This window comes from Diceros bicornis, chromosome 6 (assembly GCF_020826845.1).
Source record: "Diceros bicornis minor isolate mBicDic1 chromosome 6, mDicBic1.mat.cur, whole genome shotgun sequence".
NCBI classification, from domain to species: Eukaryota; Metazoa; Chordata; class Mammalia; order Perissodactyla; family Rhinocerotidae; genus Diceros; species Diceros bicornis.
In genome coordinates, this window is record NC_080745.1 from 45656524 (window position 1) to 45728612 (window position 72089).

Below are 72089 nucleotides of genomic sequence, written 5' to 3' on the forward strand. Positions count from 1 at the left end.
CAGGGCTTTTTACTGCTACTTGTTAATAAATACACTATTCGAGGGGATATATTTTACTAAAACATTTTTCACTATATCACCAAACACACAAAAACTAAAACTTCTCAGGACCCTCTTTGATATGTGCAATCATATCCCTACTTAAGAAAATATATATGTGTAAAATTGCCTGTCTGACAGTTTCCACCCTCCTGGTAGTTCTGTCTGAGGAGTATTTTAATTGCTCAAGAGACTAAAATATTCATTCTTGTTGCATCTCTATAATTCACTTGCAGCATAGAGTTTGTCTAAGGTTGGTTGGGCACCTAACAGCCTTAACAGGGCGTCCCAACTCTATAAGCTCTGCCATGACCATTCTCCACTTGTGAGGGAGTCTTTTAGAATCACAGCTGTGCTCCACCTCTGATGTCCAGGGGTTTAGTAACCACCTAACACACCATGGAGTCCACAGGGGAAATATTAAACTCAGTAATTTCAGAGTAACCAGAGCTGATAGCAGTTGAATCAACATGCCCAGTTAAGTCATAAAACATACCTTCGGTGGTACCTTAGAGAAAAAGAAATGTGGCTTTCTCTGTCTTCAAATCCATAAGGGTAGAAATGAGAGGGGGCAGAAACAGAAGCCAACTTTATATTTTCAGTATTTGATTCATCTCTGACTCTAAGGCTTAAAGAGCAGGCAGCAGAGTTGGTAATTAAGCTGAGATGGAAATCAACAGTGCTGCCAAGTTGGCCCCATTGTCATTTGATACTCTATAATACTTGTCAAAAGGCCACTGTAAACTTCTGATGCCTCCTAGGTGAGGCAAATGTACTTTACATTAATCCCAGGAAGCCAAACAATATTGCCAGTAACTTGAAAGAAACTATGTTGGACAGACTCTACTACTAGAAGTACAATCAATAGCTACAATCTCAATGTCACTCATAGTCATTCTATTTGGAACTGCTTAAGATTATCAATAATAAAACTTACCAGACCCATTCATACAGTATATTTTTATCCAGGCTGTCAATATGGCAGCAGATTGCGTCTATTGAAGCCTACAAATTACAAATTTAATTAAGCCCTAGGTAAGAGATTAAATTCTGATTCACATACCCTGTAAACAAATTCTGTCTAATAAAAGTAGCTTCCATTTGTTGAGCACCTATTTGTCAGACAATAAAAAATGTATCATGTGTAGCTCATTATTCACAAGAACTCTGCAAGGTTGGTGTTATCAGTAGCATAAAGCTGAGGAAACTGAGGCTTGGGGGCTAAGTAAAATTGCGCACAATTACGAAGCTGTTAAGTAGTGGAGCAAGGATAGAACCCAAGTGTGGCAGTTCCCTAACCCTACCTTCTTTCAACCACTTGCAATAGCATTTGGGTATATGGTTCTATACCATTCACTCATCTCTCAAAGGCCACATGGCCCACCATTTCCATGGAGCCTTCTCTGAGTGTTCCTGTTACTGCACAAAATTGGGGTTCACTAGCCCAATGCACATAAATGGCCAATTAATTATGGCATCAGCCTTTGGGAAAAGAGATCAGCCTTCTTTAGCGAGATTGACCTGCAGGGAAACAGAGGGTGTGTGCCCTCAGATCTGTCTCTCAGATTCATGATTTGGGGCAAAATTTAAGAGGTTAGGGAGAACAGGCTGGCATGCAGAAACAGTGGTGGGACAGGTTTTGATTGGTGGGCTTCAAGCATTTATGGTAAGGTTTTAAACATTTATGACAGGGTTCTAAACATTTATGATGGGTTCTAAACTTTTATGATAGGGTTCTAAGCATTTTTGATGAGATGGGGAAGGAATTTTAACACTAGCTCTTCCTGAAGGAGGGACCCCTCGCTTCTGGTAAGAGTCCGACTTTCAAGTTTTGGTTGTGTTCTGGTCCTTGGGTTCCGTGGGAAGGAGGATCTTTGGTTCCAAGTTCATTTCAGGTCAAGATTTCTTCTTTGGGGCATGCTCTGACTTTGCAGATTTTTGAAAGGCAATTCTTAATCACTCTATTGATAAGAGAGAGGGTCAGTCGAACTGGTTCTGCAGGGCCCGCAGTCACATTCCCTGCTATTTCCTAGAAAAATCATGGGTCTTAGAGACAGATAGATCTGGTTTGAGTACCTCAGCTCTGCCATTTGTTGATCATTTGGCCTTGGTAATTCATTTAACCTCTCTAAACCTCACTTTCCTTATGGTAAAATGGGAATAATAATACTACATCATGGGACTTTTCAGAGGATAAAGGGAGATGCCTGAGAAGCATGTATATAGTGTCTGGTACATGCTAGTGGCTAATGCTTATTGAGGATTTCTCAATAATGTTATTGTTGCTGTCACTGTTGTTTTTAGTTTCACCTAGTCACATGTAGTTTGATAACTACTTATTGATCCATTCTAATATTCAGTGACAGTGACTTTAACTTACGCTATTTCATTAAGTTATTTATTCACTTATTTAACAGATATTTACTAGGTGCTTACTATGTTCCAGATGTTATACTAGGGACAGGGGATTCAAGGTGAACAAAAGACACAGCTCCTGCCCTCAAAGAGTTCACAACCCAGTGGGGAAACCAGATGTCAAATACACGATAACAATTAAAGCAGTAAGTTCTCCATCAGCATATGTTAGGGTTTCTGTAGTATATTATAACCTAGTGTGTAGGACAGAAGTAAATAGACTCCACAGTCAAATGTACAAAAAAAGATTTGAATTAGTTCAGGAGTAGAGTAGAAAGCTTCGTGGAGAAAAAATCATTTAAACTCTATAAAGACTTTAATCTCAGGCTTTTTTTTACTTCTATGCAAAGATCACTGAAGAACAATTATCTTATTTGATTATATATTAAGTAGCACAAGGAGACACATAAATCAAAGATAAGCCATGTCCAATCAAGCTAAAGAAGCCAGTTTAATCTTTATCAATGGGTTGCAATATTGCCATTCCCTTTTTTCCCTTATATACGAATCTCTCTACTTGCTTTTCTGTCTAGGATGTTGGAATGATGTATGATGAAGGTTTCTTAAGTACTAGTGAGACTGAAGTAATTTACTACATGGTGTACCACAAACAGATTTAGAAATGTCGGTTTTAGATGCTATGATGCAATTCAAATTTTCCATGCAATGGATTAGATAGTAGCATGACTAAGTTGAAGGGCCAGTAAGCTAAAATGCCTCCTGTATGTTTCATGAAATATTAATAAAGTAGAAAATCAAAATGAAAGAAATTTAGGGTTTCTCATGTCCGCTTATTATAGACTCATTTCTGTGCGTCCAATTTCAGACAAAGAAAAAAGTTATAATGAAAAAGAACACAGCGGGGGAAACAAGAATGAAAAAAAGAATAGAAAAAAGGAATAGCAACAAAATCAAAGGGTCAGCATCAAAATACCCCATCTCCATAAAACAGTGCTTTTTATAGTCTTCCCTCTTAGCAGAATCCCCAGCTGAGCTACTGGGTTGCTCTAGCAGAAATTGGCAATCTTTGTATACTGCAGTGCATCACTCACTCTTTATTGCCAGTAGGAAAGAAAGCTTCAGTTTGCAGTTTAGAACATTCTAGTTTGAGATGACTTTTCCATGCTATCTGAGAGTCAAGTTTCCTGGGAGAACTACAGGGTCTCTGCTTCTCACCACCTTTTTTTACACCTTCTCAGTATAGCTGAGAATGCCTTGTCCCTAGAAGTCAGCTGATGTGCTAGAGGAAAAGTCCTTCTGCTCCACACTGAGAGGGTCTATAATGGAGTAAGGCTGTAGCAGTCCTGACATGGCAGAGTGGAGCTTTCTTGGAGTTGGAATGTGAAAAGAAACAATGCAAAGAGGATGGTAAATTCCATCAGAAGCTGAGGGACAACCCTGCATTAATCAGGTTTCTCTATGGAGCCAATGACAATATTCTAAGTCAAACATATAAGCAACAAGGAAAACTTGATTGGCTCACATAACCCACAGGTCAAAATCAGGGATACCTGGATCAGGTGTTCAAATACCATGGTTTTTTTGTTTTTTGTTTTTTTTTGTGGACTCTTTCTCCATTTGCTGGCCAGCTTTCTCCTTTGTTTCTTTATTCTTAGGCAGGTTCTCCCCAGTGATGGCAAAACTGACCACAGCAGTACTAAACTGACTTCTAACCAGCTTCAAAACCTCATTCAGAGGAGTTCACTTTCTTCTCAGTAATTCCAGCAGCAGTTTTGAGAGCAGGTCTGCAGCAGTGGGCACGGACAATTCTCTAAAGGAAAACAGGGATTTTGTTACCATAAGCAGGAGAGACGAAATTGGGGCAAGTAAAAACCAACAAAACAGCTTAACCGCCCAGCCCTTTGGATGATCCTTTTGATCACCAACTAGAAGCAGAAATTTCACACTCAGAGATATCCCTTTATTCTCCCCTGTGCACATTGACTCATAATCTGATTTTTCCTCAGGAAAATATCAAAGACATGATATACTAGGGTTCCTGAGTGCTGTGCTGTTTTGAAGCTTAGACAGAATACCAGTAGAAATGACAAGTTCTTCCTGTGAGTTTGCTGACACGGGGTACTTGAACACCCACGCTAAATCAAGCAGCAGGCTTCCATAGCTCCAAGGTAAAGCAAGGGTGTGTCAGCCAATTTCCTGACAGGAATTGATGGCTTTGGGTAGGGACCTCCTGCTTTTTTATCTCGTGGAAGTGCCTTCATATTTTTGACCTCTTTCATGTTTCTTCCTATTTTGCTAACCACGTGGGAACCATTATTATTTAGATTCGTGATTCCCAACTGTTTTAAAAATGAGAACTCCTTTCGAACATAAGAGTTTATAAACGTCTCATGATAGTAGTTGCATCTCTTGCCCATATTGATATATTGACTAAACAAATACATAATATCAAATAAATTTAGTGAAATTAATATTATCAAAACAATTTATATCATATTGATTACAACAGCACTATTTACATGTGAAAAATGAATAGTGTATGTATAAGATGCATTGTTTATTCAATCTGCATAGGGATGTATAGATCTCTTGTAATAATTCCATAAACTCTTTTTGTAATAGGGTCAAGAAATTGGGAACAGATGACTTAGAATGATCCTTTTTGTAGCACTGGTGTTTGTTTTAACTCTAAAGGCCCAGGCCTCCAAATGTAAGGTCAGAGTCCTACATTCAGCTTCCCTTAACCCTCTGTTTCCATTTTCTTAATAACTAGCTTAAACTCCAATTTCGATTGGAAGAGAACTGACCAGCAGTCAAGGGAGTTGACACAAGACTCACTACCAAGATGATGAGTTAACACAGATTCCAAACACTGAAAATCAAAGTGACTGACTCAAGACATGTACTCCAGGTTGAAGGCATCTGCCAAAAGAGAAAAACAGAAAGTGTTGATTAAGACCTGTCTTCCAAAGAATAGTGATGAATCTCATCAGAGGCATAGCATTTCACTTTCAATCAGGATACAAAGCTAGCAAAGAAACATTTATACCAAAAGAGAAATTGGCTCAAAAATTAGAAATTTAATGCAAAGATAATTTTTAGGTTGCCTGTTTGATGGTGGAGCTAACAACTGCATTTGGAGTTCATTACACATGCTCTGTGTACCACTCATCACTCCCATGCTCTGATGAGCTCCTAATCTTCCTCCTAAATCCTCCCTCCAACCTCACAGATGAGGCACCGTGGAGATGAGTGAACTGCTCAGAGGGAATACACTCAAGATAATAACCCTGGGCCACAGAATTTCCCCTGATCTTTTGAGAAGAAAATAGTAAATAGTAAAAAAATAAATAAATAAATAACAGAAATTTAAAATTTTAATTGCCTCCCCAAATCACAAGCATTTATAGTTGGGAAGTTGCAGTATTAATCTGTAGACAAATGTTCAACATTTGGTAACCAGTATGTTAATGCAGATCTGGGTCCAAAATGGTACATTCAGCTAAAAAATTGTGTAAAAACGAAAAAAATTCTAAAAGATGGGGTTAAATTGTATTTCTTATATATAAAAAAGTGTCATTGTGTTTAAATGATTTCTTTATTCTCAGTATAACCTCAGCCATTGGGGGTTGCTAATCCCTAAAGTTGTGATGGTTAACAACAGGGGCTTTAGAAGGAGACAGACCAAGAGATCCTAGTTCTGCCGTTAACCAGCCATGTAACCTTGGCCAAGTCACTCAACCTCTCTCAACTACAGTTTTCTTGTTTGTACAGTGCTATTACAAATTTGTAAGATAATATAAGTTATTATGACACAATTAGTGTAAAAACACTTAGAAAAATGAGTGGAACATGTTAACTACTAATAAAGTGTGCTCTTATTGTGGATTGTGATAGGGACAGGGTATCATAACTATAATCTTAGCAATAATTTGAGACTCCCACTCCTACCTCATCTAATAAGAGAATTTGTCTCAGATTCTTCCCTTTCCCTTGCCTTGTTCTCACTCTAAGAGAATTTTGCCAAACTAGTTCCTAACCTTTTTGTAAGAATAAGCATAACCACATTAAACAAAACAAAAGACAGAAAAAACAAAAACAGAGAAGCTAAGCAGACACGCAAAATGAAGAGATGCAATAGTGCAATTGTGGACACTCAGTCATTACTGTCACTACCCCAATCCCAAAACTAGCCTTAGCCAGGTTGGGAAAAGGTGACTAGAGAAGGCAGAATAATACAGCCATTCCTTGGACATCAGATGCCTTCTATGAGAGTGAAGTGCACAAGTAATCACTGGCACCAGTGGCACCATCATTTTCAACAGATACAGTTGAGATTTTTCTTTGGAAACATGCATCAGGTCACATGCATCTTCTTTATGGATCTGTTCCAGGTAATTACACTGTTTTGCTCAGGACAAAACATCACCTGTTAGAGAGCTTTGGGTACTATTGAACACCTTAAATTCGCATAATGACCAATATGATAGCAGGGGTAAAAGGAAGAAGAGATCACTTTCATACATTTCAAATACACAACTGAACAATCAACACAATTTAAATGTTTCAAACATTTAAATCATTCCTGCCCTGATTTATCCTTCAAATAGCAGACTCAAAACCGGTGGTTATTACGTCAACCTCTAAATCACTCTTGTATAATCAATTAACCTCATCACATTAGATATTCAAACAGTTTCCACCAATGGACAATTTTAATATCACCAGTGCAATTTATTTGCAATTACCAGCCTCACTAATGGCCTCCTGAAACTAATGCTTAAGGAAGTATGGGAAAGTTTCCTGTGTTGTCTCAGAGCTATATACATTTTCTACACAGCAGCAAAATGATTTGATGTTATTACGTATTAAGTCTTGGAGATTTTGTCTTCCCATATAAACTGTGCAAGTCAAACAACCCAAACCACCCCATTCTACACAGGAAACTTCACGTACCCACTCTGTTTTCCAAGCAAATCAGAAGATCTATGCAGGCTCCTAACACCAAGGACTTTGTTGTGTTTGTTGCAAATAAGTCAGTGGGTAATCATAAAATATTTCTTGGCAGTAACTAAATCAAGAAAGATCAGTGATGGCTGGCCTAAGCCAGCTATAAATTTTATGGCAATTTTTTAATGAGTCAAAGAAAGGGATCTTATCAGATTTTGTCTTTCAGGGTCAAATGAAAGAAAGTAGGAGAGAGACAGAGAAAGAAATCTAGGGTACTTGGTATTTGGGAGAGAAAGAGGGAAAAGAGTGAGTAAAAGAAGAGAAAATAAAAGCCAAACAGAAGCCAAGTAGCTTGAGGCTTATACAGCTTTTAGCTTAAGGACAGAAAGTTTCAATTTGATTTTGTCCTCGAGGGAAGCCTGCAGAAAGATTTCTGTGCCAATGTGACCTTGGCAAAAATAAAAAAGGATCACAGCTTTGGCATTTGGGGTGAAATATAGGGGAGAAAAGTGGGAGAGAGGTGAGAAATAGATTGGCTAGGAACAGCAGATAGAAGAGAAACCAGACCCCAAAGATAATAACCAGAGCCAGGTCCTGATTATTGTGACACATAGTATTTTGACCAATCCTGAGCACTATGGGACCTCCTCTGGAAACTGGTTTGAAAATGTTTTTGGTAACAGAAGCCCGTTGACAATTTGATGGAGAAAGTTGGCATTTCCATTAGGGACTATGAAAATTTATTCTGATTCCATAAGAACCCAAACAAACCAAAGAAGAATTGAGGCTCAGTGTTCCAAATTAAATTAGACATTTCATTAATCCACTTAAAGGTCATTGGCCAACTGTAAGTCCAGAATGGTGATTTTTGAGGGAAAAGAAGTAGGATAGGGAGCAAATGCCCTGACAACCTGGCCTTCATTTCAGCTGTAAAGACAAAGCCAGGAGGATGGGAGCCTTGACAAAGGAATGATGCAGATACTAGGGCTGATATGTGTCTTTGGTGAGTCTACGTAGCAAGAACTCTGCCTGGCATCAAGCATTAGTGTTCAGTTAGCTTGGCCTTTGATGCTCTGTTCCTTATGACATCGCCACTAGCTTTTACCTGTGTTCTCACAGCTGTTTCTCATCTCTGGCTTTTGCCTTTAGTGATGCCTTTAACTTTGTGATCTAAGATCTTGCCTTGTCACTTTCATTGTCTTTAAAAAAGGAGGTCACAGAAACCTTGTCTTTTCTAAAAGAAATATTTTTTAATCCACAAATACATCTCTGTTACCTATGGGGCCCTTTCTGAGTTTCCCATGATAAGCCAAGGAGAAAAAAAGTCAGAAAACCTTAAGGAAGCCCAGAGTTCCATTTTCTTCTTAAATTAAGTATCCATAAAATAATGGAGACTGATTTCCTACAGAAACAAGGACTCCAATAATATTTAACTGCAGTGTCTTGAGTCAGTCAAAGAGAAGAGTGTTCAAAATAGTGACGAAGTTGGTTAAGGATGGGGTAATGCACATACTAAGCTATTATTTTTCCAGAGCTGTGAAGGCAAGAGAGGACTTCAGAGCTATTGTAAAATTGTTTATGTTATAAGTAAGGCAAAACTTAGGAGAAATTTTTTAAAAACGTAAATCCTTATTATTTAGCACCTGAGAATTTTCTGCTTAACAAAAAGAGAAAAAAAGAAAAAGAAGAAAGCAAAGACAAGAAATAGCTAAGAGACAGACAATTCAAGTAGTTTATTATAATGAACAGCAATCAACTTCCACAAAGAAAACATCATAAAGATATAATTGGACACAGCAAATACTTGATGTAAGAATTCTAATTTCAGAGTTTACTTGCTTGAATCCAAATTCCCACGATTCAAGTATCCTATGAAGAAATTCTTCCCTCTGAGTCAGACCCCAAGCCAGCCATATTGTTTCTGCTTCAGGTTTTCTTTCTATCCGTTTGTCAAACAATGAAAAAGAATCACTGGAGTAGGAGCTAGAGGCTTTAGGATCTTGCCCTACATCTTGAACTAGCTGTTAACAAATGTACTGAGTTACATTTTTTAGTAAAAGTTAACCAGATGGACTTCTGAAGGGACATCCTTAGACTAATTGCTTAACTCCAGGCCAGCTTCAGGGTGTGTAACCTACGCAGTTGCAAGAAGGGCCCCACATTTCGAAGGACCCTGCACTTGGTTTAATGCTTTGCTGTCATCGTCTTGAAATTCTTAAATTTTTAACAAGAGAGTCCGCCTTTTCATTTTGCACTGGGTCCTACAAATTATGTGGCTGATTCTGCCTTAACACTGCCCAGCCTCAGTTTCCTTATTTGTAAAGTCAGGATTGGAAAATTTCCAGCATTGTTTCAGCCCCAGAGTGTGATGACACAAATGCTTCAGGATCAGGATTGTCTGGCATTTAGGGAGCACAATGCAACAATGGCTATGAGGAGATTTTTCTGGGATTCCATTTCCACGACATATTCTCATCCTCTAAATTGGCCACTATTCCCAGATGATAGAAACCGCAGGATTTAAGACGTTAGGAAATTATCTTACTCCTTCTTTCTCCTCCCAATGACCAACCTCTCATTACAGTGCCACCAACCAGTTACGTATTGCCACGAGAATGCCACAAGCAAACCACCCCAAAACTGAGAGGCTTAGAACAATATCCATTATTATTGCTCTCAAATCACAGTTGGCTGGCTGCTTCTGCTGATCTTGGTCAGGACTGGCTGAATATTTCTCTGGTTACAGACGAGGACACAGAGAGGGAAAGAATTGGAACCACTTTTGCAATAAATCTGCCACACTCACATAAATCAGAAGTTCTACTTGCTGTAAATACTCCACCCCAACAACATATCATTGTGTGACTCTAAGCAAATCACTCGGGCTCTGCCTCCATTGCCTCATCTGTATAAATGAGGGCATCCAGCTGGATTACCTCTAAAGCCTCTTCTGCTCTGACATCCTCATAATCTACAGACCTCTTTATTTCCACTTCAATCATGGTTTCCAACCTCCCCTTCCTCCTCTGCACCAGAGACCCAGCTCTACATCCTATAGGGCGTATAGCCACAGATTGATCAAAGTGATTGGTTTAACTACTTTGATCACTACAGCTTTGTCAGGCCCTGAAAACATAACTCTAAATACAGGAGTTCAGAAAAGTTCTCAGCCATGCCAGAAATCTTCTTGCTATGTTGGAAAGGGCAGTTGGAAAGGTGAATCCTCCAGTTCCAATGTCTATGGTTCTGTGGCTCCTTTATCTCTATAAAGCAGAATCTTTTTTCATTAGAATGCTCTCTGCGCACACTACCCTCACCCTCCCACCAGACTGCATCAAGCTCTCATGGCGCAAGCCAAAATGCACTGGCACGGCTCACTGCAGACCTTTGAGCCGGGGCAGCGTTCTTGCAAATAAATGAGAGGGACAGTGTGTTCTCATTGCAAGCTTGCAAGGCCCTCTCAGCTTTATGCTTGCCGATTTTCATGGCTTTTGAAAGACATAACCATAAAATTTCACTCCAGAATTAATTCTGGCCAGTCAGATCTTTGCCCATGCTGGACAGTTTTAATTTATCAAAGTGACTACACAATAGTTTAATTTTTTTTCTTTGTTGGGATGCCCCTTTGCTCTTCATAACTCACAATACAGCTCCTTCTCTCAGTAAGCTCTCTGATAAGACTCCGTATGAATCTAGATCTTGTTTTATTTTTCTAAAAAAATCATTAAAGCACAGGAACTAGTCCTACAAAGATTTGTAATCCTAATGTACGGGGCCAGCAAATGCACCACAAAGATGGATCGGCGTGCTGCCTGCGGCTTGCCGGGCACGTGCAGTGGCTGCTTCTTCGGCTGGTTCAGAGAATGGGAGCTAAATTTGGTTCGCATTATTGTTTTTAAACTGCAAACTGCTTCTTATGCTGCCAGATATGGCTTCGTTTGTGCATTCATTGGTGTTTCACTGCCTCCAAAATAAACCTGTCTCTTCAAATCAGGAAATCTTTCACTAAGCCAAAAAAAAAAAAAAAAATGAAGGGTGATGATAGAAGTCCAGCTAGTCTGTCTTTCACATGATGACATGCCTATTTCCTCTTCAGTGGTTTTTGTCATCTTGCTGAATGTGTCCGTGTTGGCATTAGGTTGGAGCAATACAGGAGTTCTTTGGTCGACCTTCAAGGTGGCTTTTGAAGGTCACTGATGTTTGCTCGTTGGTCACCTTGCATACCCTTCAGTCAATGTGGTCTTTTTCTCTATGAGGTCTAGTATTTTGTTTCTCCAATAATTAAACAAGAAAATAGAATCTCTAAAGCTCCTAGATCAGGGCCTCTTAGGATGAATGGGTAGGGAAGGTAGGGGCTGGGGTGGCAGTTTGGCCTAGCGTCAAACCGACAACAGTCCTCATATTTCCACTTTTTGTCTATGAATTAGGCTATATATACAATCATTGAAATACAGAATTGGAAGCAAGCGTTAATCTTATTCCTGTTCTGCTTCTAATGTACATGAATGTTTATAAAACTAAAAATTATCTTTAAAATAGCGTACACTTATGGTGTATTTGTTATGGTAAAAGTTTTAATTTATTCAAGAGAATATTTGTAATATACTGTAAACTTTGTCACCTTAATTTGACTTGTGTTTACTTTTTAAATAAACCCGGAGACTCAAATATTAGAAGTTACTGAAGCTTCTCTTAACATCTGAGAGGCCCTGCTTTAAACAAATCACTTTTGTTTCTCTGTGCATTACTAACCTTTTCTAAAGAAAACCACTGGAGCAGCAGAGGTTCACATGTTTGCTGTGGGGGTTGGGATGGCCGCTAAATCAGGTAAAATATAATCAAGGGCTTAAGTCCTAGAGAGTAGTTGACATGGTCATCTACGAGTGAAAGAACAAGGCTGAGGACAAACCATCTAGAAATGGGAGCTTCTCAGCTGCCTCTGGATTCCCTTCCTCAGCTCACCTTTGCTTTCAGGATGTTGCACCAATGTCTTGGCTTGGCACATGAGGCACTCCACCACCTGGCCCCTGACTACCGTCCAGCTCTTTCTCCCTCTACTCTTCCACCCAGAGCCTTTGCTTTGGCCATATCACAAGACTTAAAACAATCTTAATGATGCTGTTGAACACCTCAGGCCTTCACACACGCCATTCCTCCTGCTTGAGCTACCTCATCCCCCTACTCCCCATAACCACTTATTTATTGTGGAAACTCTTATCTCCCTTTCACCAATCAGCCTGCATCTTATATCTCTGGGCTCAGAAAGAACCCCAGGAATATTTCTATCAATTATTAAATTATAATCTTTGCTTTACCTGCCCTCTTCTTGAGGGAGATGCTGTATTTTAGTCATTATTTTGTCCCATTTATAGCACAAGGCATTGTGCGTGACAGATTCAATAATGAATAAATGCATGAATAAACAAAGTGGACAAGAAGCATGTTAGAAATGCAGAATCTTGGGCCCCACCCCAGAGCTACCACATCAGAATCTGCATTCTATCAAGATCCCCAGAGGATTCCATTGCTCATTAAAGTTTGATAAACACTGATCCACTTTGCCATGATCTCTCACTTCTGTAACATCTGAAGCATTGATTGTCCAATGCTCTGGGTTTGGTAATTATTAATGTACCTGCCCTGCACTGTGCTTAGCTGATACATGTGAGTGTGTGATTGTGCATGTATGTGTTTGTGTATGCTCACACACTTCCATTCTGCTCACCCAGGAGACATACAGGGACTCTGTCACTATTCCTCTCAGCACTCAGCACTGGGCTGTCCCCAGAGTAGGTGCTAGGTACAAATTTATGCAAAATAGGTCTTGTAAAATTGTATCATGCATGTCTCTACAACAAAACAGCCAATGTCAAACTAAATCTGAGACTACTGGGAAGGAGATGAAGGTGAATTACCTTGCCTCTAGTAAGCATTAAGTGAAATATGAATTCTTAGTAAACGCTACTGATAGCTCTCTCCAACTTGGTCCTCAGCTTCACCCACTGTCCTTGAAGGGACATCAGGCAGTCCATTAGGATCAGATTTCCTCGTTCACATTCTATATTTAACTTTTCTCAGCCTTGGCATGCCTCGTGATTTAGTACTTTTGGTTACTGCTCAACAACTCATATTCTTCCTTGAGACACTCAGGAAATGCTTGTCTACCTCATTCCCTGAGTTGTTCATACTTTACAATTTAATCATTTCAGGCACTAATGCGAGTAAAGGTAACTGTTAGTTTATTGCTCACTGCACTGGGTAGACCACAACACCTGTGCACACTGTCTGACCAGTGAGGGGCAAAAGAAGCAAGCTAAATTAAGCGGGAAACATTTTTGACCTCCCTGGAAAAAGATTCCATAGGAAGATAAAATCTGCTACCAAAGCAATGGGCAAAAGAGGTGTTGGAGAGAGGGATAGACGTGGGAAAAGAACACTAGCTTTTATTGAGATTCTACTGGTGTGAAGTACTGTACTTGGCACTTTATGTACATTATCTCATTTAACCTCATCAACCTAACGAGGTAGGAATCATAACCCTGATTTTACCAACAAGAAAGACAAGGCTCCTAGGTATTCTCAGATTCACACCACTAGTCATGGGGCTTGGTTTTGAACCACTTTTTCTTCTTTTTAAAAAATGTTTAATTGTGGTAAAAAACACATAACATAAAATTTACCATCTTAGCCATTTTTAAGTGTACAATTCAGTAGTGTTAAGTATATTCACATTGTTGTACAACAGATCTCTAGAACTTTTTCATTGAACTCTAGAACTCTACACCCATTGAACACCATCTCCACCTCTCTCCTCCCCCCACCATTTCTTTTTATAAACTAGTCAAAGGTGATATTTTGCTCATTTTTTTCTCCTATTATATCCTGCTTCCATTTTCTCTCCCTTTTTGTGATACCATATACTTTAAGTTGCCCTGGTGTATCCCAAGGTCTCAGGATGTTACCTTTCCTATAGTCTATGAAGCAAGCAACAAGGAATGGATTGCCAATGGAAGAAAATAGGGAGATTATTTGGTTCTTGTAATGCTGGAAATGTACCTGTATACTTTGCCTGTGTTAAGGGAAGCTCTCAGCATAGGCCATTATTTCATTGAAAAATCAGTCATGCCTGTCCAAGATTCTCACTTTGCCATCCAGCTGCATTCCTGTGGCCAGGTTTCCAGCACTTCAGCCTCATGACAGCATCCTTCCAAAGCTCCAAACATACACATGCCCAATCCGGGAAACTGCCTGGTGGTCATGCCCACTAGTGATGTTTTCTGTCCCTGGTACCAGACACGGACTCCTGAAGATGAGACAGAATGAGAAGGTGCTGTGGCCCAGGGTGCAGGTTTGCACATCTTTGAATTTGGCACAGTGAATTGTCTTTGTCTTGTATGATTTTTGTATAATTCTATTTAAATGAGTTCTGTATTAGATATTCAAGGAAAGGAAAACATTTACACTGATATATTAGAAAGCAGTGAGGACCCAGAGAGAGCAGTTAGGAAATGCCAAGAGGAGCAGCAGACATCCCCCAGAGCCTACTGTCTCCAGAGTGTTGGGTCACCAGTGGATGCATCATGCAGTGGTGGGCTCATGCTGGGCAGATCACATCCCCAGGCTCCAGCCTGTGGGAACACACAGTGTCATTTCTCTCTGGATTTCATGTCACCAAAGATAATGGAGTCACTTCTTTCAGATCCCGCAGTGCCATTGTTTGATCTTGGTGAGAGCAGGAGCTTCTTTTCATAGTTCCAAAGCCTTGATGGGATGCTAAAGTAGGCAGACCTGGTTTAAATCCACCTCTACAACTAATAGCTCAATGACCTTGAGTGAGTGACATATTTTTTCTGTGTATAGGTTTATTAAATGAGATAAATTAGATGAAGCACATATATTTCCTGACTTGGTTAATAAATGTTAGCTGTTATTTTAATTGTCTTACTATTTCCATTTCTAATAAGATAGCCCAGGCTAGAACTTAGATCCTCTGATATTCTCTGAAAGTGGTCTGCAAATTACAGCCTGTGTGCCAAATCTGGCCCACCACCTGTTTTATAAATCAAGTTTTATTGGAACACATACATGCTCATATGTTGATACATATAGTCTGTGGCTGCTTTCGTGCTACAAAAATTCTACAAATCCTATAAAAATTCTGCTACAATGGCAGAATTGAGGAGCTGTGTGACAGAGGTTGTACAGCCCATAAAACCCTACATGTTTACTATCTGGCCCTTCACAGAAAAAGTTTGCCTACACTGAAAGGTTAAAGGATGTTCTAGAATAAGGTCAGCATAGCAGCAGAAGTAAATTCTAAGGACAGAGAGTTGACATTATGAGGATTTAGAAATGACCTAGACTTGGGAGTGAAAAGACAGGGATTCAAGTTTCATCTCTACCCTCCCTAGCTAAATAACATTGGGCAAATCATTGCAACCTGAGCTTAAATTTCCTTCTCTGAAAAATGAGATAAGAATACCCACATTGCATATTGGTAGTGAGGATTAAATTAAACAACTTACATTCAAGTCCTGTATAAACATTCAAGTGCTATAAAAATTCATTCATTCATTCATTCATTCACTCATGTGACAGACACCAGATGAGATGCAGAGGGTTCAGAGTGAAAAAACAGACACAGTTTTTGGCCTTATGGGGCTTATCTTCTGGCTAGGAAGGCAGGCTGCTTGATGTAAGGTGTGTTTCCTAATTAATCAATCTCTTTATAGTCATTTTTTAAGAGTCATTTTTCAATTGTGAAAGCGTACACTACAGGGAAATCACTATACTTTATACTTCTACCTTTGCTCAGCCTAGGTGAATGATATTAAGTTGTACATCTTTCACTATTTAGTTGGTTATTTGCTTTTATTCAAACAATGGATCAGCTGAGTCCTTCAAAAGAAACACATTCACAGAGTTAGACAAGTTGTCTGGTGAATGTGACACATGCAGAGATGCCCACAGGATGATTTAAGCCTTTGTGCATTTACAAAACAAAGTTCAACCAAGCAAAATGGTGCTCTGTAAGAAAAACCCACAAACCAAATACAAACAGACATCAATCCAGCACGGACTCGTAAAACCCAACTAAGAAAAGAAAATACATGCCATCAGATATTTTTCTGTTGTTTTTTGCGTTTTCATTTAGATAGCATTAGTTTTTTGGAAAATTACAAAGAATAAGTAGGCAAAAAATAAATTTGACTTAAAACATTCACCTCTAAATCACGTTTCAGCTGAATGACAAAGAACTGCTTATTTGTTATAATTCTAGGCCAATGTCCGATTATGCTTTTATATGTTAATTTGTCTAGAGCAAATACGCATTAAGGACACATTGCTCCTCACTCGTTTTATTGGTAAGTTTCTTTTCTTTTCCTTGAGTTTTCACTGCACTGTAGAAAGACTAATAATGTGTTAAAGATTTATAATCTACTGTGAGATCTACCAGTTTCTCTATTAAAGAGTATAACTCTCTTAAAGAAAAAAAAAAGCTCTCAGATGCTGGTCAGTCTCCAGGCGTGTCTCCCAAGTTAGTCATCTGACCATGGTTTTTATGCCCTGGGCACAAAAGGAACATTTAGTATGAAAGCAGTAAATGAAAACTAGGGGCTGTTGTCAAATTGTCAGCCGTTGTGCTCATATTAATAACTACTGCAGCTGTCTGGGGCTCAAATTAGCATCTTTGAAACAAGTTAAACACTTCCAGCACTGTGTAGAGCCATTTCAAAGAGAACAACAAAAATTTATGTTGAGATTTTTTGCTAGATGGCCTTTAAAATAAAAATCTCCTTAGAAACCAAATGATCCTTTCTTTTTGATGCCATTAGGGGATTATCTGATAAATCTTCATTTCTAATTAACTAAATATTCCAAAAGCTGGATTCATAGGCACATTAATTTATGCCCAGGTGCTCACATTAACTCATATAAATTCTTAATTTAAAGATAGAAGAGAACTTTCCCTGGAACAGGCACATTTCTCACTTATCAGATACACCAAGTAGAGCAGTACTATTCCCAGCTGCTCACGCTGGCATTTGAAGAGAATAACCATTTCCAGCAAAGAAACAATTCAGGTTGGAGCCAGGTGAGCGTACCTCTTTGAATCTCCTGTGTTGAGGAAGAGGACTAGCATCCCCCCAAAGGAACTATTCCAAATGCACATTAACTGCAAAAAAAAAAGAGTCCATCTTGGGATTTGAGAAAACCTGTGACCTGATACAGATGAGCTGGCAATGAGTAAGTCAGTCATTGTGTCAACTGCCCCAGGGGGCCCGACAGTGCTGACTTCAAGCTGTACCATTTAGATTCCTCGGATGGCCTCTTGGGACTTATATAGGGGAAACTTGCTGTGCTAAGTTCCTGAAATGAGCTTTCTGAATTGAATAGTGGTAAGACACAGCCCAATACCTGGGAGCAAATGAGTTTATTTAGCAAATAAGGAGAGACAGCTGAATATTTTATTCAAATGGCAAGTCTATTCACCCTCTGACTGTTTCAATCTAACTCTTTAAAGTCCTAAGTAGGGCCGGCCCCATGGCTTAGCAGTTAAGTGCGCGCGCTCCGCTACTGGCAGCCCGGGTTCGGATCTCGGGCACGCACTGACGCACCGCTTCTCCGGCCATGCGGAGGCCACGTCCCACATACAGCAACTAGAAGGATGTGCAGCTATGACATGCAACTATCTACTGGGGCTTTGGGAAAAAAAAAAAGGAGGAGGATTGGCAATAGATGTTAGCTCAGTGCTGGTTTGCCTCAGCAAAAAGAGGAGGATTAGCATGAATGTTAGCTCAGGGCTGATCTTCCTCACAAAAAAAGAAAAAAGTCCTAAGTAATTAAGTAGATGGATATGCTATTCAATTATTCCCTTTGGATTTACACTATTGGGTAACACCAGATTTACTCCTGGGAAGTCAGAAGTCCTGGGTTCTAATCTTGGTTCTGCCCTCATTACCTTGTCTACCTCACTGAGGCATTTGAAGAATAAGTGGATAATATATATAAAAGCATCTTGAAAAGTGTAAAGTAATGATCTATTTATTAGATAAACATTTATTAATTCTCTGCTATGTTCCAGGCATAGCTATGCATGAGTTATCCCATCCTTAGAACAACCCTATGGGATAAATATTGTTACTCTACTTTTACAAACGAAGAAAATGCGCCTCAAAAAAGTTATGTAACTTGACCTACGTCATTACAGTCATGACATGAAAAGCTGAGTTATAAATTCAGGCCTTTTCAATCCAAGTCTAGGTCCACTTGCTCCTATGTCAGTTCTAAATTTACACTAATATATTAAAGAATGCTAAGACTTTAATGTCTTACATAAAGTTAGCAGGTGACTTGAATGCTTTAACTCAAGGGGTCCTAATGTGGGAGATGCTTCTATTCATTTCCTTGAAACCTGGAGGATTGGTGCTCACAAGGAGCTGGTCAGTAGGAGAGGCGAGAGGGCAGTGCTGCTCCTGCATGACACTCTCTGGGATTTCCAACCAGGGGAGACAGAACAGCAGTGAAGAAGGTGGTAATGGCAACTGGGTTGGAGAGCTACCATGTAGGCTGGAAAGTTCATTGATAGCTTCACATCTCTTAATTGGGGAGCCCTGCCTTTCTGCAAGGAAGTACAGGCTGTGAGAATTTTATGGAGTCCTAGTGGAAAATTTTTAAAGGGGACCTTTTCTTGGGACCCCTTAAATCTCAATATATAGGAAACCTCCAATTCTTAATAAGGATTGCCAACATGGTTGCAACCTAAAACTTTTGAGTATATTCATCCTATACAAATCATACTTGGATGAAGTCATACTTTATCCCGTACAAGGCATAACTGAGAGTACTTAGTTATGTATTTTCCCCTGTTCCCTTACGGGTCAATAACCTTCCTTCTTATTTTCAACAGACAGTGATATTTTAGACTCATATGCACAACTCTAAGGCCATAGAGGAATATGAGTCAAATAATTCTGTCTAGTAGCATGAGTCAATCTCAGAAGCCAGCTTACTCTAAGCTGTCTATGTGCATCATCCCAGAGGCCCCAGTCCAGGTAAGCCTTGATGACTTCTTCTTAGCAGCTAGCATGGCCTGTTGTCAGGAGGAGGAAAGCTGCCTTGCAAAATGGCTCCTTTCCTTTATAACATTGACACTACAGCCAGAGTCAGAATCTATTTGGATTGCCTTCACTCTCCAGCCATTTAGTGAAATACTTTTCAGATTCTTCATTTTCAGGGAACTTCCTTTACAACATTTACTAATGAGAAAAAAAGATGACTGGACCATGCACCTGTAGGTTGGAGCTGGAAAGTGGAAAAATAATATCTGTTCATTCAGAAACAGAAGAATTTTACACATTGTATAGAATTAATGTATCTGGACTGCAAATAGCAAAGGAACTGAAGTCCTGAATCCTCTTTTCCCTCTTCTTTCCCCTACCTCATCTCCCTTAACTATAGGAACAAAATGTAATAGTGTGCATGTGAGGATTCCCTTAAAATGAACTGCTTTAGTAAAACTTCCATGATGCTGCAGGTGCCAGGGGGAAGGAGATATCCCCTACTCCAGCTAGGTGTGGGAGGCACTGAGAATTCCTCTCAGTGGGGACAATCAGCCTTGATCCAATTGAGAGCCTTCAGCTTCCCCCGCCCTTGGGCTCTTGATATCTGTTGCTCCTGACCTCACTTCCTCCTTATCTCTACTTCTCCTCTCCTCTGTGTGTCCTTATCTCTATGATACTGATCCTGGATCCTGGCACCTGAATCTAAAGACTGTCTTCATTGACAACTTGGAAATAGAGTTGTCCACTTAAAATACATCATGCCTACAATTCCCAGTGGAAATAAAATCTCAATGAGTAAGAACTCAGTCTATTCCTAGTCAATGACCAAATAGCAAAGGTGTTTCTTTGTTTCAAGTATTTACTTGAACTTAAAAGAAGTTGGGTTGGAACTGGATTTGAGGAGTTTTCTTACAAAAATTTCTTTTTTAACAGAAAAAAAAATCAGAATGTTCCCAAGGAATCCCAAGAGGCCACTTAGCCTGTCTCTCCGGAATTCTGTGCTTTCTCACAGACATTCAGGTACTGGGACGGAACAAAGCGGTTGCTATGTGAAGTCAAATAACTTCTTAGGGTCAAATAAGTATTCCAATGTGTGGGGAAGAAAAAGAGCTCTAAAATGAGCTGTCTTCACATATACTTTGATTGCTACTCCATTGTTTTTTCTCTACAAACTGGCCATTTGCTCCCAGGGCAGTGTAATTTAATGCTTATCAATCTGATGATGGAGAAAGTGATGAGGTGTCACCATCCCTTGCTTATTAGCTATACTTTTACCAAGTGCAAGTACAACTCTAGAAAGAATAATTTATAGGTCCATAAATTAAGAGGTGGGAAAAATGGATCTCAAAAGTGTGGCCACTGCTGGTCTCATGGGTAAAATAGCTTTAAGCAAAATGAAGACAGCTTTGCACAGGGTGTCTGTAGTGGGTTGAATTGTGTTCCCCAAAAAGATATACTGAAGTCCTAACTCCTGGTACCTGTGAATGTGACCTTATCTGAAAAGAGGGTCTTTGCAGATGTAATCAAATTAAGATGAAGTCATACTGGATTAGAATGGGCCCTAAATCCAATGACCGGTGTCACTGTCAAGCTTCATTCTGAGTGCCCAACTCAGCTAGGTTTCCTATTGCAAAGTGGATGCAGTCAGGTTTTGATTTTCATGAAAATCCCTCTAATTTCATGGGGTTGTTTATGCAAAAATCCAAGGAGCCTACACAAGTTCCTCTGCTTAGTCCACATATCCTTGATGATGGAACTCTGTCCCGTCACCCTTTACCACTCAGCACGTGATCCCTATCTGCTCCCTCATTGATTGTACTTTAAATGGATCTCCCAATAGATCAGAGCTTTCAAACTGAAAGTGTGCATAAAAATCAACTCAGAAGTTTATAAACTTCTGAAAATTTTTAGGTCATGTGCTCTAAGATTCTGGAGTGAGTTTGGAGTGAAGAACTCAAAATTTCCCTCTTTTTCTTTTACATTTCTCTGTCAGATTTTTCTTGTCAGTGATTCTCTCTCTCTCTGTTTGCCTCTTTTTCTTTCTCTCCATCTTAAGCCTGATGAAAGACCCAAATGAGTTTGGCGAATAACAGAAATGAAACTCACAAACACCAAACATTTCTATTCACAAGCATAACTGAGCACCAAAAAAAAAAAAAAAAAAAAAAAAGATATGAAAAGAGCACAGTCTCAAGATTCTCAGACCTAGTTGCAGAGTAGAATCACCTGGGGAACATTTAACAAATACCAATGCCTGGGCTCACCCCAGGCCACCTAGATCAGAACCACTGGTGGAGGAGCCTAGGCACAGGTAAATTTTATTAGCAACCTGAGTGATTCCCCAGGTAATGGGCAGGCAGGGTTGAGAACCCTTGGGGTAATCAAATGCAGACAGAACATGTCTGCATAAATGTGGGTCCACAGTATCCTCTTCTGTTCCTCACAGGGATGCTCCCAGGGTGGTGACAGTGGACAGCTGCTGAGGGGTAAGGAATCCACCAAGGATGAGAAGTTCTTCGCAAAGGGCTCCCAGACTTTTACGCCTCCCTTCTCCTCCCACCCCTCTCAGCACCTGGAAGCATCTTAGACTACCAAGAAGGCAAGCATTGTGCTTTCAGCAAGCCATGGCCCCCAGGCCCAGCTTCTGGGGTCCTGGTCCTAATATTTTACTACACCGTACTGAGGCCGTCTCTCCTGTTCTGTGTCTGTGTTGCAGATTATGCAACCTCTTGCACTACTGGACCTAGGGATTTTCCATTTATGTCTCCTTAGGGATCTAGGAACATTCCTGACTATGACATACAACTATCCTTTTCATCCTCTCCTTTTCACTCTCAGGGATGTAACTTAAAGGGCAGCCACAATCTATTTAGTCTGCCTGTCTAAAATTTAATGAATTATTCTTTATTGTAATGAATTTAACTGGAGAAAGAAGTCACCACGCATAGTCCCTCCCCTCTTCCTGACAACTTTTTGAGATTTTGCTGAAAAGAAAAGCGACCTTGAGCTGTGCAGTGGTCAAAACAGAGCTAATATTTAAAATTCATTACTTTTAATTTTTAATAGCTGCATAGTATTTCATTACATGCATCTACCTAGTTTAATTAACCAGCACCATACTGACAGACACTTAGGTTATTTCAATCTTTTACTATTATAAACTATCCTGGAATGAATATGTTTCTACAGATTGTACATATGTATGTGCTAGTATACCTGTAGGACAAATTCTTAGAAGTAGAATTTCTGAGATAAAGGGAATATGCATTTATAATTTTGAAAGATATTGCAAATTACCTTCCACAGAGTTGTACTAGTCACTGTCCCACCACTGATGTCTGATATGGACTGCTCCTCATATCCTCACTAATGCAGTGCAGTATCAAACTAGTTTATCTTTGCCATTCTGATGGATGAAGATGGACTATCACTGTAGTTTTAATTTGCATTACTCTCATGATCAGTGAGATTGGACATCTTTTCAAATGCTTAAGAACTCCCTTATTTTCCTATGAACTATTTCTTCTTATCTTTTCCAATTTTTCCGTTGAATTTTTTGGTTTTTTCTCATATTTACTTATATTTAAAAATGAGGAAAATAAGTCTGTTGTCTGTGATATGATGCAAATACTTTTTCTTAGATGTCTGTTTAATATTATTTGTGCTGTTTTTTTCTTGCAGATTAAAAGATTTATTTCAATACATTGATAGTTTTTATGATTTCTGGATTCTTGTGTCATACCTAGCAAAGCCTTCCCCTCTCTGCAAATATATATATATATTTTTTTTCTTCTAGCACTTCTCTGATTTCTTTCTTTTCTTTTTCTACTTGATTTTTAATGTTTACTGAACAATCCCTTTTTCTCACTGATAAGCAATGACACTTTTATCGTATGCTAAATATGCACTTAGGTCTATTTCTGGACTGTATTTTAGCCCATTAATTGGTTTGTCTATTTTAATTACTGTCTTTTCATAATTTACTATCTGATAGGACTAGTCCTAACTCATTACTCTTCTATTTCGTAATTTTTCCTGGCCATTTTTGCTTCCTAGTTTTTCCATGTGAACTTAGCATCAGCTTATCTAGTCCTAAAAAAAAAATCCTGGGGGTATTTTGATTATGATTACATTAAATTAAGAGGAATTGATATATTTATGATGAGTCTTTCCAAAAATAAGGTATATATTTTCATTTGTTCAAGTCATATTTTGTATCCTTCATTAACATTTAAAAATTTTCTTTATACAAAGCTTGCACATTTCTTGTTTAAGCCTAGTTTTTAGTTATTTCATGGGTTTGGGATTTTTTTCTTTGATATTTTGAAAGAGATCTTTTTATCCATTATAAAATTTAAGTTACTTGGATTTGTATATACGAAACTTATTGATTTTTGTGTATTAAATTTGTATTAAGTATTCTTATCTTCCAGGAAAGACCAATGCCCCCAAGATACAGCAGTATAAATTATAAAGTCACAAGGGGAATAAGTGGAAAAGTATACAGACATGTTTGCCAACTCAAAAATATCAGATTTTTCCTTTCTACCATGAATCTTAAAAAGATATTATTTTAGGATCAAAGCAAGGAAATTTAGACTGTTACCATATTTAACGAACTGAAAATATAAATCGATTCCAAAGGGATTTAGAGAAAATCATATATTATAGTTCGATAATCAAAAAAGTAATGCAACATGCTTAGCCTTGCATTCAAAGCCTTCCCCTGGTGGTTATAGATTCCTTATTCACTCATCTCCTAATACTCCTCAACATCACTATATAACCTCCCATTCCGGTCATGGCACTCTCCATCCTGTGGCTGATACCCACCACAACTGCTTGCCATGCCCGCAAAGCAGAACTTCTGTACCACTGCTCATGGTAATTTGCCTAGAATGCCATCGTGCTGTGTCTTGTCAATTCCAAATCTTATCCTCTCTTTGAAGACCAGCATCTCCTCTATGAAGCATTCATGTGCCATCACTCTCTATAGTCTTCTCCCTGATAATAATTGCCAGATTTTGGAGTTGGACATCCCAATCTTCAAGTTCCAGCTATACTGCTTACTGATTCTATAATCTTAGATAAGTTCATTAACTTCTCAGAGCCTTGGTTTTCTCCTATGTACAGTGAGGGTAACAATATGTAACCCACTTCTCATGTATGGTTACTATCAGGATTAAGTACACTTCAAAATCTTATATAAACTCTGAAGTGGTATCCAAATATCAAATATCAAGTGTAAGGAGTCACCTACAGGCTAAAAAGTCACTCTACAAAGAGAAAGAAACAGAGCCCTTCCCTCTTACTCTAGGAGGGATTCAGAAAGGGGACAAAAAGAGAAGAGTGACTGTCCTCCTTTTTTTATTCAACTGACAGGGTCAGTCAGGCAGTGGGCTGCACTCTTCTGTCAGAATAGCAAATAGGCTTTGTCATGAATGCCAACACTAATGGATTATGAATGCCTGCCAGAACGCTGTGTCCAGGAGTCTGAGGACCCACCTGGGTAGAGAGGGCAACAGCTGCAGTCAGTTGGTAATGGCTACATGGGCACGAGAAGGAGAAATGGCAGAATGAATGCCACATGTCTGTTTTTCTGCCCTCAGCTTTGGGATCCCATCATGGGAAAGCAAGAATTTGACCTCCTACCACTATTGACCCTGTTATTATTTTCCAGTCTCTCTGTTTCCTTTAGCCTAACTGTGTCTTAAATTTGATTTGAGTTCCATTTATTCCTTCAGTGTCTGACTAGAAAATATAAGGCACCTCCCCCAACCCCTTAGGGAACTCATCTCAATGGGCACACTTCAGTCATATCAACAATTATCTATTGTTCTTACACTGTGCAGGACACTATGCTGGGGGCATGGGAAAACCAATAGCATTTATTGAATATCTCCTACATGCCAGGCACTGTATCAGGCACTCCATGAGCTTTTTCATTTCATCTTCAAAAAACCCCACAAAGCAGGTATTAATGGGTATCTGCCCATTTCACCCATGAGGAAACTGAAATTATTGAGGTCAAATATGTTGCCCTTGAACCTGCAGAACTCTTTTAACTACAGTATAATGTCCCACCCTCAAGGGGCCTCTGAGTGTGCTACACCCACTCATCCACTGCAAACCAAAAGGAGCTCCTTGACTGCTGGGTCAGCTGACATACACGTCCTCTACCTCCTCATAACAGAGCAATCCCACAGGCCTGAAACTCTTCAAATCTTCCAATTAGGATCTTTAGTAATCTTTCTGTGGTTTTCACGTAGAAAAGAGAGACTGTCAACCCAGAACAAACCTTGGGAACATTGCAAGACTACCTGATGATCTAAATGTATACTGCAGGAGCTGCTAATCATTATTTTATTTATGGCACTCTGGATCTCAATCTTAGTTTCATTACTCCCAATTAAGCTTATGTATGCTCACAAAGCACCATTACGTGATTTAATGACAGAATATTTTGAATTAATTATATGCCAACATTTTGTAACATATTCTAGGTACCTCACTAAAATTGGAACTGCTTTTTATAGATGCACAAATGAGGGTAGCTATGTTATTGAAGTTCCATGTCTGAGAATTATATCCTACTTAAGGTAAAATGTACATGTTTCCATATGTATGTTTTTAGAATTCATGATTTAACACATACCTACTTGCTCTCAGTAAACGTTTAACTGGAAAGAGAAGCCTACACTTCTACCTCATGAAGCTGAGTAGCCTGAATAAATTAAAGCATATTCAGACTTTTATTAATTACTTTCTCTTTGCTAGTTATTGGTGGTGGATGAGGTTAAAGGTAGATCATCATTCCATAACAGCCACAACTACTCGTGAGGCAGGGAGGTGATTAAGGACTCTCAAAAAACAGAGGGATTTATATTTTACCTGGAGTTAATTCCATGGTGAATCAAGTGAAAAAAATACTCAGCTCTCCCTGAGGCAAATGAGGTTACCACGACCTCTTCCAAGGCGCTAAGTGGTTCCTGGAAGTACAATTTTATGTGACATTTCATTATATTTTACTCCCAAAGTGCTTTTCTCTCATAAGACTGTGAAGGCAGGTTTCCCTAGTCCTTCTAGTCTTTCCCCTCCAGCTCTATTCTTGAAGTCTAGTCCTATATCTTAAGTCTTCATTGCTCCTACAGTCCCCACCTCCACCCCCCAACCTACCTCCCCCCAACCCCCAGGCTCCCTACCTCCAACCCCCAACCTCCCCACCCTCTACTCCCCATAGACTCCTCAGCCTCCACCCCCCAACCTACCTACCCTCCACCCCTAGCCTTCCCACCTCCAACCCTCAGCCTCCCTGCCCTCCACTGCCCTCAGTTTCCTACCGTTCACTCCCCAGACTCCCCACCCTCCACCACCCCCAGCTTCCCCAGCCTCACTGCCCTAGCATCCTCACCCTCTACCCCTTAATCTCTCCACTCCCCAACCCCCAGCCTCCCCACCCTCCATGACTCCCAACTTCCCCACCCTCCACCCCCATAGACTCCCCAGCCTTTACTACCCAGCCTCCCCACCTTCCACCACCCTCAGCTTCCTCACCTTCCACTGCCCTAGCATCCCTACCCTCTATCCTTTAATCTCCCCACCCTCCAGGCTCCCCATCTCCAACCTCAACCTCCCCACCCTCCACCACCTCTCAACCTCCCTACCCTCCACCACCTCCAGCTTCCCCACCCTCCACTTCTCCTAGCCTCCCCACCCTCTACCCCTTAACTACTTTACCCTCCCTCCCAAGCCTCTTCACCTCCTGCCCCCAGCCTCCCCATCCTTTACTCCCCATCCTCCCCACCTCCCTTCCTGGAACTGGTCCACTGAGGTTTGACCTTCCTGCATTCTAATGCCACCATCAAAACTCACCTATCCTATATCCTATTCCTTCAGGGTTCACCTCTCTAACAGAAAATCTACTCAACAAGTTAATGCTGGGTATAAATGGTTGACGCCAGATCAATGTGTTATATTGCAACAAATAATTTTAAATCAAAAAATATACACTGATTGCATAAAACACAATACTTGTGCTAGAGGAAAGCAAAGATGAATGAGGACTTGTCTTGCCCTTCTCTCTTATTTTTTCTAGTCATAATAACAAAAATGACATCATGCAATGTGGTCATCCATTCAGTCTTGGCTTCAAATGAATTTGACTCTCCAAAATTAAATCTACCTTCAAAGCACAATGGTCAGCTACCAGTGAGGTTATTTGAACGAACATGCTGCTGATTCTAAAGGTAAATTCCAAAAGAGGTAGCTGCTTTAGTTGAAAGAGCATAGACTTGGGCACATCTGGACAGATATGGGCTCAAATCTAAGCATGCTGGCTGGCTAATATCAGGTAGCTCAGCAAATATTTCCAAGTCTCAGATCCCCCATTTGCCTAAAGGGGATAAAATCATCCCTTTAGGTAGATGATTCACCTGGTAGATTAAATAGATAATGTTCAATGGCAGGTAGAATATTTTAAGCAAAGGCAGCATCTTGAATAAGTGTCAAGTTTCCCAAGAGTCAACCTTCTTTTTACAATTACTTCCTTGTACGTTCATTTACACAATAAAAAAGTGATATTCTTTATACTTATGCCTCCTACAGGTGACCAAAGACCCATGTGTTGGCAATCTGCCACTTAACTGCACATTCAAAAAATCATTAACTCATCTGAAAACTCCCTACAGAGCAGAACAGCTGGTCCTCTGTGAAATTCTTAGAGCTCAGGAATATCGAATATCGGGGCTGGAAGATAGCAATAGAATGGGATCTTGTAGCAATAGAATGCCTACATTCTAGCTCTGCCCTGGGTGAATCTAGAAATGGGCAGTTCTGGGCTTTCAAGTAGAAGCCATACTCTTTTTAAAGATGGCTCAAGGCCAGGCTACTGTAATCCATGCTTGTGCTGAGTGAAGACTTTCGGCTTGGAGCTTTTGGATACATTCTCAATGAACCATATAAGGGCTAATGGCTTTTAAAGACTTTATGTGTGTGTGGTTGTGGGTTGGGGGGACTGCTCTTCCAAGGCATTCTGGGGCCTAGTCCTGCTGTGTCGTGTACTATCTGGAGAGCTTACCAGCGGTTGGTGAAATCTGTCTGAATTCCATTTTAGCCCCTTATTATTTGGGGGCAAGCTGCTGAAAATTCTCAAGGCTCAGTTTCCACATTGGGAGAGTAATAATCACATCATAGGCTGCTATGAAAAATGACAGTGGCAAATAGACTTTTGGTGGGGAACACGATGTAGTCTATACAGAAGACGAAATATAATGATGCACACCTGAAATTTAGACAATGTTATAAATCACTGTTACCTCAATAAAAAAAGAAGAAGAAAAATGACAGAGTGATTAGGCGATTAGAGGATAAAATGAACCTGTTGAAAGCAGGGAGTACAGCTCCTAGTATATAATAAGAACTCAACAAATTCTAGTTTCCTTCTTTCATCTAGTCCTAATCTCAGATTCAAGATCGATCTTACCTTTAGCCAAGTAAATTTCCATCTATTGATATAATTCTAGAGGTAACAGGAAATTTCCAGAAAAACAAACAATCCAACAAAACACGACTGATTTGCTGATTCCTTCCAATGGAGCCTCACCTGACTCTCTCCTTTATTTCATTTAAAGCTCTGTGCATATGTCCCCTCCTCAGAGATTCTTCCCTGACCATACTATCTAAAATAGCCCCCCTCCATATCACTCTTTATCTCCTTATTTTTCCTCATAGTACTTATCACTACCTGAAATTATATTATACATGTTTTTGTTTATTCCCTGTCTTCTCCCACTAATACGTAGGCTCAGTGATGTCAGAGGGTTTGTCCGTCTTGTCCACTACTCTTCTCCCAGCTCAGCTTTTAGAACAGTGTTTGGACACATTTGACAGGTGCTCAATAAGTATTTGTTGAATAAACGAATAAAGGATGTTTTAAGTTCCACAACCAGTCTTAATTTCTTTCCCTTAAAGCTTTGTTTATAACAAGAACCATCATTTATTAAGCATTTACTTGATCCCTTGACACTATATTGGTAATGTAATTTAAACTTCTGAACATCCTCTATGAGATAGAGCAATTATGATCCCCTAATATAGGTGAGAAAATGAAAGTTTAGAGAGGTTAAGTAACTTGCCCAAAGGCAGAAGTGCAGATGGGATTCATTCTAGGTTATTGGACTATAGAATCATCTGCATCGCTAATTCTTTCCCATCGCCTCCTGCTTCTACACTTAAATTCTCCTGTATTCAGAACTGCCTCTTTACCTCATGCAAAATGCAAATACCTCTGGGGATGGGTAACATTAAGGTGTTGTTAGTCATTTACCCTCTTTGGTGCATGTCAGTCAGGAAATTGGGTTGAGAAGAAGGAGATAGAGTTTGGAGGTCTGGGCACCTGAGACGGGAAATCTTAGAACCAGGATACTAGTGTGTAAGACTAAGGAGATATTGCAGCATTTTGCCAAAGGTTGCTCCACCTTGTAATCATTCCACATCCAGAGCTCTCTTTCCCCTTAACACTGAGTTGTTTTCCCTTTGCAATTTAGCATCTCCACGACAGCACAGCTCTGGGGGATTGGTGGTTTGACAATACCTTCCTCAGGTGTAAAAGAAGTCAATCAGACACAAGATGAGAAATTGCCAGAGGTTTTTGGGGTTTGTTTTTTTCTTACTCTAGTGTCATTTCTTCCTGCATTAGTTACAAGTCCAGGAAAAGGTGCTGGCTGATTGGATTTGAATGTCACCTGTGCAGTCACAGCACTCAGTAGTTCTCCATAGGATAGACTATACCCAGCATGTCACTGTTATCATAGCAAGATAGTACAGAGATGTTTAGTAAAAGGAAAGGACAAAAATAACAAGGTGCCAGGTTGGCTGCACATGTAGGTAGGGAGGAAGACTGCTTCCATGTTGTAATTTGAGAGGTACCACAGGCAACTTGTTTCAAAATATCAGTTTTAACTCTTAGTTTGATATTCCCCCCATTAGTGTCATTTCTCTTCCAAGAAGAGATTGTCTCCAGAACTCTCCCTTGCTTGAGAAGGCAGGAAGGGCACATTAAGCTTGGATTACCTAGCTGTTGCCATAGCAACTAGAAGCAAGGCCCTGGGGGGAATGAAACATTGGGCAGGTAAGGGTCGATGAGGAGGAAAAGGGATAGAGTGCCAGTTTAGACGAGGTGGCACTGTAATTGGTAGCCCTGGGCAGGCACGGGGCAATCATCTATAAAACAAAAAGTTACTACACATTTTAGTCAGGTATAATCATAAATTTCTCCATCACAATGTTAGCCATTGCTCACCTTGAAATAGTTAGCTCTTACTCTCTTTAACCATGCATGAGTTTTTTAAAAATTCTTAGCCCTCCTCACCCTCTAGTCCATTTCCAAGACAAATATAATTTAGTTTTCCCAAGCAATAACAACAACAAAAATTAGAATCTACCTGTAGCCTGGTATGTGGAATGCAAAGACATTGGCCAGATACTAGGGTATTTCTTGTTGTGTTCCCAGATATTCATTTGGGATAATAGATTATAGGAGAGAATAGACTGCGGTTGATTTAAAAAAAAAAAGTAAATTTTTTGGAAAGGTCATTTTCGGGGCCAGCCCTGTGGCTTAGCGGTTAAGTGCGTGCACTCCGCTATTGGCAGCCCGGGCTCGGATCCCGGGCGCGCACCGATGCACCGCTTCTCCGGCCACACTGAGGCCGCATCCCACATACAGCAACTAGAAGGATGTGCAACTATGACATACAACTATCTAGTGGGGCTTTGGGGAAAAAAAAAAAAGGAGGCAGGATTGGCAATAGATGTTAGCTCAGAGCCAGTCTTCCTCAGCAAAAAAAACAGGAGGATTAGCATGGATGTTAGCTCAGGGCTGATCTTCCTCACAAAAATAAATAACTACATAAAAAATAAAATAGAAAAGTCATTATCCTTCAAATGAAGGTTTCCAATGAAAAAATAAATCTTATAAACGTGACATCTTAGAGCAGGGAGGAATCTTAAATTCCATCTCCTTCTCTTACAGAGGAGAGTGCTAAGAGCCAGAGAAGTTAATTATGTCCTTTAACCATCTAATGACTCTGTCATTTCTAATTATTGCTAGCAAAAAAACCCAGGAATTCCCAGTGCCCTCCATTTGTGTGCACTGAAAAATCAGTTTACATATCAGTAGGAAATGTCAGCATTAAGGCCAAGGATGTTCAATTTGTTCAAAATAAAAGGAATAAGAGCTGACATGAATTGAGTACTTAGAATGTGCCAGGCATGAGGCTAAATGCTTCATAACCTGTATCTCACTGAACCTCTCAATAGCCCTGTAAGGTATGTTTACCTCATTCTACAGATGAGAGCATCAGAGCTGAGACAAGCTAGGTAACTTGTTTATAGTCCAACAACTAGTAAGGGAGAGACTCAAGTTCTGACTTAAGTCATTGCTCCTTACCATAAGACTAAACTATATCTCCTGGCTATTTCTGTGTCTCACTTTCCTGTAAGAAAACCAAGTATCAATAATCAACTATATTCCTGAGCTTCATGCCCCCCTCTGACAGCCAAATCCATCCCCGAAGAAAGTCATCCAACTCTAGCCAACTAACCATATTCCCTAAGAATCTTGTTTTTTGTTGTTAATGCCATTGAGTTGATTCCAACTTCTAGCAACCCTGTGTACAGCAGGCAGAACCTTGCCGGGTCTTTTTGCACCATCCTCTCACCTCCTGGAGCTCTATCAGGCAATGCTCCGCAGCTATTCATAGTTTTAGTGGCCAATTTTTTTGGAAGTGGGTGGCCACGTCCTTTTTCCTAGCCTTTCATAGTCTAGAAGCTCCACTGAAACCTGTCCAGCATGAGTGACCCTGCTGGTATTTGAAATACCAGAGGCATAGCTTTCAGCATCAGAGCAACACCCAGCCACCACAGTATGACAACTGACAGATGGGTGGTGTGGTTCCCTGACTGGGAAACGAACCCAGCTGCAGTAAGAGCACCGAATCTTAACCCTGTCGGCTACCACCCTAAGAATCTACTTTTTAAAAAATAACTTTTTTTCTGATGATAAATGTAAATCATATTAAATATGCAAAATTTAAAAACAGACAAAGATAAAGGAGAAAATTAAAATCTCTTGTAATTATACCAGGATCACATGTAGAGAAATCTATTTTTTTCTTCTGTTTTAAAGACCACTATATTTCTTGCAAACACCAGCAACAGTCTCTAGTATTTTCTACATGTCATTTTCCTTAGGAAAATTCATGTAGTGAATGGCCATCATCAAAGATTATTTACTCTTTAGTTCATTCATTTATTCAACTGAGATTTATTGCTTGAATGTCTACTCTGTGCCAGGTGCTCTGCTAGTTGCTCAACTTATTGATGGCTAAAGACAGGCCCTGGTCCTGGTCTCACGGAACCTACAGACTAATTCTCTGAAAGGAGTTTTCCATGTGTTATACCTTAACTAGCCTGAAGGGATACAGATGCTTTTAGTCCATATGCCCAACTGAAGTAATTCTTTCCCTCAATGGGATAGATGGAGGGCTGATATAAAGACAGGTCTCATAGCCTCATAACTGACACAGAGCAATCAAAAATTATTTAAAATTGCGGGTCTTATGATACCTTATCATGGCAAACATAGCTCACAACCTGGGATTTTAGAGATTTCCCACCTAAAATATTCTTCCTGTTCAGGACATAAATGTTCCCTTGGTGCTAAGCTGGCAGCTTTACACGTAGAGGGATCAGGAAAGGGTCCTTTTCCTTAGAATTCCTTTAACATGGACAAAATTTGCCATTAGTCAAACACTGCTGAGGTTGATTGAAATGTGTGACTACAACTCATTCTAAACAACACATGATGGAGCCTTCTTTCCTAGGAACAGGTGTTTATGGGAGTGAGGCTACTGGAAGCATATAGGCTGTGGGGATGGAGGAGACACAATAAATCAGCCAGGGGCGCTGTCTTGTTTCCTATTTCTGCTGTAACAAATTGCTACAAGTTTAGTGGCTTAAAGCAACATACATTTATTCTCTTACAGTACTTGAGGTCAGAAGTCTAAAATGGAGGCTCTAGGGGAGAATCTGTCCTTGCCTTTTCCAGCTTCTAAAGGCTACCCACATTCCTTGGCTCATGGCCCCGGGTCACTCTGACCTCTGCTTCCATTATCACATCTTCTTCACTGACTGTGATCTTCCTGCCTCCCTCTAATTAGGACCCTTGTGATTACATTGGGCCCATTCAGATAATCCAGGATAATTTCATCTTCTCAAGAGTATTAACTTAATCACATCTGCAAAGTCCCTTTTACTGTGTACCACTTAATGACAGGGATATGTTCTGAGAAATGCCTCGTTAGGCAGTTTTGTCCTTGTGCAAACATCGTAGACTATACTTAGACAAACCCAGATGGTATAGCTTACTACACACCTAGGCTATATGGTACTAATCTTATGGGACCACCGTTGTATATGCAGTCTGTCGTTGACTGAAACGTTATGTGGCACATGACTGTATAGGGAGCAGGGATTAGGACCTGGATGTCTTTAGTGGGGCCATTATTTGGCCTACCACAGGCTCTAAAGACAAACTTAAGTGTTTCACATTTTTGTCAAGCTGGAGCTGTCTGCAATAAGGATTTGAATCCCTCCCACGTTCTTTTCTCTCTCCTTTCTCCACAGTCCCTCTCCTGTCCTTCCACTCAGCTCTGTCTGGATTCAAGACCTGAGTCATCCTTTCTGGGCTTTTCCTTCCTCCCACAGGCAGCAAGAGATTGGCAGCAGAGTTCTGTTCTAACTACTTTTCTGTATTTATTTCACTGTAACCGTTATTAGTGCTTGAGAAGCCCAAGAACCCATTATGTAATTGGATTTGTGCTCAAAACTACCTACATCAGACCCTTGAAAGGAGACTTAGTCACTGAACATTTATTTTAGCCATATAATTGCAAATTTCTGGTTGCTTAATGTTGCAAAGATAAGCCTAAGCATAAAGATCTGTCTAATTTTAAGAGGATGAACCTAAGAACAAAGGTCTGTTCTCTCTTGCATAAGGTCTGTAGGCATTTTGGTAACTGAGGCAAGCCAGTAGAAAAGCATTTCAATGCAACTGAATCACACACTTGGCCAATTTCACAGGACATAGAGGACCTGGAAAAAAATATCATTGGTGACCTGTTTTGCCTTCCCTTTTAGGCTGAAAGCTCCTTAGCAGAGGAGTCTAAAGCAAAGATTATTACATCGAGATTATTACATTGATGTCAGTGGTGGTGGTGCCCCTATAGAAGGAAAAGCATCCCAAAGCAGAGATGACAAACAGGAAGCACACATACTGCCTTTACCATTCCACACCCAAGACAGACATCACTAATCCAGCTGAATGCTCCAGCCAGCCACCGCCACTCAACTAGAGTTGGCAAGCAAATGGAGCTCTATCTGATGTCCCTGCATTAGACAGTCAATGCCCTCCTGTTTCCAGGCATTAAGAAAAATTCCTCCTACTGCAATCCAGCAATAAAACACTCTGATGCCAAAGACACCACTTGAGCTTAATTTCGGGAGCTGGCAAAATCCTGGGAGAGACTGATTCAAAAGTGAAGCAGATGCTTCTGTCTCCCTATTTTATGTTTGGAGACCTGGGGTGGGGATCCTATCTCATCTTACCGTCTCCAGCTCCTCCTCTGTGGATACTGGATAATGGGGCTTCTTCTCCTTTCCCCTCCATGGGACTTCTGTGCTTTGGATTCCTGCATTCAATGTGTGGCCCTGCCCCCAATTTCTGCTTTTTCTTCCTTAATTATGTGGCTCTCCTCCTCTTTACTCAAACCAGAATCCTGCTAGGCCTCCAAGAGCACCTTCCCCAGGGAGTACTTGGCAGTATTGTCAAACTCTTCAAAGGCAAGGACCGGAAAGAAACACCAGCTCATCCATCTCTGTCTCTTTTTTCACCTTGTGTTTTCCACTCACAATAAGCAGCCTTAGAGGTTATCAAACACCCCACCGTGCTTTGACAGCTATTCATCCATTAAATCTCTGATTGCCCGGCATAATTGTGGACTGTACTCCTACTCTATGAACATGGCTCCTCAACTGTTCTCAGACACTAGCTTGCTTTCACTCTAGGGCTTGCTAAGAAAGAGGAAAATCTCAGCTCATTCAAACAGCTCAGTGACAGGTGAGCCAGCCACATCAGAACATGGGAGGGGAGAAAAACCAGCACATGCTACTGTGTGCTTGCTTTTTATTATGAGAAAATGGCTTACACAGCTGACACCCCAAAATTTTTGCTAGCATCACAGGGAGATTTTTTGCTTTGGACCAGGGCCATCTGGAGCCTGAGAAATCCTGGAAGGGCACGAATCAAAAGAGCAGATCTCTTCAGTCTCCCGATTTCATTTCAACGCCGTTCTCAGCCCGTCAATAATCCAGGTGCAGGCTCCGCAGCAAAGCACATTCATCCAGCGTCGTGTCTAAGTCGCTGCCTTCAGAGGGGGCTTTTCAGCTTGGATACAAGCCCACTGATTGCCTTCCTTGTATGGTTCCCGCCCGGCAACGCCCACCTGAGCGCGGGCTCTGCGACGGCAAACGCAGCAGCCTACCGGGGTCACGCCGCGGTGCCCAGGAGCCCAGCCGGCCAGCAGAACGCACGGCGCTGGGGCTCTGAGCGCACAGCCGCTGCCGCACCCCCCGCGCTGGAAAGGGGCCAAGACGGAGACAGCTGCCTGTAGCCCCTGAAGCGAGAGCCCTGCGTGGGAGGCTGTGAACTGCTGTCAGAGGAGGTCAAGGAGACGTTGAGAGGGCAGTCTGTGACTCAGCAGAGGTCAATGGCAGAGCCCTCAGGTGGGAGTCCAGAGGCCCAGGCCCTGCCGCTCACATGGTTATGACGTCACCTACGCTTCCAGGCCTCATAATTCTCATTTACAAAAACCCAGGTGCTAGATGTTTATTTTTAAAATAATCATTTTTGTTTTGAGAACGTTTTAAAAAAATAGAAAAGCACAAAAGAATATAATTGTATACAAACCTTCTAACCAAAAGAGACCATTAATATTTTTTGTAATGTTAACAACAAATATTTTGTAATGTTTCTTTCAAGACCTGTTCTTAAAATATAAATGAAGTACAGCACGACAGAAGATGGACGCCCCTTTTAGCCCCTTTATCCTCCCACCTTAGTTCCTTCCCCTTCCCCCAGAGGAAAGTACCTGAAAGAAATCACTTCCTCCTAATCCACTTGCAGACTTTTACCTACACATAAACAATGTAGAGAATATATAATATTGAGAGTGCATTTTATAATTTGTATCTTTCTACACTTTTATTCTGCAATTTTTTTCCACTCCATACTGTTTTGTTCTGTGTAGAGATCTAGTTTACTCATTTTAACCACTGTATAACATTGAGTGGGTGATTTCTAAGCTCCCACCTGTTCTTAACACCAAGCCAGTGGGTCTTAAGCTGCGCATTAGAATCACCTGGGGACTTTAAAAATGCAGATACCCAGGCCCTATTCTCAGAGGTTCTGATTTCGTTGGGCTAGAGTTAGGCCTGGGTATTTGCCTTGGGATTCTGTGATTCCAGGGAGGAGAATTGTGGATGTCCGCTATGCCTCTCCTGGTAGATTAGAAGCAATTTTACATCTTCTAACAGAATTATACCAACCAAAATGAATTTGCTAGGGATACTCCCTGAAACCTGCTGTTAGCTGTGTCTGAGGGAGGGCAAGAGTCTCTCTCCCTTTATCTTACTGCTAAAAAAATGGTGTTTATGGGCCCTAGCAATCGGCACACCCTCACCTCTGCTCCCTGGCAGAAATGGAGATGTTCCTATTGAGAGGAGTATTAGGGAGATGACCCCATCAGGTAAGCGAGAAAACCTCAGAGAGTGGAGTGTGAAAGGAATCTGAATTACTCTCTTTTCATCATGTTGCAGCATGAGAGGGAAGAAACTATTGCCAGGTAATTCTGCAGAAAATCTACCAGACAACTGCCCCTCTCCTTTCCCAATTTTTATTTTTGCCAGGATCAGCCTCCTCATAAAAAGGCATTTATTAAACTACCATTTATAGCTTTGCTAGAGAGAGGAATCATGGAAACCTGGACCCTGCCGTCTAAGGGCCATTCTTTGGGACAGAGTTCAGGCAACAAGGTGACCTTGATGGTATTTTATAACTTTGTTCTTTCTCTTTTCCCCATTCTTTATGCTAGCCACAGAGGAAATTACCTGGAAAGAATGACGCAATAAGGTGCGGTTTAACTTTCTGTCCTTCTGTAATACATTCAACAAATATTTTTTGAGTGCTTATTCAGTGCCAGCCACTGTGCTGGGTCATGGAGATCCCGTGGGTTCAACAATCACAGACTTTCCCCTCCAGTTTGGACTATAGAGCAATGAATAGACAACCAAACAGTACGTATAAAACATGCTACAGGAGAGGGAAGCACAGAATGCTCTGGAAAAGCAGAGGAGGCTAGAGAGAGAGAGAAAAATCAACTTAGTCTTGGGATCTCAGAAATATTTCCTAGAGCAGCAGTTTCAAACATGAGTGTGCATAGGATCATCTGGAGGACTTGTTAAAGCACAGACTATTGGCCTTCACCCCAGAGTTTCTGATTCAGTAGGTCTGGGGATGAAGCCTGAGAATTTGCATTTCTAACACAATTCCAGGCAATACTGATGCTGCTGGTCTGGAGACCACACTTGGAGATCCGCTGTCCTAGAGGAACCAAAGGCTTGGCCTTTGCTACTCAAGGTATGGTCTTACGACCAGTACATCACAACATGGGCCTCACCTGGGAGCCTGTTAGAACTGTGGAAATTCAAGTCTCACCCTAGATCTACTGAGCCAGAATCTGCATCAAGATCCCAAGTAATACCTATGCACATTAAAGTATGAGAAACAGCTCTCTAAACCACTGCTTCTGCAACTTGGCTGCACATTGGAATCACCTGGGCAGTTTTAATAACAAGTGATGCCTGGCTTCTACCTCCAGAGAGTCTGGTTTAATTGGTGTAGGGTGTGAAAAGCTCCCCCAGGTGATTCTAATAGGCAACAAATTTTGAGAACTACCAGCCTAAGCTAAATGCAGCCTGAGTAGGAGCTAGCCCCACAAAGAAAGGCAAGAAGAATGTTAGGGACAACAGAATGTGCAAAGGCTCAGTGGCAGAGAGAGCAAAGTAGGTTCAGTGAATGGAAAGGGGTTTGGTGAGCTCAGAGTATAGTGGAGAAGTGATGAGTTTTGAGGCTAGATGGTTATAGAGGCCAGTGGTGGAAGACTCCAGAACATGTGTAAGGACTTTGGGTTTTCCCTGAGAGTTGGACACACTCAGATTTGCATTTTAGAAGTGATCAGTCTGTTGGCTGTGTGAGAACAATGTGCCTGCTGTTAAGGCTGGGATTTCTTTGACTGTAAACAAACATATTGCTCTTACCAAATTACTCTTTTCAGGAAACACTGCTCTTTAAAGATAGGGGCTAAAGAATGGGGGTGGGACAAAGAAAAACAGCACTGAAGGGGAGCAGAATATGTCACCTCAAAATATGTCACTTTGGCATGAGGATTATTTTGACCTGAAAGCAATTGAGAAAAGGCAGATACAAAGAAAAGTTCTCTGCCTTCTCCCTATTTGTCTAAAAGCAGGACCTAAATTTGTAAAAGTGTCCCCTCTCCCATCTCTACCAAGAAGGACAGATTAATCAACAGAGACAACTCTAGACCAGTATCAGCCCAGAGACAGCACCAGAGGAGTCTACATAACAAACCTTACTAAAACTAGCCCTTGTCTACCATTAGCCTCCCCAAATGTTGCCTTCTGACAATTGGCTGCCCCTAGAAACTCAATGTCCTATTCCTTTGTCTTGTCCTTTCTCTAAAAATTTATTGTTCCTTTGTTAAGATGCTATCTGAGGGCCAGCCCCGTGGCTTGGTGGTTAAGTGCGCAAGCTCTGCTACAGGCAGCCCGGCTTCAGATCCTGGGCGCGCACCGACACACCACTTCTCCTGCCATGCTGAGGCCGCATCCCACATACAGCAACTAGGAGGATGTGCAACTATGACATACAACTATCTACTGGGGCTTTGGGGGAAAAAAAGAAGGAGGAGGATTGGCAATAGATGTTAGCTCAGAGCCTGTCTTCCTCAGCAAAAAGAGAAGGATTAGCATGAATGTTAGCTCAGGGCTGATCTTCCTCACAAAATAAATAAATAAATAAATAAATAAATAAATAAATAAATAAATAAATAAATAAATGTTTTAAAAAAAAGATGCTATCTGAGCCCAAGGTCTAACCACATCTTTGAGTTACTCATCTCTGAGTGTTCGATGTGTGTGCATAATGCACATGTTAATAAACTTCTGTTTGTTTTTCTCTTGTTAATCTGCCTTTTATCAATCTAATTTATAGGGCCCCAGTCAGAGAAGCTAAAATGGGTAGAAGAAAAAGATTTCTTTTTCCTCCCCTAGAGTCCCAAACATTCTGTAAGTCTTCATTTTGGCACTTTGGCATCCATCATTCGGTTTAACCAATATCTACTGAGCACTGTGTACCAAGCCCAGAGCTGGTGCTGTGGGAGCAAAATCCAGATCCCTGATGCTCTGTCTTTGTGAAGAGTTGCAAGGTGGGGAACTCAGACAAGCAAATGATTTTTCCATAGAGCATTAGTTTGAGTCTGGTTGAAGATTTGACAGTGCTGTTAAAATGGGAGGATTCTGTGCCATCCAACTCCACTTAAGCCCTCAGCTAAACCATCAAATGGCCCCATTCATCCTGCAGCTGCAGGATTCTTGAGGTCATGCCAGTGGGCGCCGGGAATGCAAACGAGGGCTCAGTCTTGGCTTCTGACACCCTGTGAGCTTTGAGGAAGAACAAGTAAGTATTTGTTAGGGGAAGGCCCACAAAGGCATCACAAGAGAGGAGATTGAATGACCCATGGGATTCCTGGCCAAATGCAAAAAGCTGGTGTAATCTCTGCCACCACAGCTTGTGTCACCTCACTTGCTCACTGGCTGTGGAGGCAACTGATGACCCACTGACCAAAGCAGGGTTCCCTAAACAGAGTGAGGGTGGCGGTTCTTCAAGAATAGAGTTGGTGCTTTGTAACCCACAAGGTGAGGACTGTTGGGCCAACCCAAGTTAAGGAAACAAAGCCTCTGCAAGGCAGGGAGAGGATAAAGGCTTTTTTTGCTGGGGTCCCTGGACCATTCCTCCCCAGATGTACCCAAGAGGAAAACAGGGAAGAAAGAACACAAGTGGCAGGACAGAATTCCCTTAGAAAGCCTATAGAAAGCAGCAAAAAAATGAAACTCTTTCTAGGTCATGCTTTGTGGAACTCAGTTCTCCCAGTAACTCAGATACTATTAATTTGCTCTCGAAATTTGATCCCACTACGATTACCAGTGATACAGTTGCTTATGTTACTCAAGGGCTATGTTCAGGCATCACTTAACCAACCCCCTCTTACTCTCTGGGTATTAGCACAGTGACATATTATAGGGTGACACAGACCATGTGTATTGAGCAGGATTACTCAACCTCAGTACTATTGATATTTTGGACCACACGATTCTTTGTTGTGAGGAGCTGTCCTGTGCATTGTAGTATGTTTAGTAGCATTCTTGGCCTCTACCCACTAGATGCCAATAGCACCCCCTGGTCATGTTGCTGAAAATATCTCCAGGCATTGTGGCATGTCTCCTGGGGGTAAAATTGCCCCCAGTTGAGAACCACTGGAATAGAGGAAAGGTGAAAGAAGGTTTTGATATGAAATCTTCTAAGAAAACAAAAGAAGGATCAATAGTCTTTGTTACTTAAAATTAGCAGTTTCTATACAGGAAAGAAGCCTCAAATGACCATAGCCTTGAGTAGAATTTTAACCTTCAACATAAAATAAAAGACCTATGTAATACTAAAACAGCAAGCCACATGTATAGTCAGTCAATTCAGTCACATCAACCCAATGGTTTAAAAATTATATTCAGTAGGCATCATCTGTGCCTTGACAGTGTGCTTGATATTATGTAGGTGCAGCCCACACACTATTAGAGTGATTTGATTAAACAGTAATGATCCAAATGACCGCCTCTGGGAGAGATTTAATGGTGTTATACAGAAAGTATCATGAAGCCGCAGAATACAGAAGTTAGTTTCAGCTGGACTCTGAGATGGAAAAGACTTTGCCCATGTCCAAAAGTTTCAAAATACTTCTCTCATTGCCATAGTGCACAAAAGATAGCTCATCACATGGAGGAAACATAACTACCAAAGTGACCTCAGATATAAGAACGCAGGAGAAGAGAGAGAGATCAATGGCAACAAGCAGCCATCTTACTTAACAAACAAGTAAACAGGCTGTATTTTAAAGAGCAGAAAACAAAATCTCTACAGAAGCAGGAGATGAAGGCTTGGTCTTTTGAACAACTTGAAAATTACATAAACAAAATGTGAGAACATTCTCACTAAAATGTAAATTCTCTTAGAGCAGGAATTTTTTTTTTCTCTTTTGTTCATATTTTTATCTAGGCCTGTATCCCAATGCCTAGAATGATGCCTGGTGCTGGTGGGTGCTCAATAGATATTTGTTTAAATGAATTCAGCAATTATTAATAAGCTAACTGAAATAAGAAACAGAAATCCCAGTGCTCTGTAGACTCTGTGGAATCCACAGAGAAGATCTAGACAGTACTAGCATTAAGATTATTCCCTCAAAATGCTCAAAGACCAGTGTGGATACTTCCAAATAACTCAGGAGATAGCTTGAAGGGGTTCCCAATGACTGAATTTGAATAAATGGAGAAAAATTGAGGATTTGGGATTATAATACATTGAATAAAAATTAATCCACGAGTCCATACTCATGATTTAATGATGGTGATACTAAAGAAGGAAAAAAGAGCTAGAGGGAGAGTGGCAAGGTGTGAAGAAAACTGCTTTTCTGTGTAGAAGCATTACAGGTAATAAATATAAAAGGAAAGATTGAATTAGAAAAGTCTCCGTTTTCAAACATCAGTGTAAACACTGATTCAGACACAGATCACCAATGTTTCTAAAGCCATTGGGTGAAAGTTTGTTGGGAATCAGAATATTCAGACAGTCTCAAACATCACCTCACAGATTACTTATTTACAACAAGGGAGAAAGGTAACTTTACAATGGAGAGGTCTGGTGGATTTAAACCTAACCAAATGATCAAACTTAGCACCACTAATAATGGCAGTTGATGCTTGCTATCATTCAGTAGGAAATAAACAATGTCACTATATTAGTTATCTAATGTTGCACAATAAATACCCCAAGAACTTGATGGCTTAAAACAACAATAACCATTTATTATTTCTTATATTTCTGATGGAAGGAATTTAGGAAGGGTTTGTCTAGGAAGTTCTAGCTTGGGGTCTCTCATGAGGCTGCAATCAGATGTCAGCTGGGACTACAGTCATCTGAAGGCTTGACTGGGGAGGGATTATCAGTTTCCAAAATGCCACCTGTCTGGCCAGTTGGTGTTGGAAAGTTAGTTCTTCTCCACAGGGCTGCTTGAGTGTTCTTATGGCATCACAGCCAGCTTCTCATAGAGCTAGTGAACCGAGAGCTCAAAGCAGAAGCCGCAATGCCTGTATAACCTAGATTTGGAAATCACACATCATCACATTCGCAGTATTCTATTGGTCACACAGGCCAGACCTGATTTAATGTGGGTCGGAGTACACAAAGGCGTGGCCACCAGAAGGTGAGGATCATTGGGAGCTATTTAGAGGCTAGGTTTCACAATCATTCATTTTGTGTTTTTTACAAAAAAGATTTAAACTCAGCCTAATCAGGAGGAAATAATCAACAAATGCAAAGTGAGGGACATGCTACAAGATAATTTTCTCAAACTTTAAAAAAAACTCATAAAAGATATTTTTAAAAGGCAGGATTGTTCTCAATTAAAGGACACCAAAGAGAAAGGACAAGTAAATGTAATGTGTGATCCTTGATTTGATCCTGGAATTAAAAAAAAAAAAAGCCAGAATGGACATTTGGGAGACAACTGGAATAATTTGAATATAGACTGTAGGGCTGGCCCCGTGGCTTAGTGGTTAAGTGCGTGCGCTCCGCTACTGGCGGCCCGGGTTCGGATCCCGGGCGCGCACCGACGCACCGCTTCTCCGGCCATGCTGAGGCCGCGTCCCACGTACTGCAACTAGAAAGATGTGCAGCTATGACATACAACTATCTACTGGGGCTTTGGGGGAAAAAATAAATAAATAAAATTAAAATATATATATATATGAATATAGACTGTATATTAGGCAATATCATTGTATCAGTATGTCCACAAAACTTTGTACAAGAATGTTCATAGTTGCCAAAAACTAGAAACAGCCACGATGAGATGGATAAGAAACTGAACTATATTTAGATAATATAACACTAATCAACAATAAAAAGGAATGAACTACTGATACACCATACAACATGAATGAATCTCAGAAATATTAATATGAGAAAATAAGCTAAACTAAAATATGCATACTAGATGACTCCATTTATATGAAGTTCTAGAAGAAGCAAAATGAATCTATGATGATAGAAATCAGATTAGTGGTTGCGTCTAGTGGTGAAGAGGATTGGTGCAGTGCTGACCTGGTGGCGTAGTGGTTAAGTGCGCGCGCTCCGCTTCAGCGGCCTGAGGGTTCCCAGGTTCGGATCCCGGGTGCACACTGATGCACCACTTGTCAAGCCATGCTGTGGCCGCGTCCCATATAAAGTAGAGGAAGATGGGCACGGATGTTAGCCCAGGGCCAAGTTTCCTTGGCAAAAGGAGGAGGATTGGCATTGGATGTTAGCTCAGGGCTGATCTTCCTCACAAAAAAAGAAAAAAAAGAGGGTTGGTGGGAAGAGGCATAAGGGAATCTTCTAGGGTTGTAGAAATGCCCTTTATCTGGATAGAGTCATGTCTTGATAGGGGCATGGATTATATCTATTTGTCAAAACCAATTAACTGTACACTTACCTGTGTATTTCTCTGTATATAAATTATCACAATAAAATTTATTTAAAAATTATATCAGTGTTAAATTCTGTGGATATAATAATGATACTGTGGCTGGAAGAAATACCCTGAAGTATTTGTGGGTGAAGCATCATGATGTCTGCAACTTATTTTCAAGGGGAAAATATAAAGAGAGATCAAGCAAATGTGGCAAAATTTAACAACTGGTAAGTCGGGGTGAAAGATAGACAGTAATGTGTTGTACTTTTTATACACTTTTCTGTAGGTCTGAAAATTTTCAAAGTAAACAGTTGGAGTAAAAATAAATTAAAATAATAAAAAACTATTCCCTTAGCCATCATTTCCTCAATAAGAGGAATGGGAAACTGAAATCAACTACCACTGCGCATTCTCTCTATTTTATCATATGTAGGAATGTCCGTCCCTCTATATAGTTCTTCTTATGGTATGTGTTTAGCTATTCAACTCATCCTTTTGATAGGGCAAAAAATTTTAAAAATCATGACCTCAGAAGAACCCTGGTCAAAGGTAGTAGGAGATATGGGATGCCTCCCAGCAACTTGCCGGGCCACTACCTGAACTTAACCAGATCTCTTCTAACATTTACTGGACATACATAGTGCTCCCATTTACCTAAACTTTTAATATTTTTCAAATCCTTTCATCTGAATGAACATGCCTGTTTCCCAAGGCTTCTTAACAGACTGAGTTGACAGTACAAATGATGTTCCAAATGATCAACACTTGACCTAATTTATATTCCAAGATTGTCAAGCATAAACTGGGTCTGGAAGGAGGCAAACATGATTAGTTGATGGAGCTCTTGCCATAAATGTCATAGGTGAGAAAGGGCAGGTGCATGGCCTGTGCTCCTCGGATGGCATGCTGTAGAGGGTAAAGGCAGAGTGGCTTTAATTCACTATGTAAATTATACCATCTGTCAGGATGTCAGAGCGGTAAGAAAACAGAGCTGTGACCTTATAGGGTAAGTGTGTGAAAAGAAAAGGATATGCCAGGTTCAAGAGAGATTTATTACTAAGATTTGTTTCAGAAGAAATGCGTTCAGAAAATGAAGCCACCAAATTTTGATACTCTTGGCTCGAAAAACAATGGGAAAAAAACACTTTTGTGTTGCACGGTGCACATGGCAGGTGAAAAAGTGGGGATACTAGATGAAGTTTCTGTCAAGGAATTAGCAAGATAGTCAAGGAGGCCACAGGAAAGTTTTGAGGCACCAGACAAACATCTTCTGGAAAAATACAATAAGGACAACCCACGTGGTTGCCTGATAATGAGAAAAAGTTTGTTCTTTCCTGAACCACCTCTGCTTCTGGGTTAGAAGCAGCAGTGGGAAGAGGCAATCTCTGTAACATATTAAGGATGGTGTAAAATTGTGTATCTCCGTGAAGATGGTGATTCTTTTGGTCAAAAAACCTAGAGGTACAGCTGATTCAATGCTCAGGTCGAGCAAGGAGTCACCAGAGCATGGATCTTAAGAATACTTAGCAGTTCTCCATACCTGGCTTCAGATTCCTACCATGGCATGACTCCTAGGGGCTACTAACAATGCGTTGAAGTTACAAAGTGCTTTAAGTTTATCAAGCACTTTTGCATATCTCTCCACATTTGGAACTCACCGCTCTGTAAGGTATGGACAGTGGGGATTTTAATCTGTCTTTTGTAGATGAGGACATTGAAGCTCAAAGGCATTGAATCTTACCCAAGGTCATATACCTAAGACTCAAGTTCTATCTTCCAATTCCTCTTTCCATTATGCTCCAGACAGATAGGCAAGGCATAATGGCTAGGTGGGGAAGGATGGCTCTAGGAGTGCCTTTTAGACCCCCTCAGCTTGATGATTTGGATAGGTTGAACAGATTACATAGCTAGAGACTTGCTGGGCAAAAGACATCTATCCTTGAAGGACAAAATTAAAAAGACGTGTTTCATGTGGAAGCAACTATTTGTTTTTGGCCAAAAGAAGGCGATCAGGCATGGGCGGGGAATTCCAGCAGGCATATAAGGTCCAGGATTGTGTGTGTATGAAGCAAATGGACAAAGAGAACAGATCCTAGACCATGGACTATCTTAGAGAAAGGACTATATCTAACAGGTCACACCAAAGGCTCAGTGTTCATTATGTCATTTAGTCAAGGGTAATCTGAGGATTGCATTTTACTGTTTCTTCTCAGGGGTTTCCATTTCAGCAAGCTAAGGAGTTCCTGGGCATGCAAATAAACTTCTTTCTTTAGTCACCTTGCTTCTCCTGCTTGCTTTAATATGCTGTGTGGAGGAAATTGGACCTCACTGGAATTAGAAGTGGATTCAAGGCACAGCCCTAGCAGGTCTGTGTCACAACTCCTGTGTGACCTTCAGCCTCTCCGGATTTGCTTCCATTACCTGGAAACTGAGGGAGAATTCTTAAAATAAGTCCCTCCTAGCTCTAACGTTCTGTCAGCCTCGGTGGAACAAGACATAGAAATTGGCTCTCGTTGGCCCCTCCTGCATCCAACCTTTCAAAGTCATCTAATCATATACATGTGCCCCCATCTTGTCCAGCCAGGGGTGCCTGGACATATGCAGGGAAAACTCCACTGACTGGATGCTCACAGTTCTGTTGGCAAAGTGCTTCAATCTCCGTTTCTATTTTTTAAGAAGCTGCCCAGTGCTGCTTCTTTCCCTTCTCTTTAGCATCCCAGTGACAATAACTGCTATGAAGTTCATAATTCTTCAGATAGTCTGTGAAGCCCTTTAGGCTCCTTTCTAGAATCTTATTTTGGACCTCTTGAAGACCATGACCTGGCATCAATAACATAGGATATATCAGAGCTTATTTTTTCTACGACTACTTTATGTATTGGTTTGCTAACAAGGTCATTTTTTGTATAAATTAGAGTGGATACAATTGTATTTCTTGAGTGAAGAACAGAGAGTGGTGTTTAATTAATGCTCTGAGAATTGTACATAACTTCAGGGAGGTCACAGTTATGTGTAATGCATGGGAAGGTCATCCCTCATGTCTCCTCCAGCGGGAAAACAGTCTTTTAACTGATCGTACCATCTATGATTGTCTCTAAAGGTGAGGATTTCAGACCAGGAAGGAGAGAAAAGTGGTATGTGGAGTGGGGGACATTTTGACCCACCAGTGGGTCAAGCTGACCCTAAGCACTGTGGTTCTAGGAAAATAGGTTCTATTTGAAGCAATGTGGCCAGGTTACTGACACGTCCTTATTTTTATCATCTCTAGTATATTTTTCTGCCTAGGAGTAGAGGCATGGCTGAGTTGATAAAATAAGTAGCCTCATGAGTTTTATGTGTGAGTATATACAAAACTATAATAATACGATTATACCTGGAATATAAATATTTATGAATACTAATAAAACTGTCTATAACTCCTGCCTCACATCCCCAAATAGATCCTCATTATATTTATAGTAAACTACAGTTAGCCATATGGTTAGATCAAGGAAGGAGAAGGTTAAAAATAAATGTCTGGTCATTGTATTCTGCCAAACTGCAGCTAGGCCCTGAAAATAAATAGTTCTTGAGTTTTTTGCTGCATGGTCTAAGAATGTCACTATAAGCTAAATGAGAAATTTCCAGTAGCGCCAAAGCATCTGTGATTTCTTACACACAGAATTGCATTATATTAATGTGCTTAGCTCCCCATAAAGGCAGTGAAAAAAAGAGTTATTGACTTTGGATTTTGAGTGCTTTAAAGCAAACGTCTAGGTACACAATAGTCACTCTTCTGGGCATTTAAAACAGAACTGGGGGAGGGGGCAGTGTATGTACTAGTCATTTGAGTTCATAGATATAATTTTGTCTACCTTCAACTTCGTGGGCATCCAAGACTCACAGCAGACCACAAACCTAACCTTGCCTTTAAAATTAAGTGATGGCCTGTCTTCAGCCTGTAATTCTTTAAAATCTAATACCTGTCTTGGTTTTATGGCCAGAAAATCCATAATGACATGTTGTTTGTTCTCTCTACTGCAGAGAAACCCTTCGGGAGCTGATTCACAATGTCATTTGCTAAGCAGCCATGTTATTAAAGAGCTGAGATTTTCAGAGAAAAACAATTGCTTAATTGATACAGAGTCATGATGAGTGAGAGGCTGGTAGACAAATGAGGGGTGGCACAGGGCTCTTCAGCCAAACTCTGTGGTTGCATGGTATTATAAATTCTTGCAGTGAAAGTGGCAATCCTGGTGTCTGGTACACAGGAGCTGTGATTAGTGTTAAGGAGAATAAAGCCAATGGTACAAAGACGTGATAGAGGTTGTTGCATCACTTTGACAGGCTAGTTGCTGCCATATTGGGTCCTGGCCAGCAAGGAATAGATTAATTAATCTCAGAAATGCAATGAATATTCTTTTGATCTAAACTAATCCAAGCCAATTTTGATTCTCAGATTTCCATGCTCCTCTCCTCCACTTCCCAGCCAAAATGAGCCTATTCTCTTTTTTACTATTGAACCAAGCTTCTTCGCCCACCAAGATGCCAGCCAACTACTCTGATAAAATTGCCATTGCCAATGGCATCATGGGGACATGAAGAATTCTGTGAAACCACTTTTCTCCTTTTCATGGCCTACAAGGCCCCATGGGATCCAGTCTCCTCCTCACCTCATACCACTCTCTGCTTGGTTCTATGCCACAGTCATTCTGACTTCTTTTAGTTCCTGGAATGGTCCTCACCCTCTCTTGCCTATGAATCTTTGCACATGCTCTTCTGCCTGGCCCACTTCTTTCCCCAACTAATTTCCTGTTTGTTACACCAAACTTCACTCATTCTCAAATATCCAGTACTTCTGTAAGGAAGTTATTCTTGACACCCCTCTCCCTCACACTCGTGTTACATGGTCTACTTGTGTACTTCTCTGTAGACTCTCACTGCAATGACAATTGTTTGATGGCACACTTATCCCTCTGGAGGATGATCTTTCTGAGTACTGGGATTGTATCTTTTTTGTTTATCTCTGTATCCTTAGCACTTAGCCCAGGACTCGGAACATAGTGGACTTGACAAATAGTTTTTGAATTAATAAATGAGAGTGAGTGAGAGAAGAAATGCATGGTTTGCTCCCATGGATATATTGCCTCTCAAAGCATAGTTTGAAAGGATATCAATTGGGCAGGTGTGGAGTCCTCATCAGGTTCAGTAGAAACAGGGAATCTTTGCCTAGGGGGTCCATGAATCTGCTAGTCAAGAACAACATTTTTTTGATAGTCATTATACTGCACCACCTTGATAAACTTCATCCCATTGGGACTACTCGTTATCACGTCATGGTATCGATTTCAGATTACAATGCAAGTCTGCCATCTACTGGTGATATGGAGTAGTACTGTGAAACCTATGACAAGACATTTCATTTTCTCCGGAATCTTCTGGATGTGAAAGCTAGGAGGGGCTTAGATTCTAACACACCTAACCATTTCATTTTACCAAAGGGGAAGCCATTTCCCATAAAAAGTCTATGATCACCCAAGACCAAACAGCTACTCAGTGGAAGGGCTCGAACTCTAATCTAGGCTTCCTAACAAAATCAGAGTCTTTTTTGTTCTTATTCTTAATTGTAAATAAGGATGGTGACAGAAGCACATATGGTCAACAATGCTGACCTTTTCCAAAAGGAAGTGGAACAATTGAGACTTGTTCCACTTTACATGCCAGGAATCTCTTACCCCCTTGTGTAAAGCTCCTCACATTCCAGAAAGCAGAGGATCTGATTTTCTGTTTTCTGTCCAAGGATTTCCTGGATCTGAAGACAGCTGTATGGAATCATGTGGAAAAGACTAGACTTACAAAACTTGGAATTTCACACCAAAAAGTTAGGCAAAGATATGGTACAGGATGTGTATTGCAAGCCATCAGCAAGACTTGGAGGGATTAGAAACACTCCAGAAGTTTGTGTTCCAAGAAGCCATGAGCTTTAATGGAAAAACTGACAAACCATAACTGAAAAAGCTAGGAACTGCCATCCTAATAAGAATAGACAGAAGTGGCGTAAAACCTTCCAGAAACGCCTCCTCTGTGAACTCGACAGAATTGGCTACAGAAGCACTAAATTTTCCAATATATACATACTTTTGTTTTTTAGCTCCCCCATGGGACTGGGTTTAACTATAGTCATCTTTTTATTAAAGTGTGGTTTGCATGAAAACATGCCTTTTAACATTCCTGGGATCAATGAAGAGTCAAAACAACCAAACATCTCACTACCTGCCAGGAAGAGTTTTGTCTTTTCCTAATGATTCTCAGAACTGGGTACTTCAGAGACTGGGCATCTGAAATGAAGGAAAAAAGATGTGGCTGTCAGGAAGTTCTCACTGGGTACTTTAAAAAAATTTCCTTAGAACTCTTTGGCTCTGAATGTACTTTTTAAAATATTCTTTACTCAAGATAGTACCACTAGCTAATGAACATGTTCTGGCTGATCATTTTGTTCTATAAGTTGGAAAAGTAACACCTTTACTTCATACTCTGGGACAAACCTGGTAAGGAAAATAGTACAGTGTCCCAAATGGGTTAAGGATCAACTGAGGTCCTATTTTAGTCCCTTCAGGGTTGGGACAGAAAAAAAAAAAAATCTTTCCCTTGAAAAAAAGGGGGGGAAATGTCAATATTCGTTCAATTAATCCTTTCTCATGATCATCTCTCCTCCAGTCTCAACCACTAGTGTGGGGAGTGATGCTCACCATCGCCCCATCCCCAGACGTGATCTGGAATGTCCTTAGCTTGAACCTGAATCCCTATGTACCCTTTCCATCTCAATACAGTGCTCATTACCGAGGGCAATTCTGATGGCAGAATTATAGAACACTGTGTTGAGGTACGAGTGACCTTTGCTTCTCAGAGAAGGAAAGAATAAGAATTTTTACCCAGAATTTCAGTTTGTGGGTTATATGAGGACCAGAAGGTCCAAATGAGAACTAGGTGAAGGTTCTTGTGATTTGGCCATTGCCACCACCCCCTTTTCCCTCCTAGGGGTGAACTGAGAGTTGTTGGAATCTCTGGACTCTAAATTATGCTCAGATGTCCCTGACAGGCTAGAGATACGGCTTGATGCAAGTGACAGTTCTCCCCTTGCAAGACCCATGAGGGATGTAAGAGCACTCGGCCCCTCCACCTTCCCTTCCCTGATTGACATTAAGGAGACGTGGGCAACTAGATCCCTGGTGTTCCCTTTCTAGCCCTCCCATCATTCCACACCTGCCAACATATTTCCTTTTATTTCCACCTACTTCTACTATTAGCTACATTTACTCCAAATTCATTTTCATCTCTTCCCTGACTCACCCTGTTATTTCATAGTCATCAATCAAGATCAAACAGTCCAAAATAGCCTTGCAGACTTGCCTGGAGGCACCAGGCTCAAAAAAATTAACTGCCTTAATCCCCCTTCCTGGCCCTGCAAGTAGGGTATGATGGTAGTGGGATTTTCATACTGAAAATAACATAAACACTACGCTTTTGAGAATTTTCACATTTACCCCCAAATTTTGCCTGACTTAATTTAGGCTTCCTTAAATGATTTCAAAATAAATTCTTATCATGAGTTCATTCATATGGACAATCTGATACAGTTATTTCAACAAAAATAGTCAGCATATAACAGTGTTTAAAAATGTGGGCTCTGGTCTTAGACTGCCTGGGTTCATGATTGCTGCCTCTGAGCTGGGAGACCCGTGCAAGTTACTTAACCCCTCTAAAACCTAGCTTCTTCATTTATAAAATGCAGATAATAATAGAACTTGCCTCTGGAGAGGAGGAGAGAAGTCAAGATAGCAGTGTAGGCAGACTCTGAACTCACCTCCCCCCACGGACACAGCCAATTTACAACTGCTCTTGGAAAAATTACCCCTGAGAAAGAACTGAAAACTGAATAAGAGGAACCCCTGCAAGAAACAACAATCCTAATTGAGGTGAAAGAGGCAGAAACTCCCTTCTGGAGAGAAAAAAACACCACCTTCACAAGCCACAATGCTTCACTGCTGCCTGGGAGCAACCCAAAGGTACGCAGTGTTCCCTGGAGAGGATCTGAGTGGGGGACCTGAGCCGGGGAACGTGCCCGCTATACACATTTTCTGGACCCAGCACAACCTAGATGAGTGGCATAATAACTGACTTTGCTGTCTACTAATAACATTGGGGAATACCCCCAGAAAAGCTGGTTCACAAAGAAATTAAAGCCAGCCCACACACAAATTCACCTTTTTCACAAAGCAACCTAAAATCACCAGAAAGAAACATGTACAATCCTTTGACGAAAAGAGACTCACCTGATAGGCTCTGAGTGCATCTCAGTGAGAGGTGAGACCTCTCTAGGGACTGGGACATTGGCGGCGGCCATTGTTGTGACCCAGTCTGGGCATGCTGACACAGATGCCAGCAAACACCATTGGAGTTCTCCCCCTGGCCTGCTAGCCCAGGGTCTGCCCCACCCACTAGAGCACCGATTTAATCCAGCTCAGCCAGGGCAGACAGCCTACTGGCCCCACCCAACAACAAGCCCTTGGGCAACTTGTGGGTCTGCTAAGTAAACTGCTTGGATTCTCTGCAACCTGGCCAGTGGGTCCACCTCTGTGGGGCAGGGCATGTGCAAGGAGTGGGTGGAGAGTGTGGGGGCTCCTGCCTTGGAGAGACTGGGTCCACTTCAGGAGGTTGGGGCATGTGCACAGGGCAGAACAATGTTGACTGTGTGTGGACCAGTGGGTGGTGGGGCTTGTCAGCTGCAGAAGACTTGTGCTTCTCAAAAAGCCACATAGAGGTTTGGCCCCACCTTCCAAAGCCTGAAACAATTGGGTGCTCCTGTGCCTGAGGCCAGCCATACCCAGCTGCAATCCTCAGAGAGTTGACAAGAGACTTAAAGGCTGGAGGCTTATAGCCATTATAAGCCCCTGAGCCTAACAACCAGCCATGTTGGGGGCCTAGTCACTTAATAGAAATACTGCAATAGGAATGTGCTATTGGACATTGCAGCTAACTGTGCCAGGGCTCCCCACACCTGATAAAGAGACTGAAGGGCCCACAACAACTGCAAGCAGCTGAGCATTACAACAGCTGGTGAGGGGGACAGCTCATCCTCCCTAGGCAGCTATGGGAAGAGCAACCCCACCACAACAGAAGGACATATGTAGCCCCCACAGGGGTCACTCCTGGAACGTTCGGAACTGGTGACAAGAGGAAAGCACACTGCGAGACCTCCTAAGGCATCACTTATATAAGGTCATCTCTCCAAGACCAGGAGATATAGCTGACCTATGTAATACATAGACACAAGCACAGGGAAAGAGGCAAAATGAGGAGGCAAAGGAATACGTTCCAAGCAAAGGAACAGGATGCAACCCCAGAAAAGGAACTAAATGAAACAGAAATGAGCAACCTATCTGACAGAGAGTTCAAACAAAGAGTGTTAAGGGTGCTCACTGATCTTGGGAGAAGAATGGATGAACTCAGTGAGAATGTCAACAGAGAAATGGAAGATATAAAAAAGAACCAATCAGAAATGAAGAATACAATACTGGAAATGAAAAATTCACTAGAGGGACTCAAAAGCAGAGTAGAGGATACGGAAGAACAGATTAGTGAGCTGGATGAAAGACTAGAAGAAATCACCCAAGCTGAACAGAAAAAAGAAAAAAGAATTAAAAAGAGTGAGGACAGTCTAAGGGACCTCTGGGACAACATCAAGCTCACTAACATCCGTGTGATATGTGTCCCAGAAGGAGAAGAGTGAGACAAAGGGGCAGAGAATCTATTTCAAGAAATAATAGATGAAAACTTCCCTAACCTAAGGAAGGAAACAGACATCCAGGTACAGGAAGCAAAGAGAGCACCAAACAAGATAAACCCAAAGAGGCCCACACCAAGACACATCATAATTAAAATGTCCAGAGTTAAAAATAGAGAGAATCCTAAAAGCCGCAAGAGAAAGACAATTATATACAAAGGAAACCCCATAAGGCTATCAGCTGACTTCTCAGCAGAAACCTTACAGGCTAGAACAGAGTGGCAGGATATATTTAAAGTACTAAAAGGAAAAAGCCTATAGCCAAGAATACTCTACCCGGCAAGGTTATCATTCAAAATGGAAGGAGAGATAAAAAGTTTTGCAGACAAGCAAAAATTAAAGGAGTTTGTCACCAAGAAACCAGTACTACAAGAAATGCTACAGGGGCTTATTTAAGGGGGAAAGAGAAGACCACAAATAGGAAAAATTATCTATTTCCATGATAAGAGGGTAATGGATACAAACGCACAAAAAAGAGGTTAGATATGATATCAAAAACATAAAATGTGGGAGGAGGGGAGTTAAAGAGTAGAGCTTTCAAACAGAGGTCAAACTAAAGAGACCATCAACTTAATATAGATTGCTATATACGTAGGTTACTGTATGTGAACTCCATGGTAATCACAAACCAGAAACCTATAAGAAAAACACAGAAAACTAAGAGAAAGGAACCCAAACATAATACTAAAGAAAGCCATCAAACCACAAGGGAAGGGAGCAAGAGAAGAAGAAAGGAACAGAGAAGAACTACTAAAACCCCGATAAAAAAAAGTTAAAAAATGGCAGTAAGTACATACTTATCAATAGCTACTTGAAATGTCAATGGACTAAATTCTCCAATTAAAAAGCATAGGGTGGCTGATTGGATAAAAAAACAAGGCCCATATATATGCTGCATACAAGAGACACACTTCAGACCTAAGGACACTCACAAACTGCAAGTGAAGGAATGAAAAAAGATACTCCATGCAAATGGCAATGAAAAGAAAGCTAGGGTAGCAATAATCATATCAGACAAAATAGACTTTAAAACAAAAACTGTAACAAGAGACAAAGAAGGGCATTACATAATGATCAAGGGAACAATCCAACAAGAGGATATAACACTTGTAAATATCTATACACCAACGTAGGAGCACCTAAATATATAAAGCAATTATTAACAGACATAAAAGGAGAAATAGCAACACAATAATAGTAGGGGACTTTAACATTCCATTTACACCAACAGATAGATCATCCAAACAGAAGGTCAATAAGGAAACAGTGGCCTTAAATGACACAGTAGAACAGATGGACCTAGTAGATATATACAGAACATTCCATCCAAAAACCGAAGAATACACATTCTTTTCAAATACTCATGGAACATTCCCCAGGATTGGTCACATATTAGGCCACAAAACAAGTCTCCATAAATTTAAGAAGAATGGAGTAATACCAAGCATCTTTTCTGACTACAATGGTATGAAACTAGAAATCAACTATAGGAAGAAAATCAGAAAAGCCACAAATATGTGGAGATTAAACAAAATGCTACTGAACAATGGTTGGGTCAATGAAGAAATCGAAGGAGAAATCAAAAAATACCTGGAGACAAATGAAAATGAAAATATGACATGCCACAATTTATGGGATACAGCGAAAGCAGTTCTAAGAGGGAAGTTTATAGCAATACAGGCCTATCTCAACAAACAAGAAAAATCTCAAATAAATCTAACAGTCCACCTAAAAGAACTGGAAAAAGAAGAACAAACAAAGCCAAAATCAGTAGAAGAAGGGAAATAATAAAAATCAGAGCAGAAATAAATGAAATAGAGACTGAAAAAAAATAGAAAAAATCAATAAAACTAAGAGCTGGTTCTTTGAAAAGATAAACAAAATTGACCAGCATTTAGCTAGACTCACCAAGAAAAAAGAGAGAAGGCTTAAATAAGTAAAATCAGAAATGAAAGAAGAGAAATTACAACAGACATCTCAGAAATATAAAAGATTGTAAAATAATACTATGAAAAGCTATATGCCAACAAATTGGACAATCTAGAAGAAATGGATAAATTCTTAGAATCATACAACCTTCCAAAACTGAATCAAGAAGAAATAGAAAATTTAAATAGACCAATCATCAGTAAGGAGATGGAAGCAGTAATCAAAAAACCTCCCCAAAAATAGAAGTCCAGGACCAGACAGCTTCCCTGGTGAATTCTACCAAACATTCAAAGAAGTCTTAATACCTATCCTTCTCAACCTTTCCAAAAAATTGAAGAGGAAGGGAAGCTCCCTAACTCATTTTACAAAGCCAACATTACCCTGATACCAAAACCAGACAAGGACAACACAAAAAAAGAAAATTACAGGCCAACATCACTGATGAATATCAATGCAAAAATCTTCAACAAAATACTAGCAAATCGCATACAACAATACATTAAAAAGATTATACACTATGATCAGGTGGGATTTATTCCAAGGAAGCAGAGATGGTTCAACATTCGCAAATCAATCAACGTGATACATCACATTAGTAAAACGAAGAATAAAAATCACATGATCGTCTCAATAGATGCAGAGAAAGCATTTGACAAGATACAGCATCCATTTATGATAAAAACTCTGAATAAAATGGGTATAGAAGGAAAGTACCTCAACATAATAAAGGCCACATATGACAAGCCCACAGCTAATATCATCCTCAATGGGGAAAAACTGAAAGCTTTCCCTCTAAGAACAGGAACCAGACAAAAATGCCCACTCTCACCACTCCTATTTAACATAGTACTGGAGGTCCTAGTCAGAGCAATCAGGCGAGAAAAAGAAATAAAAGGGATCCAAATTGGAAAGGAAGAAGGGAAACTGTCACTATTTGCAAATGACATGATTTTATATATAGAAAACTCTAAAGAATCCACCAAAAAACTTGTAGAAGTAATAAATGAATACGGTAAAGTTGCAGGATACAAAATCAACATACAAAAATCAGTTGCATTTCTATACACTAACAACGAAGTAGCAGAAAGAGAAATTAAGAATACAATCCCATTTACAATTGCAACAAAAAGAATAAAATACCTAGGAATAAACTTAACCAAAGAGGTGAAAGATCTGTACGCTGAAAACTATAAAACACTGTTGAAAGAAATTGAGGAAGACACAAAGAAATGGAAAGATATTCCGTGCTCTTGGATTGGAAGAATTAACATAATTAAGATGTCCATGCTTCCTAAGGCAATCTATAGATTCAATGCAATCCCTTTCAAAGTTCCAACAATAGTTTTCACAGAAATAGAACAAAGAATCCTAAAATTTATATGGAACAACAAAAGACCCCGAATAGCAAAAGGAACCCTGAGAAAAGAGAACAAAGCTGGAGGTGTAACACTCTGTGATTTCAAAATATACTACAAACCTATAGTAACCAAAACAACATGGTACTGGCACAAAAACAGACACACAGATCAATGGAATAGAATTGAAAGCCCAGAAATAAACCCTCACATCTATGGATAGCTAATTTTCGACTAAGGAGCCAAGAACATACAATGGAGAAAGGAAAGTCTCTTCAACAAATGGTGTTGGGAAAACTGGACAGCCACATGCAAAAGAATGAAAGTAGACCATTATCTTACACCATACACAAATATTAACTCAAAATGGATTAAAGACTTGAATGTAAGACCTGAAACCATGAAACTTCTAGAAGAAAAACATAGGCAGTATGCTCTTCAGCATCAGTCTTAGCAACATATTTTCAAGCACCATGTCTGACTGGGCAAGAGAAACAATAGAAAAAATAAACAAGTGGTACTACATCAAACTAAAAAGCTTCTGCACACCAAAGGAAACCATCAACAAAATGAAAAGACAACCTAACAATTGGGAGAAGATATTTGCAAACCATATATTGGATAAAGGGTTAATCTCCAAAATATATAAAGAACACATACATCTCAACAAAAAGAAACTAACAACCCAATTAAAAAATGGGCAAAAGACTTGAACAGACATTTCTCCAAAGAAGGTATACAGTTGGCGCCGGCCCCATGGCTTAGCAGTTAAGTGCGCGCACTCCACTGCTGACGGCCCACGTTCGGATCCCAGGCGCGCACCGATGCACCGCTTCTCCGGCCATGCTGAGGCCGCGTCCCACATACAGCAACTAGAAGGATGTGCAACTATGACGTACAACTGTCTACTGGGGCTTTGGGGGAAAATAAAAAAAGGAGGAGGATTGGCAATAGATGTTAGCTCAGAGCCGGTCTTCCTCAGCAAAAAGAGGAGGATTAGCATGGATGTTAGCTCAGGGTTGATCTTCCTCACCAAAAAAAAAAAAAAAAAAAGAAGATATACAGTTGGCCAATAGGCACATGAAAAGATGTTCAACATCATTAACTATCAGGGAAATGCAAATCAAAACTACAATGAGATATCACCTCACGCCTGTCAGAATGGCTATAATTAACAAGACAGGGAACAACAAGTGTTGGAGAGGATGTGGAGACAAGGGAATTCTCATACACTGCTGGTGGGAGTGCAAACTGGTGCAGCCACTATGGAAAGAGTATGGAAATTCCTCAGAAAATTAAGGCTAGAACTACCATATGATCCAGCTATTCCACTGCTGGGTATTTATCCAAAGAACATGAAAACACCAATGCATAAAAATACATGCACCCCTGTGTTCATTGCAGCATTATTCACAATAGCCAAGGCTTGGAAGCAACCTAAGTGCCCATCAAGGGACGAATGGATGAAGATGTGGTATTATACACAATGGAATACTACTCAGCCGTAAGAAACGATGAAATCCAGCCATTTGTGACAACATGGGTGGACATAGAGGGTATTATGTTAAGTGAAATAAGTAAGAGGGAGAAGGTCAAATACCATATGATCTCACTCATAGGTAGTAGATATAAACAACAACAAACAAACACATAGAGACAGAGATTGGATTGGTGGTTATCAGAGGGGAAGACGGAAGGGAAGAGGGCAAAAGGGATGATTAGACACATGTGTGTGGTGATGGGTTGTAATTAGTATTTGAGTGGTGAACATGAGAACATGATGTAATCTATGCAGAAATAGAAGTATAATGATGTACACCTGAAATTTATACAATGTTATCGCAATAAAAAAATAAATTAAAAAAAAAAAAGAAAATTTCTGGACAAGATGCCGCTAAGGTACCTTCAACTCTGATACATTACAAAAAAAAAAAAAAAAGTAGTACGTGCCTATATGACTTAGGATTAAATGAAATAATGCACAAAATGCACCTTGCATAGTATCGTGTGCATTGTAAAGTGTATTTTTTTAAATATACAAAACCTTCATTTTTATGGCAGGCATTTCAACATACACTATCTCATTTAATCTTGGTAACCGTGTGATGTAGATATTTGGTGCCCATTTTGTAGAATGCTGGCTCTCTCCTGAAGATATAACTTTCTATACAGCTTTCTCAAGAAAAATTTGTTCAGCCGCATACCCCAGAGTCTGGAGGCAGAAGCAGCACACTCCTTGTTCCACACTGCCATTTCCACACTATTCCTCCTGCACCCTCTTGTAAAAACCTGGCTTCATCAAGACCCTTGCTTTTGGCTTGACCATCTTCTACTCCTCTTTATCACTATTGTCTACCACATTTTGTCTCTATACCCAGATCCTACTGTCAACATCCTGTGTGACTTCAACATTTATATTAATACCAAACATCTTGGCTGCTGGGTTCCTTGAACTCTTCACTTCCAGTCACCTTCTCCTCCACTCTCAACTTTGGTAGTGTGTTTTCATTGCCACTCCCTGGACCTTGTTATCATCCAGAACAGTTCTACCTTCAAAATCAAGAACTCAGACACCACACAACTCTTAGCCTTCCAGGTGGCTCACTCAGTTATTACTATCAAACCAGCTGCTTGAATTCATGTGACCACCCTCATAATTTCTCACTTATCAGTGTCCTCCTTCCTCACTTCCTTTCCTATCCTGCTTATGTTTAATACTCTGTTACTTCAACCACTTTCTTATCAATGTCCTCAATTCCCTTGCCCCACTACCCTTTCCTCACACCTACTTGGCCTTTCTCAGTAAATTCAACTATCAACCAAGATTGCTTAGCATCACTGCAGAAAATTAATGGGCAGAGTGTTGTCATTATGTGTTCATGGTCAGTGTGCTCAACAGGACATGAAACGCTGCCGAGTTTTTACTGAGTCTTTATCAGTTCTCTCCTGTTCTCCACAGTGAAAATTCCATACTTTCTTCACTGTGCTCAATCCTCCAACTTCCTCACATCCTTCAATGCTCAGAGCAGATGGCATCAATTCCTACTGCAAAGAGAAGATAGAGACCCTCGCTTTCTCCACCACCACCTTTACAAACCCATGCACGTGTGCAGCCATTCTTACATGTTGCCTCTTGCAGCTATAGAAGAGGGGTCCTCTTTTCTAATTAAGGCTTATCCCTCCACCAGTCCCCTGCCATGCTTTATCAGGGAGGAACCTTGCTTTATAAATTATCCCCTCTTTTCTATCCTAAAGCTCTTGCTCTCTACTGAATCTTTCTCATCAGCTTTTAAATGTGTTCAAGATTTTTATCACTGAAACCTGAAAACAACCCTGAAATGCATATTTGCCTTTCTCCATTTCACAGATGAGAAAATGGAGGCTCACAGAGATTAAGGAAAAAGGGATAGAATAGTGTCCACACCCAGGACATTACAATCAAACACAGTGCCTTTCATTTTGGCACCATGCTATGTTCTGTAGCAGCTGGTCCTGCCTAAGTATTAAGACACAGTTGTCTATGGGCTGTGTAGATCTCTCTATTTCAGGTATCTTCACTAGAGGATTGGATCGATTTCTTGGCAAGCCAATCTGCTGATCAATGCTCCAACTTTATGACCTGCCCTAAGGCCCCAAATGATAAAGGGAAATAGTTGGATAGACCTAATCTGTACTTTGGTTGCTCCATCTGTAAAATGTAACTGATAATATATCTTCTTCCCACATTCTAGTAGCATTCTCCTCCTACTCCCTGCCTCTATTTCTCATCGGCATTGTAATAGAGATGGCAAATCTCTCCCCCATGGAAAATTTTCAATTACTGAGGAGGAAGGTGCTACATAAATGCTCAATATAGCCATCTTTTTTGGGAAGCTAACTCCTTGCCTGAGCTGACAGAAAATTGTGATGTGGATGGAGCTGGGTACATTTTCTTTAGTAGGGAAAAAAAATAGAGCAAGGAGGAGGAAAATTAGGTAAGCATCTGGAGGAAAGACTCAGAGAAGACCTAAGTAAGAATATGGCCAAGCAATTAAATCCACATCTACTGCTGCAGCTATTTGTGTCTGTCCTTTGTTAGTTGTAGACCCAGGGGGTGACAAGGAGGCATGTGGCCTGTGGGATATTATGAAAGGAAAGAGAACTAGAAGTGGAGAGGAAGTGAGGGGAGTGTGAGTCTTACAAGGAAGATGAAAAGAACAAGATTTAAAAAAAACAACCATGAGTCAACAAAGCTCATGTCTCCTTGTCAAAAAGAGGTGATGTGGGGCATAGAAGGAGACTGCGTGTCAATGATTGGTCCTTGAATGTTACTTTTCCAGTGAAGATAGCAAAGCCTCTAAAATATAAGACTAAGCCAAAAAACCCCAAGAGACTTAAATGCAAAAATTATTTTGCTTTTAACAAAGGAATAATTGGAAATCCTGAGATAAAATTAAATTTGAAACTAAATTGATGTGAAGTCTAAAGTTTAAAAGCCTAGAGAAAAGTAGTGTTGGAGTCAAATCCTGGATTGTCAGCTAAGTGAAGTGGCTAAGTAGCAACGTGATGTTGGTCAAATTTCGCTTAACCTATCCGAGTATCAGTTTCCTAGTTCATAAAATTAGGGAGATTGACTAGATCAGCTGTTCTCAAACTGTGGGTTATGTTCCATTAGGAATCACTTACTTTAATGAGAGATGTTACTGAGGAACATTGACTGAGCATGGGAACTGTGTAGAAAGAAGACAAAAGCTTGAGAAATACTGGACTCTCTGAAAGATTTCTTCTATAAGGTACAAAATAAGATAATTTAAAGAACTGGTTGAGACCAATTTCACCTTTATAAATTTATATAATTAAGTCAGTTGAAGGGAATATATGTGGAATCTGTCATATCTTTTTTTCTATGCACTTAACTGAAAATCAAATATAAAGGAAAGTTTGGCAAGAGCTGGCAGAAACAAAGGCTTGGTAGAATCCATAGGAAGTCAACGCCTCTTTTGTCTTGGTATGTGTCTTCAGATAAAGAGTGAAGCGAGGACAAATAGCTTTTTAATTACTGTTGTACAGGGGTTAAGTTGCCTGGGGTCAGGGGCACTATTAAGGGTAATGAATAGCAATCAGTCCTCAATCACTCTCTTTGTCAATGAGCCACAGAGACTAGAGACCAGCTTCAGTCCCCAAATAGCAGAGCTCTGTCAAGAGAGTCAATCCAAACTGGAAGAGGAATCAGAACCTTGCTCCAATGCATGGCAGGCACACAGGGCTTTCCATCTATGATGTGGTCCTTGCCTACCTCATCAGAGTCACCCCTGCCCGCGGTAGGCAGAATAATGACCGTCATCCCCACCCAAAGATGCCCATACCCTAAACCCCAGAACCGGTGAATATGTTACCTTGCATGGCAAAAGGAATTCTGCAGATGTAATTAAGGTTACAGACATTGAAATAAGGATGTTGTCCTGAATTATCCAGGTAGGCCCATTCTAATCACGTGAATCATTAAAAACACAGAACTTTTCCTCGCTTTGGTCAGAGAAAGAGATAAGCGACAAAAGCAGGGTCACAAGATGCTACATTACTGGCTTTGAAGATCAAAGAAAGAGGCCACTAGCCAGGGAATGTGGGTGTCCTCTAGACGCTGGACAACACAAGGAAACAGATTCTCCCTCAGAGCCTGCAGAAAGGAATGCAGCCCTGCCAGACCTTGGTTTCAGCCCAGTGAGACCCCTGTCAGACTTCTGACCCTCAGAACTGTAAGATCATCAATTTGTGTTGTTTTAAGCCACTAAACTTGTGGGACTTTGTTATGGCAGGATTAGAAAACTAGAGCACTGCCTGACCTATAGGTCCACTTACATTCTATGCCACAGCCTCATAGAACAGCTAAGTCCCCTGCTTCTGTGTTTCCGTCCATGTTGCTTCCTTTCCCCCAAGTGCCTTTCCTAATCTCTTCTTTTCACCCCTGCAACCTGAAGCTACTCTTCTACTAAGACTGAGCTCAAGCATCGCCTCCTCTAGAGACCCATTTCTACATACGCAAAACTCTCTCTCTTCCTCAAACCCAGAGTAGACTCCCTCAATGCCATCTCTGTGCTCCCACCATACCACATGGAAATGTCTATTATAGCACTGTACTGGAAGTGTCTGTTTACAGTCTGTCTCCTCTTCTTAGATTGGATGCCCCTATAGGGCTGGGATCCTAGCAAACTGCCCCTCAGTAGGCCCAGGATGAAAGATGAATAAGAACCAAGCTTTGGGGAAAGACATATCTTTAATTATATCCTCAAACCAAATGGGATAACAGATTTTAAATACTCCCAATTTACTAGCAAACTACATTATATTAGTGGAGTTTGGGGGAGGGTTAGGTTTTTTGTTGGTTTTTTTTTTACATTTTCAAAACACTTGCTTAGTACAGCTCTTTTTGGCTTTGAACTCTATCAGAAGACAAGATACTACCACACTCCATGCCTAGAGGCACCTGAGCGTTCACAACAAGAGAACATTCGTATAAGCAGATGTTTTCTTAGAGTTTATTTTTGAATCCGAAGTTGGAAAAGCATTAAACTGAGCCATTTTTGTTCCCAGAGGAATTTCTTTGCTCTCTCACAATTTTGAGAGCCACCAACGCTCTTCCTTTCAGCTCAGACGTTCTTCTCCATTGATAGGTCCACTGTTCCTAGAGGTGCTGTCATAATCACTGACTCACACCTCCTAGGATTTTAATGATCCCCTTGACTCTTGGAATAACTCACCTGATCTTGCAGTTGGGGCAATTCTCTAGTCTTCTACCCACTCTCAGGACGGTCTTCATATTTGGAACAGATTCCTAGCAGCACACCCACCAACTATGTTGGGAACCTTCATATTTGTGAGTCATCTTTTAACTTGACAAGGCTTGGTCATGCATCAGGAATGAGAAGGTAAAGCCAAACCTCTTTTTAACATTGGTTGGATGTACAGCATCAAAAATCATCTAAGAAACTGGCAGAAAGAGAAGGAGCAGTGTGGCTACCAATAAGAGAGCTCAAAAAAAAGGAACCACTGCCTCTCTGTGCCTAAGGCCTAAGAAAGGTAACAGAGATTAAAACAAGGGGATAAAGAAAACAAGAGAGAAAAAATGGTTTGGCTAAATGTTTACATGGATCTTTTTCTGCCATTAACATATGTTTTACTACAATTTCTTCCTAACAACAATTTTCTGTTGGGCACTTGTCTAATATGTGACATATCATGAAGGTTCTTCAATTTCCACTCTCCAATGAATACAGGGTGGGCAGGGCAGAGAAGTCTAATTCAATCCCCTTTTCCCAGAATTTCAGTATCCCATGAGATTTCCCAGAATTTCCCAGTATCTCATGAGATTTAATGGATGTTTCAAAATAAGGGATTCCATGGTCAGAAATCATTTAAGAAAAGAAAGTCCTGGGTTAAGCAAAGCAAAATTAAGCAGGTTTCTTTGCAGCAAGACTTATCTAAAACTTTATTATTCTAATATGCTCTATGACTCAAAGAGGAGAGTTTATGTCGCAAAGTTATTTGGCCAGAAACCATTTTGTCAAAGGAACATCTATTAACATCTTGATATTGAGTTTGGAAAACACTGCCTTAAATATTCCCACAAGGTACATATCATACCTGAAATATAGTAGGTTCTCAATAAACACTGACTGGTGAATGAGAGCCAAAATTTCCAAAATAATGAAACAAAATCTTTTACCACAGCATTTCTCTATCAGAAAATGCAGATGGATTCCACAAACCTATTTTTCTCAGGTCAACAAAATGTTTGCAGGCAGTTAGAATACTTTGGTCCAGAGCTTAGTGCCAAGTATTCAAAAAGAGGCCAAGCATTTCCTAATGTCAATTAACACACAACGTTCTTGACATTTTCAGTTGGCTTGTTGAATTCATCTTAGGGAGGAAGAGAAAATGATGTCAAACAGAAGGCATTTGAGGAGATACTAGTAAGAACCTAGCAGCATCTCACTAGAAAGTCTTGGTATGTGACAAGTGGAATGTCATCCAAAATAACTCCAGACAAAAACACAACAAAAGTCTGGCCGAGGCCAATTAATCAAGGGAAACATCACAGAGAGCATTCAAGGTCTTTGGCCCTACTTCTAGCCTTACTTCTGGGACTTTCAAACTATTTGTTTGAAACTAACTCCTTTGAATGGCTGTTGAACCTACCCCAATTTTCTGAAGACAAGAGATTCTTCAATGCTTTGTCAAACTCAATAAAATAATAAAATCGATTAAGCAACAAGCTTGATGTTTTAACATTGCATCAACTACATTGATTGGTTGTTTTGGTTTCCTATCAATATAGCCTGAGTGACATGAATAGCCAATATTTTTCCCCTCCCAGTATTTTCCCCAGGGTTTTCTAACTTTGTTTCTTTAAGAAAACAAAAGTGTTTATGCTCTGTTCTTTCCTGAGTGGTCCTGAGGAAAAAATCATCCATTTGAGGCCTTCCCTGACTTCAGAAGGCTTTAGTGTTCTTCTTTGTGATTTTGCTTCACAGGACTGGAAGTTTATATCGACAATATAATAGCTTAATTATATGCTACCTTGTTTTGTCCTTTAATGGTTATTGTTCTGGTCTCCCTAGCACATCCGATTGTCCTGCTGTGACTTCAGGATAAAGTGCAGATGCTCTGCTCTGCTCCAATTTGGGGGACTTAATGTTGTCATCCCAGTGATCCAACCAATAACAGATCGATTTCAGCCCTGACTGTGGATTGAGACCTAGTTCTCAGAGGAGACTAGGCATGAAAAGATGAAGAATCAGTAGGAAGGAAAAAACTGGAAGCCAAGTTGCAGGAACTGAGACATGCAGAAGTGGTGATAGCTGGGACTCTGGATCAATACCTGAGTGCAATTGTCATTGCTGGGGCAGCAGGATCACATATCTGGGACAGTGGCAAACACTAGCTGTCTTTCCTCTCCTCATTTCCTAGAATCCTTCCACCCTCATCCCACACTCCTCCCTTTGCTGTTTCTTATACCCCTGCCTCCAAGGTTATTTAAATGCTGCTTGCTTACCTTGAACTGGCATAGAGAAAAAAGCAATGAACTCAACTAGAGGAGACTAGAGAGTACAAGTGAAGGAAATAAGATAGGAGGTGGCTCACTGATCGTCTTTTCTTCCTACCCCCTGCCTCATGCACCTTTGCCCGTTACACTAAGCTGGTCACCCTGACCTTAACATACCAGGCTCACTCAAGATGAACATTTTGCTCTCCTTATTTTCCCTTCCTGGAATCCCAGCTCTTCCTTTTCTCTGTCTGGCAGGTTCTGCTACCTAACATTAGAGACCCAACTCAACTGTACCTTCTCTGCAAAGCTGTACAGATTCCTTCAGAACAAATAAACCACCTACAGTCAAAACACTATGTTATGCCTCTGCAGTGGTGCCCTGCACATTTTATTGTAATTATTTGTTTGCAGATCTGTCACCTCACTAGAGTTTTTAGGGTAAAGACCTTGTCATATTCTTCTTTGCCTACTTAGCATTTACCAGAGTCCTGGGCATTTGTAGAAGAGTTTGGGTAACAATGATGCTAACTTTCTTCAATGTTTGGTAAAATTTGCCTGTGAAACCATCTGGCTCTGGAACTTTCTTTTTAGTTACAATAATGTCCAGATTTTCTATTTCTTTTTATCAAGAAATTTACATAGTTTACCTATATTGTGAAATTTATCAGCACAAAGTTACCATAATATTCTTTTATTATTTTTGAATATAGGATCTGTATTGATGTACCCCTTTTTCTTTCTGATATTGATAGTTTGTGTTTTCTCTTGATCAGTCTTGGTAGGGGCTTACAAATTTTATTAATCTTTCCAAAGAACCAATTTTTGCCTTGGTTGATTTTTTCTCTTGTGTATTTGTTTATTATTGATATTGATTTCTAGTCTTTTCCTTCTTATTTACTTCTTTTCACTTTCTTTAAGTTTTGTTCACTCTTCTGTTTCTCCCTGAGAGGTTTGCTTAGATGACTGTCTTTCTAAGCATGTCTTCAGCGTGTCTTCTTTTCTAAGACAGACATTTAAGGCTACACATTTTTTTTGCTTTGGCTACATCCTCACATCTTGATATGTCATATTTTCATTGTTATTCAGTTACACATATTTTATATTTTAGATTCTAATTTCTTTTTTGGCCCATGGCTTTTTAGAAGTTTATTACTTAATTTCCTAAATTTGGGGATTTTTTGCTATTTTTCTGTTTTTGATTCAAGCTTAAGTCTACTCTTGTCAGAGTACATACTATTAAATTTTTATCCTTTTGAAATTTGTTAAAACTTTCTTGATAGGTGAACATATGTCTATTTTGGCAAATATCCCATCTGTGCCTAAAAAGAATATATTTTTTTGTAGTTTTGCAGTGTACTGTTCTATGTAGGCCAATTAATTCAAATTTGTTAATATGTTATTCAGATTGTCTATATCCTTATTGGTTGATTCTTTCTTTTTCCTTTCTTTTTTTTTTTTTGTCTGCTTCCTCTATTTATCATTGAGACTATTGAGTTAAAATCTCCAACTGTGATTTTGGATTTGTTATTTCTTATTTTATTTGTTGATATTTTGCTTTATAAAATGTGTGCCTATCTTCTTATGATAAAATCTCTCTTTATCTCTAGTAATGCTATTGCCTTAAAATTTACTTTGTCTTGTATTGTAATAGTTATATCAGCTTTCTTTAGGTTAGTGTTTCATGATATACTTTTTCCATGTTTTTACTCTGTGCTTTATATTTTAAGTTTGGACCTTGTAAGGAGCATTAGTTGGATTTTGTTTTTCTGTATACACTTTAGCAATCTTTGTCTTTTGATCGGAATGTTTAGCTCATTTACATTTTATGTAATTACTAATAAATTTGGGTTTAAAGCTACTATCTGATTATTTATTTTCTATTTATTATATCTATTTTTGTTATTTTTATCCTTTCTTGCCTTATTTTGAATCAATCAAGTATGATTTAAAACTACTTTTCTATTTTCTCACTTAACAGTGGTTTTAGTGCTCACTTGAGATCTTTTAGGATCCATTCTTAATTTATGACAGTCTTCCTAACACTTCTTTTACTGATTCCCAGAGAATGCAATCTTACAGCACTTCAACTCTCTGTATCATTCCCCATTGCTTTCTATGCTATGGTTCTCATGTATTATAACTCTCTATATATTTTAAACCATAAAATATTTTGTGATTATTTTTCTCAATCATCAATATTTATTTAGATTTCCCCACCATCTCCCCACAGTGATCTTCCTTCCTTCTTGCGTTATTTTGTTTCCATATCAAGTCATTTTTTTTTTCTGCGTAAAGTTTTCCTTTTAGTAGTTCTTTTAGAGCAGGTCTTCTGGAGATGAATTCTGTCATTTTTGTTTGTCTAAATCTGTCTTTATGTTGCCTTATTTCATGAGGATATCTTCACTATATATAGAATTTTAAATTGGCAGTTATTTTCTTCCAACACTTTAAAGATATCAATCATCCTATTGAATTCTGGCATTCAGCATTTCTATTGAAAAGTCAACTGTCAATCTTATTTTGAAGGAAGATGTCTTTTTTTTTTCTTTTTGGTTACTTTAAAGATTTTTCTCTTTGTATTTTGTTTTTATCAGTTTGAATATATTGTCTAGATGTGGTTTTTTTTTGTGTTAATCCTGCTTGGAGTTTATAGCACTTCTTGACTCTGTAAGCTTAATGTTTTCCAACTTATGGAAAATTCCTGGCCAGTATTTTTTCAAATGAATTGTTTCTGTTTCCTTCTCTCTCTTCTTTTTGAAACTCCAATTACATATGGTAGTCATTTTAACCACCTACCATATATTTCTTACACTCATTCTGTGTTTTCAATCTTTTTTTCTCTGCGTGTTTAGATCTGGATATTTTATACTAATCTATATTTCAGTTTAATGATCCGTTCTTACTCTATGTTTGATCTGGTGAATTCATAATATCTTATATTGTATTTTTAAGTTTTAGAATTTCCATTTGACGCTATTCTTTTTTATAGATATCAGTTTTCTGGCAAAATTATCCATCTTTTTTAAAAAAATTCTTGATCATATTAATCATAGTTACTTTAAATTCCCTGTAGTATAACTCCAACATCTGGACCTGTCTTTATTGTTTGCTTTTTAGTCTGATCCTATTTCTTGGCATTCCTAGTAATTTTTCATTGAATGTCAAACATTGTGCATGAACAACTTGTAGGCTCTTGGGGTGAAGTAATCTTTCTTCTTGGAGGATTTACTTTTTTCTGACTGGCAGGTGAGTATGTGAAGATCAATTTCATCCAGTCAAGACTGGGCTTAAAGCTTTGTTGGAGCTAGTTTGCGGCATAAGAAAGATGGCTTCAAATTCTTTGACACTCCTCCCATTGAGTCGAGGGGTTTTAGTCTCCTTCTCTTACAACTAGGTGGGCTCTGGGATTACTTTGATCAATATAATAAGGCGGAAGTGATGCTTTGCCGTTTTGGGGCCCAGGATTAAAAGACTGCCAGCTGTACTTCCTATCTCTTGAAATGCCCATTCTGGGGAAAGCCAGTCACAATATAAGAAGTCCAACTACACTTAGACTTCCATGTGTGAGGAAGCCCAAACTGGTCCTGTGGAAAGGACTCATATAGAGATAAATGCTCAACCACTCCTCAGCTATTCCAGACTTTCCAGTCCAGGCTCCAAATACTTAAGCAAAAAAGCTTTCAAATGAGTCCAGCCTCAAACACTATCTGGCTGCACATGAAGGACACCAAACAAGAATCACCCAACTGAAGCTGCCAACCTCTAGAACTGTGAGAGATAACAATAAGTTATTGTCTTAATCCTCTAAGTGTTGAGATGGTTTGCAAAACAGTAATAGATAAGGGGAACATTGTCTGTTTCAGGACTGCCTTTAATGCCATTGTTTAGCCCTAACCCTTAATGCATTCCCCTTCTGGAGTCTCAGCTAAAAGCATGAGGGTATTTCCCAGGTCTTCTCTGCTTTGTTGAGCCCTGAACTTCAAGCTCTGTCTACTTAGCGTTACATGACTGCCAAAAATCTCTGCTCAGTTACTTAGCTTCCCAGTTGCTGCTGTCTGCTATTTTCTTCAGAGATTTGGCTTACTTATCTCACATAAGCACAGCTAAGAGTTGGTGGATGCCCCAGGGGAAATTTCACACAGAATTTTAGACTATTTTCTCCAAGTCTCCCTCCTTTCCAGGGCTTTGAGTCTTCAATTCCTTGCTACCTTGGCAGCCTCAAGCTCCAACATCTGTTTCCTCACCTAGAGAGAATGTCAAAACCCCAGACTGCCACTACGTGCTAGGCTTCTATTCTCTGATCCATAAATTGGCAAATGACACAAGGGAAGATGTGGAAGTAAATGTGTGCTCTCCCTAGTGCCCCTTATTTGTCTTGGAGTTCTTGGCCCTTCAGGTCCTGGCTGACTTGGCTGTTCCCCAGTGCCTTCAAACTATTGTTTTTTCAAGCTTTTTATAGTTTGTCTTGGCAGAAGAGTTAGTTTGAGACAAGTCATTCCATCATACCAGAAGCAGAAGTCTTAATACTCAGGCAACCTTCCTGACCCATTGCTTGTGACCAGTAGACACTCAAATACTCTTAGTAGTCTTAGACACTCATTGATCCTTTCTTTAAATCCATTGTAGGCTGAACTTCTGACTCTGCCTGCTTGCTTCTACACCCTGCAACATATTTACAACTTTCAGAGCGCAGAGACTCAGGGCTGGATACTAGTTTGGGTGAACTTTCAGCCATGACTGGGGTGAAAGGAGGGACTTGTTTATCATACTTCACTGCTCCTTCTTTTGCCGATGCATCCCATGATGCTTTCTTCCTTACTAACTGCCACACCACACTGGTAAACTATTCTGAATCCAAATATCATATCTTTCATCCGTTTTGTGCAGTGGGAAACCATGTTCCAAGAATTATTCAGAACAGTCTTAATTTATTATCATCATCATCTACTCACTTGAAAATATGTGGAAACTGCAAACAGCTTTTTCTGGAAGTGACTCAGAAGGAGTTCTCCATTTGATCTCATCCAACCAGGAAGGAGCTGAACCTGCTCTGGCAATGGGGACAGAGTATTGCAACATATGATTTTTTTTTTTTTATTTTGACCTTTTCAATTTTGGCAAACACAAACATTCCCACCCTGTGACTTGTAGAAAGCAAAAGCCTAAAATGCTAGGCTCCAAACTATATCCAACTCCACAAGTGGTTAAAAGAAAAAAAAAAGTACTCTAAAACTCTTTTGCTTACCAAAAAAGTAAAAAAGAAAGAAATCCACAATGTTCTATTTTAATGGACTTTCAGTTGACACCTAGAATCTGACAAATTGCTTTGCCTTTAGTTTCCAGTTTAAAAAATGTTTACCCACCACAATAATGTCTGGATATTAAGTTATACTTCTTTCAATGTATAAATTTATTCAATAATGCAATTACCAGGTATTCAATTATCATAATTATGTTTAAAACGCATCATGCAGAGTCTGTTACATAAAAAAGGGTGGCTTGGGAAATGTTACAGAGGTCATTTATTTAAATTGCTATGTTGCTTCCATCATTGAA

At 40.1% G+C, this 72089-nt stretch overlaps 1 long non-coding RNA gene across 2 annotated transcripts; it reads right to left on the reverse strand.

Moving 5' to 3' along the window:
* Positions 1 to 2781: 2781 nt before the first annotated feature.
* On the reverse strand, positions 2782 to 52787 carry LOC131407194 (uncharacterized). Of its 2 annotated transcripts, XR_009220461.1 has the most exons (6): positions 52714 to 52787; positions 50654 to 50718; positions 50116 to 50202; positions 17472 to 17542; positions 5254 to 5337; positions 2782 to 4225 (listed from the first exon to the last, which is right to left on the reverse strand). It is a non-coding gene; the product is annotated as an uncharacterized LOC131407194 (long non-coding RNA). The 2 variants fall into 2 exon arrangements; XR_009220462.1 differs by lacking the exon at positions 17472 to 17542.
* Positions 52788 to 72089: the final 19302 nt, after the last annotated feature.